Source organism: Euphorbia lathyris, chromosome 3, assembly GCF_963576675.1.
Source record: "Euphorbia lathyris chromosome 3, ddEupLath1.1, whole genome shotgun sequence".
In the NCBI taxonomy this organism is placed as follows: Eukaryota; Viridiplantae; Streptophyta; class Magnoliopsida; order Malpighiales; family Euphorbiaceae; genus Euphorbia; species Euphorbia lathyris.
In genome coordinates, this window is record NC_088912.1 from 38772465 (window position 1) to 38844553 (window position 72089).

A 72089-nucleotide genomic window follows, 5' to 3' on the forward strand; every position below is an offset into this window, starting at 1 on the left:
CCCATTTTGTTGAGGTGTTCTAGGAGCAGAGAAATTGTGGTCAATACCATTGGTTTCACAGAATTCATCAAACTGTTGGTTTTTGAATTCTCCACCATTGTCGCTTCTAATATGAGCTACTTTTAGGTCTTTGTCCATTTCAAGCTTTCTAATAAGTGCAGTGAACATCTTAAAGGTTTCATCCTTGCTACTCAGCAAGATGATCCAAGTGTACCGAGAGAAATCATCTACAATGACCAAGAAAAATTTCTTACCTCCCAAGCTGAGTGGCTGGATAGGTCCGAAAAGATCCAAGTGTAGTAATTCCAATGGTCTCTTGGTTGAGACAATATTTTTACTTTGAAATGACTTTTTGGTTTGTTTCCCTTGCTGACAAGCTTTACATAATTGATCTTTCTCAAATTTCAATTTGGGTAATCCCTCAACTAATTTCTTTCTAGCTAATTTGGCAAGAAGGTCCATGTTGACATGCCCAAGTCTTCTATGCCATAGCCAGGAGTTATCCTCTTTAGACACTAAGCATATGTTTTTGGAAAACTGTTTTTCTAAATTTAGCATGTATACATTATCTACGCGAGGGGCGGTTAAAATCAATTCATTTGTGTTCCCCTCGAGTATTTGACACTTAGTATCATCGAATACAACCTTTCTGCCGCTCATGCAAAGCTGAGCTACGCTTAGTAGATTGTATTTGAGACCTTTAACTAGGGAGACTGACTCAATAGTTGGGTTACCTCCGATAGTACCTGAGCCGACTATCTTACCCTTCTTATTGTCTCCGAAGCTTACACTTCCACCTCGTTTAAGCTCTAGTGTGATGAATTGTGTTTCATCACCTGTCATGTGCCTTGAGCATGCGCTGTCTATATACCATAGCTTTGACTTCTCTACGCATGTCAAGCTAACCTGCATTTTAAACTATTCATTTTTAGGTACCCAATTCTTTTTGGGTCCTTTCTTGTTAGTGTAAACAGGTGAAAAATCATACTTTAATTTGTGACGACATACTTTTATAGTGTGGCCTGGTTTACCACAAAAGTCACAAAATTTTACCCTCTGAGGGTTATACTGAGTGTGGTCAGCATTATTGTGCTGAGCATGCCAGCATATCTTTGTGGAATGTCCTTTTCTTCCGCAGAAGTCACATTGGACAACTCGCTTGTTATGCCAACACACTTCTTTCATGTGCCCCCTTTTTCCACAACATTCACATTGAGTGAGCTGCTTATGCTGGCTAGTGCTTGTGTACTCAGCATGGGGTTTATTCCTGTTTGAGCCTTTTATTTGACTCTGTAAGATTGTAACATCCTTTCTAAGTTTCTTTGACTCAGATTGAACCTCCGTGACAAGCTTATGCATTATTTGCATGTTGGTATGTAAATCTGAGTTGTCCTGGAGAAGATATCGGAGGTCACTTAGCTTGACCTCTTCAATCTCGTCACACCGCCTGCTAAGTGATTTGATTTTCTTGTTACACTTTTTAGCTAGTGCATATAAATCACTCAAGGCATTTACCATTTCATTTCTAAGCAAGAGTAGGGATGTTACCTCATTGTTGTGTTCCTCCTGGCCAGTTTCATCAGAGAGGTCAGCTTGCTCAGATTGAAAGTGAACAGCATCATCGGCCATGAAGCATATGTTTGTCGTTTCATTTACATCAGATTCGGATGATGTTGACTCGTCACTGTCACTCCATGTTGCTACCATTGCCTTTTGTTTCCCTTTTTATCTCTTTTTAGGTTTGGGCAGCTTGACTTCATGTGCCCAGTTTGGTGGCACTCAAAACATGTGACGGACTTGGAGCTGTCCTTCTTATATTTGTCACTGGACTCAGCTTTGTATTTGTCACCTCTTTTGTATGGCCTTTTGCTGTTCCTGTCATTTCTTCTGAACAACTTCTTCATCTTTCTAGTGAACATGGCTATTTCCTCATCATCAGTTGACTCAGCTTCTGTGGAGTCAGCTTTCATCACTAGAGATTTTTGTTTCTTATCTTCAGATTTTTCTTTTGCCTCAAAATTTTTCATAGAGATCTCATGGGTCAGCAGGGATCCGATTAGCTCATCATATTTGTAGGTAGTCAGGTCCTGAGCTTCTTCTACAGCTGTTTTCTTTGCTTGCCAACTCTTAGGTAGACTTTTCAGGATTTTCTTCACCTGTTCTTCTTCAGTGAAGTTCTTTCCAAGTCTTTTGAGCTCATTTATGATGTTGGTGAATCTTGCGTTCATTTTTTAGATGTCTTCGTTTTCGTTCATCTCAAACAGCTCGTAGAGTCTCATATGCTGATTGACTTTGGACTCCTTAACCTTACTGGTGCCTTCATAGGTCACTTCAAGCTTTTTTCAAATCTCCTGTGCTGACTCACAACCTGAAATCTTATTGTATTCTGCAGCATCTAAAGCACAGTGAAGCATATTTATAGCCGAGGCATTATTTTGTAATTTTCTGAGGTCATCCTCTGTCCACTCAGCTTCGCTCTTAACAATTTTTTCATTGTCAACAGTTTTATATGGGACGTGTGGACCTTGAACAATTGCAAGCCACGCACTCATGTTTGTGGCTTGAATAAAGTTTTTCATCCTATTCTTCCAAAATGTATAATTAGATCCAAAGAATAGGGGAGGCCTAGTGATTGATAATCCCTCAGGGAGTATCTGTGTTGTTTGGTTCCCTGGAAGGAAACGAGTGCTGTTCTCACCCATTTATGGGATCCGCTCAAGATAGTTATATCTTTGAGTAGAGAGCTTAGGCTCTGATACCACTTGTTGGTCCCGTGTGATTAGTTCCAAGGGGGGGGTTAGGAACTAATATAACTTTTTTGTTTAATTGTATGCTGACTTAGTTATTTTGCAAATTGGTCAGCTCAGCTTTTGGTCAGCTTGGCCAGATATGCTATAAGACAGCTTTGGACGGATATTGACTAAAGCTGTTTAATTTATAAGTTAGATATTGACACTCTTGGAGGTCAGCTTCTAACTCAGCACTTGAAATTACTCAGAGTCAACTTTAAACAATTTTATATGCTGAGTAAATTTCACATACAACACATGCACATATATATTGAGAGAGAGTTTAGAGATTACTCAGTATCACTTATCCTGGTTCGGCCTCTCCGCCTACGTCCAGTCCCCAGAGTCCTCCGGGCTTTTAGAATCCAATACTGAGCTCTTTAAAGGTAGAGCACAAACCAATTACAAGGCAGTTGAATATGCAAGAGTACCTTCCTCTATTCGTCTACTCAACTCCTACTAAGTGCTACAACCCAGCACCTAGATATCTCTACCACTGAATGTTTACAGCCAAACACTCAGCACAGCACTCTTAATTTTACAATTGATAAACACTTGTTCCTTTTCAAATAAAGAACACTTTAGAAGATTACAAGTAATCACTCTAGCATTTACACAAAGAATGAAAGATGGGTGTAAGATCTATTTTTGTAACTAAGTGCTTTTGTATCTTTTCTCTCTTGTATTTTTCTCTTTTGTAATCCGGCGATGATCCAAGGATTTTGATTGTCCTTATATAGGAGAAAATCTGGGATCGGATCATTTAGAAATGATGTAGCCGTTAAGGTTAAAACGGCTCTTTTAGGGGACAGATTCTGGTCAGCTTCAGACTGTTCCGGCCATTCCCTTCCTCTGCATTTCTTCAGACGTCAGGCTTGTCCTCTTGCGTCTGGCTTGTCCTTTAGTGTCAGTTGTCCTTTACCAATGATCCATTGACCCATACATCTCGGAATGTGTCTTCTGCGTATTTCCAAGTATTCAATTATTGGTACAGAGGGGCGGTAATCATTGTCTTTTAGCTAACGACTTTTTCATGCTGTCCTGAAGAATCACTCAGCTTATACTTCATAAAACCTTGTTATTTACAATTTCCAATCTGAGTGTAAGTTTAGTCAGCTCAGCTTCGCGAGACAGTTGTTGTGAGCGTGTATGTCTTTGTCTTTTGATGCTAAGTTTGATTCCACTCAGCTTGATACTTCAGGCTTCTATGCTGACCTCTTCCTGTCTTACTTCTTATATTTATCTTTATTTATATTTACACTCAACATTGAACAAACGGATTAGTATAATTAAAATAAAGCACTTAAATTTAATTGTCTCTTAATCATGGATGATTTTGTCAAATCGAAATCTTGTGGAAAGGTGTTTCAACATAAATTTCTCCATAATGCCTCGCAACAAATCAGATCATAGTCCGATTATTCTCCCAATTCCGCTTTCTCACCATATGGACAACTCATAGCTCGATTCACAAGGTGATCTCGGATCATTGGAAAGATAGTCATCTCTCTCTTCCTCCGGCTCAGCTTCTATGCCACAAGCTCAGAACGCTAAGGCCCAAGCTTAGAATTTGGAATAATGAAGTCTTTGGACGTGTTAACAGAAACACTACTGATGCTCTGCATTGTTTGGAAGACATTCAAGCATCTATTTCTAGTCTTGGATTGAATGAGGAACGACATGGGTTTGAGGTAGAGGCTCAGCAGGAAATTGATTTACACCTCTATAGGAAAGAATTGCTGCTCAGGGATAAAAGCAGGGAAAAATGGCTGGAAGCAGGCGATCAAAATTCAAGCTTTTTTCATCGGGCAGCCAAAATAAAAAAGGTTCAATCTTCGCTAAGCTCTCTTTTAATCAATGGTATGTTTGTGACCGATGAAAATGTTATCTCCCAGCATGTTGTGGAGTACTATGCTTCATTATTCATTGGAACAAGGAGACGAATTGATTACACAGCTATAAATTCTGTTATCCCGAGCAATGTGTCTGACCTGGACAATGATTTACTTACCAAAAGGACGTCGTTATCTGAGATTAAAGCTGCAGTTTTCAATATGAATTGTGACAGTTCTCCAGGTCCTGATGGGTTTGGTGGGGTGTTTTATCAGCATTTTTGGGATATTGTAGATTCAGATGTGTGTCAGATGGTTTTCAGCTTCTTTGCAACTAGGTGTATGCTCCCTAGTATGAACTCCAGTATCATTGCTCTTATTCCTAAGGTGGCTGGAGCAAATGAAATTCAACACTTCCGTCCTATCGCTCTGGGGAATTTCAATTATAAAATCATTTCTAAGATTCTGTCTGACAGATTGGCGCCTATTGCTGCTCGCATTATTTCCGACAATCAATTTGGTTTTATTGCATGTAGAAGCATTCATCACTGCATTGCAGCGGCGTCAGAGTGGATCAATATGTTAAAGAAGAAATGTTTTGGAGGAAACATGACCCTGAAGATTGATATTAGAAAGGCCTTTGACACCCTGGACTGGAACTTTCTTTTGGCAGTTTTGGAGGCTTTTGGTTTCTCTCTTCAATTCAGAAATTGGATTTTAGAGATCCTAATGTCAGCTAGAATTTCAATTGCTCTTGGAGGAGGAATCAAGGGTTTCTTCGGTTGTTCTTGCGGAGTTCGTCAGGGTGACCCTTTGTCATCGACGCTATTTGGTTTAGCTGAAGATTTTTTGGGCAGATGGATGTCCAAATTGGTCAGGGAGGGCAAATTTGAGCCAATGGCTTACACCAGAAACACTACCTTTCTCACTCACCTTCTATATACAGATGATATGATGTTGTTTAGTCGGGCTTCTTTAAAAAACATGAAATGTATCAGAGACCTTTTTGGCTTTTATGCGAATACCTCAGGCCAGGATGTAAATTGGGACAAATCTCAAGCTCTCTTTGGTAATTTTATCAATCCCACTCGTAGAAATCATCTTCTTGGAGTTCTCGGGATCAAATTAGCATCTCTCCTATTCAATTACCTAGGAGTTCCACTTCCAAGGAGCTCCAAAGGCTCGATACCTTCAGCATCTAGTTGACAAGTTTCTTAGTAAGTTCAGCACTTGGAGGGGAAATCTCTATCTTTTGCTGGCCGGATTACTTTGATTAGATCGTCTCTGATATGTGCTCTCATCCACTCTTTTTTTATTTACAGATGGTCTTGTGATCTCATTTCTCGGGTCAATAAGGCAGTTAGAAATTTTCTATGGACCGGTGATAGAGATAAAAGAAAGCTGATTACGGTTCCTTGGAAAGTCTGCTGTCGGCAGACTAAGCATGGTGGTTTGGGAATTAAGGATTTCAGAACGTTTAATGCAGCCTTAATCGGGAAATTTAGTTGGGAGGTTATTCAGGGCCAGCATCACATCCCCATTCTTCTTCATCACCGTTTCCTTGAAAGTTCGGGAGTGGCTAGAAAATTCATTGCTAACTCCTCTATTTGGACTTCCTCTAAGTCTATTTTTGAGCAAATTCAACTTGATGTGATTTGGTGGTTCAATGATAATTCCAATTTGAACTTTTGGACGGATAGGTGGATTGTTCCTGTTATTGCAGATCAAGTAGGAATTCCAAGGAAAAATCAAAGTAAGCTTTATGCTCCTATTCACGAATTTAGGCGAGATGGAGTTTGGAATGGCTTGCAATCGTTGCCTAATCATGTTCAGGACAACATTGAAAATGTTCATAGCATCGATAATGAGTCTGACATATGTATTTGGAAGCCGTCGGATTTTGGTAAGCTTTTAGTTAAACTCCTCTACTTATCTCTTCTTCTGGGAATCCCCGTTGACTGACATATGATGTTGTGGAATTCCTTTGTGCCCCCAAGGAGAGCAGTCACTTGTTGGATGCTGTTTCATGGAAAATTGCAGTTCAGGATCAATTGCAAGATCGTGGTATGTCGATGGCCCAATGTTGTGAGCTGTGCAAGGAAGATGGTGAGAGCATTAATCACCTTTTCGTCTCCAACAGACTAGCTAGGATGCTTTGGGATATGGTTTTTACTCTCTTTGGAGTTGCGAGATGCAGAGGGACTGTTTTTTTTATTTCTTCACCAGTGTTCGTGCTGTTCGGGTTAGGAAAGGAGTGAGAAAAGCATGGATTTGGGATGTAATAACCTATATTTGGTTTATCTGGACTACGAGGAACAAAGCCATATTCGACTATGATCTCCCTTCAATCCAAATTTTTTGTTGTTTTTATTAATGAATGCAGGTTTTCTTCGTCTGGTAACAGCCCACCGATTGATCCTGACTTCGTGGTTGAGAGATGGCTACTGCCACCGACAAATTGGCTGAAAGTCAACACGGATGGGGCCGCTGACAGCCAATCGGGTAATGCTGGTGCAGGAGGTGTGTTCAGAAACAATAGGGGGTTTGTGGTAGGTTGGTTCGCATTTCCTATTGCGGATGCCTCGACTCATATTGCTGAACTTCGGGCCATTATCTTTGCTATCGATGCGGCTTGGGATAGAAATTGGAAAATTTATGGATAGAATCAGACTCAGATTACGCGGTGCAGCTGATCAGTAAAAAATCTTATGAAGTTCTGTGAAAAATTAAACGATAATGGACACGGTGTCTCTCCAAGCTTTCTAATATGCAGTGGTGTATCACGCATATTTTCAGGGAGGGTAATCAAGCAGCTGATCGACTTGCAGGTTTCGGGAAAGTGGTCTCTGCTCTGAACTGATGGCATTCAGCACCACATTTCTACCAAGCCTTTATATTTGACAATATATGTAACGTTGCTCACATTCGTTTTGTTTAATTTCTCTTCTTCTTCTCCTGTCTCTACGTATAGTTCTTCCTTTTTTTTTTAATAATATTCGAGTTGGTGGCTGTGCTGGGGGTGCCAATATAGTTGGAATGTTCAGCCTGCCTCCGCGTCCCAATCTTTGATTCAAAAATCTAAATATAACCACATTAAAATTCATTACTTTTATTTTTATTTTTTGGTAGAATATAAAAACTATATTAACACATAAAAACAAAACAACAAAAAGGATGCGCAGCAAACACTTTAGGGAGTTGAATTTTGCTGGAAATTTTAAGAAAAGATAACATTTTATTTTACATGTTGATTATTTTATTACTTTTGAGGCTTATATATACAAGGTTAAGATGGTAATTTGAATGATGTTTTTCCACAAACATATTCTATTATATGAGAGCTTTTTAACGGTATATTACACGCTCAACAATATCGAGTATTGAATGAGATATTCATGCTCAAAGGTGACCACTTGAAATGTACATTTGGACCGACCCAATTTTGAATTTGGTCCTTTTTTTTGAAATAATGCAAAGTATTATCAACTTAAATAAGATGAAAGAATATTGCTAAGAAATGGTGGTGGACAGACATGCCAACTCATCCCGAACAGTTGGTCCGTTATTTTATTCCTATAATCTGTACATCTAATTGAATTGCAATAGTCAAATACAAATTAATTACCAAATTAACTCTGTAATTGCATTTAAAGTAGAATTAATATGATTAATTTAGTGGTTACAAATTCAAATTAAATTGCATTCAAATTTGAATTAATATAATTAATTAAGTGGTTACGAATTCAAATTGAATTACATTCAAATTAGAATTAATATAATTAATTCAGTGGTCACAAATTCAAATTGGATTGCATTCAATTTGTGGAATCCGACAACCCTATATGTTATGAGTTTGTATTCTTTTGTCCATTACACAACACAAGCAAATTTCTCTAAAAAGTTTCTTTTAAGCATTCCGTTTTTTTGCTGTTGTTCTTTTGCTTATGGTGATACCTTTACACACGATCAGAGTTCGGCTTAGTTACCCTAGGAGACGGTCACCAAATCGGTGCAATCTGTCTTAAGGGAACTGGTAGTTCAGGCCTCGAGTTAACCTTCGATTTACAGTTTGATTTTGTTTATGTTTCCTTTATTTATTTTGTTGTTGTGTTTTCTATTTCCAGTTTACTTCTCTAAATAGATAATGTAATCGTTTATACTGTTAATAAAATTATCTATTTTATCTTACTCGTAGTTTATTAGTTTCTACAATCTTAAGATAGGCCACTACTAATTTACCTTTGAGATTTACAGATACCTTGACTAGATTTTTGGATTAATTCTTTGATTAATCTGAATTTGTTAAACATAATTTGTATATTTTGTTTTGGACCAATATTTGAATAAAATATATTTTACAAACAGAAACTTTAAGAAATTGGAAATTCAATTCTAAGTTTCAATTTGTGATTAAATATAAACATTGTGTTTGTGTTTGTGATTTGTTTCTTTGAAATTGTTGAATTTTGTTACTAACTTAATTTGTTTTCTATTTCAGAAACAATGGCTAATGGAGCTTAAAACCCTATTATTTGAGAGAATTCTGGTTTTAAGAATGATTTAGGAAACAATGGGAAGAACACGTGAACTCTAATTAATGGAGATGGTTCTGGTTCTAACGGTGGTTTTCGAATCAAGAATACGGGAACTAATGTTTCAACATCTGTAACAAATAGTGATAGACATAAGAAATTCACGGGTGTGCATTTCAAAACATGGAAACAGAAGATGCTATTCTTCTTAACCAGGCTTGGGTTAGCTAACTTTGTCAGGATGATATTGACAATGTTAATGCAATTGAAGCATGGACACACTCTAATTTCATTTGTTGTAACTATATTTTAAATGATTTAACTTATACACTTTATGGTGTTTTTCAAATTAAGAAAACGACAAAAGAATTATGGATGTCTTTGGATGATAAATATAGGACAGAAGATGTCGGGACTAAGAAAATCTTAGTGAGGCAGTTTCTGAACTATATTATAGTGGATTAAAAAACTGTTGTAACTCAAGTGCAAGATCTTCAAATTATTATCCATGAAATTCATGCGGAAAGAATGGTAATTAGTGAATTTTTTTAAGTGGCTGCAATTATTGAAAAATTGCCACCTGGTTGGAAAGACTTCAAAAATTACCTTCAACATAAACGCAAGGAAACGACTGTTGAAGATCTAATATTAGGGTTGAGAATTGAAGAAGGTAATAGAAAAATTTCGAAGGAAGTCTCTAAAACTTCTGTTGCTCGTCAGTATGTGGCTAGTCAGTCTAAGAAAAGGTAAATTACATCCATGGCCACCGAATTATACTAATTTTCATATTGTGGCCACTGAACTTTAATTCTTTCCGATATGACCATTGAACTTTACACATTGTTACACCGGTGGCCACTGTGACCGTTGACCATCAATTGTGACCTTTGACTCACATTTCTTACCTGTTCTCTCCCTCCTTTCCCCTTCCTTCTCCATCTTCTCTTTCTTTCACTCCCTTTAACTGTTTTTTCTCTCTCTAATACCATTAACATGGGGTGTGAGGTTGGAGATGAAATAGGGTTGCAATAAATAGTTTGAATTCATCACACTAACAAATTATCCACCCACCAATTCCAAATTCAATTGCATCATACAAAAATTATAAACTAATGTATAGCTAGCAAGAATGGAATTTCTGGCTCTTGAAAATTCCTATTTGGCGGCAGAAACTGGAAATTCATCACTATATATATATAATTACCTATGCGATCTTTTCACCAAAACCAAACTCCATTAATTAATTCTTAATTAGCTCATGTTTAATCACGATTAAGATGAAACTAATCGAGATTAAGGATTAAATCAAGTTAATCACCTCGAAATCTCCAATTAGCTCAGACTCAAGACGCTTCACTAAATCTTCTTGGTAAATGTCCCAATAAGCTTGCCTGATCTGCTTCCTTTGCGCAGCATTTCTATGGCCAAGAACTGCGATCACTGCTTTCTCGTTCGTCCCCCAACCTGCCAAAAAAATGTAGATAATAATAAAGTGAGGATTGAATAATTGTTTTGAAAACAGAAATGAAATTAAGTAAATCGATTGATTAATTAAATAATTAATTAACTAACCTTCGCAAGCCTTTCTAAGAGATTCAACATCTTCAACAACATTGAAATTTTGAGGAAAAACAATGGAGGAACAACAAGACATTTTAATGGTGTTGGAGAGAGAAAAAAGAGTGAAAGGAAGTGAAAGGGGTAAATTACACCCATGACCACTTAACTTTACCCATTTTCACATTATGGCCATTGAACTTCATTTCTTTCCGGTATGGCCACTGAACTTTACACTTTTTAATACTGGTGACCACTCAATTTTAACTAACTTCTCAAAATGACCGTTAACGATCGTTAATGACCTCAAAATGAAAATATTCAAAAATTAAAGTTGTTCAGAACGACTTTTACCATGAAACCACATTTTTTATTTTCGAAAAACACAATTTTTTGACCTTTCTCTCTCTAAAAATTCGCTTTCTCTCTCCTAACCAAACAACACTCAAATGACCTCAAAACGAAAATTTTCAAGAATTAAAGTTCCTTAGAATATCATTAACGCTTTGGATTTTTTATTTTTAGCTGTCAACGGTCGTTTTGAGACGTTAAGTGGCCACCGGTGTTAAAAAGTGGAAAGTTCAGTGGCCATATCGGGAAGAAATGAAGTTCAGTGACGGTAATGTGAAAATGGGTAAAGTTCGGTGGCCATGGGTGTAATTTACCCGAAGTGAAAGGAAGAGCAGATGGAGAAGGAATGGTAAAATGATATTTTAATTTTAGAAGGGGAAATGAGAGAGAGAACAAGTAAAAAATGAGTCAAAAGTCACAAATGATGGTCAATGGTCATAGTGGCTACCGGTGTAACAGAGTGTAAAGTTCAATGGCCATAGCGGGAAGAATTGAAGTTAAGTGGCCATAATGTGAAAATGTGTATAATTCAGTGGCCATAGGTGTAATTTACCCGGGTAAGAAACCTCTAGGCCCAAAAGGAGGCATTTCCAAGAAACCCAAGTTCATGGAAAATGTCATAATTGCAACAAAGTTGGCCACAAGCTTGCTGATTGTAGATTGCCCAAAAAGGCTAAGAAAGATGAGGCTAATATGATGGAAATCATCACTCAAGATGTTTCTGACATTGATTTGGCAGCTGTGGTCTTGGAAGTCAACATGGTTGATTCGGATCCAAGGGAATGGTGGCTTGATACTGGTGCAACTCGTCATGTTTCTTGTGACAAAGAGTCCTTTGCTGAACTGACTCCTTAAAGTGGGGAAAAACTCTATATGTGCAATGATGCTACTTCAAAGATCAAGGGAGTTGGCACCGTGATACTGAAGATGACCTCGAGGAAGAATATGACTATGAGGAATATGCTTTATGTGTCTAACATCCGCAAGAATCTGGTTTCTGGAAATCTTTTGAGCACTCATGGCTTTAAGATGGTTTTTGAGTCGGACAAAATTGTGTTGTCAAATGGAATATATGTAGGAAAGGGCTATGTGGCCAATGGTATGTTTAAGTTTAATGTTATGACTTGTAAGTCCAATATTGTTATCGATAAAAACAAGAATGCTTTTGTTTATATTGTTGAGCCTTTTAGTTTATGGCATAATAAACTTGGACATGTTAACTATGATGCATTAAGAAGGTCGGTAAAACTTGACCACATTCCTTCATTCCAAATTGAAAACTTGTGTTGAAACCATAGTTATCAAAACCGGACCGGTCAAAAAACCGGAAAGGACAAATGATCAAGGGTTAGAGGTTCAATCGAGGTTTAACCGAGGTTCAACCGGTATTAAAAAAAAATTATATAAAAAATAATATTTTATCCATATTTTAACTAATAAAAATTATATAATAAAATTAAAAATATTAAATTTATAAATCCAATCATGAATTAAAAATATAAAAAAAATTCAATTTATAAAAAGACTAAAAAATATAAATTACATATTTTTTAAAACTAATTAATTAGTATCATTATTAACAAGTATAATAAAATAGTTATTATACAAATTTTTAGAGTTTTAAATTTTATTTTATGAAATATTTAAATATTAATAAAATATTATGAGTATTGAAATGATAAAATAATGTTTGTATAATATTTATAGAAATATAAAAATTTGATAAAAAAAGAAATATAAATAATAATAATAAATAAATAATATTTTAAATATTTACTTTTTATAATGATTATATATATATCTATATTGTTAAGATTAAACATTAGTTAATAAGTGATCTAGTGGTTAAGTAGTCATTTCTTATTCAAAGGTCCTATGTTCAAATCCTTAGAAAAGCAAATTTTTTTTATTAAGTATAAAATGTAACCCGACCAGTCCGGTTAACCACGACTAGTTCAGATGGGCAACGGTTCAACCGACCGGATTAGACGGTTCTGGCCGGTTTTCAAGCATTTAAAAACCGACCCACCTTCAGACCGGAATGATGACCGATTCTGGTCGAACCGAGTTGAACCGGTCGATCCGGTTCAGTTCTCAAAACCATGGTTGAAACTAAGTTAGCCGGCTCTTCATTTCATTCAGTTGAAATAACTAAGTTAACAAGTATTTTATTTTATTGATGATAGCGCCAGAAATTTAAACTCTATAAGCGAGAAGTAGAAAACCAACTTAATAAAACCATTAAAATGGTTAGAAGTGATCGAGGTGGTGAATATGTAGAACCATTTGGTGATTTTTGCTCTTAACATGGTATTATTCATGAAGTTACATCACCTTATTCACCTCAATCAAATAGAGTAGCTGAGCGTAAAAATCATACCTTAAAGGAAATGATGAACATTATGCTAAACAGTTCAGGGTTGCCACATAACATATGGGGGGAAGTCGTTTTATCAGCTAATTACCTTTTAAATAAAGTACCCCGGAAGAAGTTAGATAAAATTCCACATGAATTATGGAAAGGCCGAAATCTTCCTATAATTATTTGAAAGTGTCGGGGTGTCTAACCAAATTATTAGCCCCATTACCCAAGAAAATGAAAATAGATCCAAAGACAGTGGATTGTATTTTCATTGGTTATGCTCTTCATAGTAATGCATATCATTTCCTGGTGTTTGAATCTAAGAATCCCAATATTCATAAAAACACCATAATGGAATCGGAGAATGCTTCTTTCTTTGAACATATTTTTCCATGTAATGAAAAGAAAGATGAATATTCATCTAGCAAATGACCTCTTGAAATTGTTGATGAAAAAAATGAGGAACTTAAACAAGGTAATGAAGTTGAGACGGTAGTTGAGGATATTGAAGAGGAAGAAGTTGAGCCAAGAAGGAGTGAATAAGATAGGGTAGAAAAATCTTTTGGACCAGATTTTCTAACTTATATGGTAGAGGCTGAGCTTTTGACCTATAAAGAAGTTGTTAGCTCACCTGAAAGTCCTTTATGGAAAGAGACTATAAAAAGTGAAATTGATCCCATTCTACAGAATCATACATGGGAATTAATGGACCTTCCTCCGGGAATAAAACCATTAAATTCTAAATGGATTTTCAACGAAAAATGAAAGCAGATGGAACAATTGATAAGTACAAGGCTAGATTGGTTATAAAAGGATATAGACAAAATGAAAGCCTTGATTACTTTGGTACTTTATTCTCTCGTGCCAAGAATAACTTCCATTAGGATGATACTAGCGATTGTGGCCTTGCGGAATCTTGAAGTACATCAAATGGATGTTAAGACAACTTTTCTGAATGGAGATCTTGATGAAGAAATCTATATGGAACAACTTGAAGGTTGTGTAGCTCCAGGTCAGGAAAGGAAGGTTTGCAAGTTGGTTAGGTCTTTATATGGATTAAAGCAAGCATCAAAACAATGACACAAAAAGTTTGATGATGTCATGATGACAAACAACTTCCGAATAAACGAATGTGACAAATGTATATATGTCAAAACTACAAATGAAGGATACATAATTCTATCTTTGTATGTAGATGACATTTTCATAGTGGGTAGTAGTGACAAAATGATGAAAAGTACCAAGGACGTGTTAAACTATAGATTTGACATGAAAGATATGGGACTTGCGGATGTGATTTTGGGAATTCAAATCAAATGTTCACCTAACGGTCTTATTTTGACTTAGTCACATTACTTGGACAAGTTACTTGACGAGTTTAGTAAGGATGACACTGGCGTAGCCAGAACTCCGATAAGCATTAGCCAATATTTGTCCAAAAACAAAGGTGAAGACATTGACCAAGTGGAATATGCACGACTTATAGGCAGTCTGATGTTCCTCATGAGTTGCACAAGGCCAGATATTGCTTTCACTATTAGCAGTTTAAGCAGATACACAAGTAATACAGAGGAGGCACGCTATAAGGCTATTGTGAGAATATTAAGGTATTTAAGGTATACTCGTGACTATGTATTGCACTATAGAGAGAACATGCAGCGTTAGAAGGTTATTCTGATGCAAGTTGGATATCTGATATCAAAGATTCCAAAGGCACGAGCGGATACATGTTTACTCTAGGAGGAGGAGCAGTATCCTGGAAATCCTCAAGACAAACGATTATAACTAAATCAACTATGGAGTCTTAAGTTTGTATCTATGGATAAAGCAGGTGAAGTAGCTGAATGGCTACGAAACTTCTTGGAGGATATTCCAGAATAGCCTAAACCTGTGACCGTAATTTGTATACATTGTGATAATCAAGCAACAATTAACGAAGCACAGAATGTGATGTATAACGGTAAAAATCAATATATGCGTCGTCGACACAACACCGTTAGACAACTAATCTCAACATGTGTCATATCTATTGATTTCGTATGATCAAAAGATAACACTGCAGATCCTTTAATCAAAGGATTAACTAGAGATCTGGTTGGACACGCATAGAAAGTTCAATGGTCCTATGAATGATTTGAACATTTCTGATCCTAAAGTTGCTTGATGGTGTACAAATAAACTTGCATCCGGTTCTATCGATCCTACTAGCGACATTTGCAGGGTTTGGTGTAGCAATGAGTGGGAGTTCTATATTGGTTGAGATTTTAAGATGGAGAAGAGTATGGATATCTCAGTCGGAGCAGCATAATGATTCTTATATGATGACAGGACCAGACCAGTTTCTAAGAACTACTGTAAATTCATCTCAAACAGGATCACGGCACCGACACGGAAATGAAGTGGAAAACCCACCAGGCTAAAGTTGAAGTTAGATTTTGTTTCTAATACAGTAGGTTATTGCAATGACAAGAATTGGCTTTATAATATAGGTAAAATAGGATAATGTTTTGAAGCTAGAAAACAAATCCTCAATCTTCAGAGGATGTAATAGCAAATATATGTGTTGTTTTGGTGAGAATTGGGCATGGTTTAGAAAAACAGTGATTGGATTGTAACAGGAATGGATAAAGATAAAGAATGAATACGTTTGGTTGTGTTAGCAATGTCCTTCCTATATTATCTTAGGTGCCGTTTGATAAAACTGAAAATTAAGTGCTGAAAAAATAAGTACTGAATTTTAAGTGCTGAATATTATAAGTGTTGAAAGATATAACTTTTATAAAAATATTAATGGATAATGTTTAACTTAAAATGTTAAGTTAAATATTTTGACTTACCAAAATAAGTGATTTTTGACTTAATTAACTAATTTAAGTGGTGGAGAAACAACCGTTATCAAACGCACTTAAATTAAATAAGTACTGAATATTTTAATTTAAGTAATTAATTGTTTTATCAAACAAGGCCTTACTGTTATATTCCATCCAGTCTCTTCATTCAAGGTTTTTCACTAAATCCAAGACTATTAAAATAATTAATTTGCCCTTAATATTTATTTTTTTATTTGCTTCTTTCTTTCTTTTTTTCTTTTTTTTGTTGAAAGAATTTGCTTCTTTCTAAATCCAGTAAAATATTAATTAAAATAATTAATTTGCCCTTAATATTTACTTTTTTATTTGCTTCTTTCTTGCTTCAAATCATTTGATAAACATTTGGAATTGGAAATTGAAATTGAAATTGTACGACATAGTAGCTAAATTAACTCAAACATCTACTCTATTGGATAACTAACTTCAGCAATGATACAAGTCTACTCTATTGGATCAATAACTGGTGTTGCCAAGAACCACAAGTAAAATCTTGTTACGAAAAAATTTGATGTCTTCAAAGTGTCAGAGTACGGAACAACGAAAGCACAGTTTATTTGTTAACTTTTTCCCATAATTTTATAACCAAATAACTTAGTGTTCTTATCCAATTCTATATGTTTGATTTAAAGTCGATGACATATACCGCTATTCACCACTTGCAGTACCCAAAAAATGGTAAAAGCCATTCAGAATCAGGAAACTCTAGAATAAAATATAGGCTTACAATTTAACTTCATAAATCTTGAACTCTGTATTTTAAAATCATCATTCATTACTTAGAAGTTACTAAAAGGAGTGAATACCACGAACTAAACACAAAAATGTCTATCGATATCAAAGATCCATAAACAAGAACCTATTCTATCTAGCAAAATAAAACATCCGAAACTTGAGGAGAAACGCTATTCCTTTTGGCCAAATCAATGGTCACCTGGTATGCTCTTGATGATATCAGAATCACCTGTAGACAAATCAATAAACAACATCAAGAAAATCCAAAGAAATTAGAAAATAAGAACCAAATTCTATAATAAAATCCTTTATTACCTGCATCAATAATGCTGAGGCAACACACTCTGAAATATTTCCCACAAGCAGTGCCCAAGTCTACATTGTCTGAAATAATAACAAACTCACATAATCAGCCAACAAACAAGTTCCATTAAAATTTGAATTCATCAATCCCTCAAAGCTATAATGTAAATTCATCAAGTAACAGGACACACCAAGCAATAACAATAGATTGTGTTTCAAATTTACTAACTACAGCTTTGAGATTAATATAATGCTGTGAATATACAATCCACAATCATTTACAATCATAAACTGCAGCTAGGACAAGATCACAAAACTTGACATATCATAAATCCAATCAATTCAATGTTATGCGTTACTCTTTGACATGTTTGCAATTTAGAATAATCAAAGTAAGCAGGTTCTTGTATTAGAATAGCACATGTACCTCGTAAACGAAATGACCACTGAGATAACGATCAGAAATAAGGCAAAATAATAACTCAAAACTACATCCATACCATTTAAATTCCTCGGTACAAGGGCAGTTTTAAAACTAAATTAGCAAACAAGGAGATCAGAAATAAGGCAAAAAAAAAAACTCAACTACATCCATACCATTTAAATTCCTGGGTTCAAGGCTAGTTTTAAAACTAAATTAGCAAATAAGGTGATCTTAAGGGTTGTGCTTATCATGAAACACAAAGGATTAAGCCCAGAAACTTACTGCCGTTGTAGTGGTGCACTCCAACTTTTGCCAACATAGCATAGTACTCGATCTCAGACTTCCTAAGTGGAGGACAGTTATTGGCAATAATAATCAGCTTCCCTGCAAAGATCAACAATGGCGTTTATTGGTTAATTAACAAAAGGAACTGAAATTACAGTCTAATTACAAAGGGAAATAACACAATTAAATATCTCTACATAAAGCCATATAACCACTCAACATCATGTTAGGAACATATGATACACTAATCGTAATGTAAGAGTAAGTGGACAATGTAAACCTTAAGAACTTGCAGACGATGGAATGCAAATGAGATTTAAAAGGTCATCTACAATTAAAAAGTTTCCATTAACCCCCAATTTGGAGCTTAAAGATTAGAGTTAATGGGAGTAAACTCTTAGGTTAATCTAACATTTTAGATTCCATTACTTCCATTAGGGCTAAACTAACATTTCCAAGCAGGTAATCTATAAGAAAAAGCTAAGGTTCCCAACTTTGACGTCATCTAACATCACTCTCTCATTAACTGAGGCTATAGATGTTATAAAAATAACAATTGTTTGCAAGTTTCACCAAATACTCATTCAAACTTAATAAACTAAAAAATAAACATAAACTCTAACAGTTAACAAATAATTTAACACGAATACTTCATGAATGGGGGATCTGAAAGCACATCCAGTATGCCAGCGGAAGATGTATAGCTATATTCGATAAAATGACAACATCCAGCAATCAGATCGATACCAAAATACAAATAAGAAACTGAAATATAATACCTTTATTGCTTCTAAGGGATTCCAGGACAGTCTTATAACCCAAGGTGAACTTTCCACTCTTCATAACCAGAGCCAACCTGCTGTTGATGCTTTCATGAGTCTTCTTCTGCAATGCATCAATTCAAATAACAACCGTTAAAAAATCTTAATCTTCCATTTACAGATTTTCAAGAAGGTGAAACTTGACTGAAAATTAGAAGGCTACAAAGAATTAAAAACTAGGGAGAGAAAATTTACCGTCTTCTTGGCGGCCACCATGGTTGCTCGTCGATTACTGCCTAACACAGAGAGAGAAACCCTAGTTCTGAGTTGGGATGCCGCTTGAACTAAACTAGAAAGGACCGATCGGACTTCAGACGGAAACAGAGAAGCTGTTAGGTAAGAGAGAAACCCTAGTAAAATAGACATTATAAAATACGCAAAAAGTATCTTGAGGTCCCTGATCTTTGATTGTTTGGTGTATCAAGCCCTCGATCTTTCATTTAGACATATTGAGTCTCTGATCTTTTATTGTTTGATGCATTAAGCCTTTGATCTTTCATTTAGACACATTAAGCCCTTGATCTTTCATATATGGGTTTATTAGGTCATTCCATAAATTAATTTATATATGAGTATATTAAGGGTCTGTTTTGTTAGGTTTATATAACCGCACCGTTTAGCATTTTCTCTGGACACTACAGCATTTTGGGTATTTAATTTTCTTGATTTTCTCTGGAAGTGCATGTGTTCGAATCTCAGTATCAGCATTTCATATTTTATTTAATTTTTATATTCAAAACAGCGTAGTTTTAAGTGTCCTCATATAACAAAGTGTCCTCACTTAAAAAATGGTTCTCACAAGAGCTCTCTCATATATATATATATATATATATATATATATATATATATATATATATATATATATATATATATATATACTAAGGGTATTTCGGAAAAGTTAACAATAAGAATGTCTAATTTAATTTGATATGAGGTGTTGTAATGGATCTAAATATACAAACAAACCTCTAAATTGGACCTGTTTTGTAATTAACCCAAAGAAAAAAGAATTCAAAATCTCATTTTACATTGTACCTATGGATGGCAACGGGTAGTGTACCCGCGGATAGTGTCAATCCCAAACCCTTACCATTTTATTTGTTAATTACCCGTACCCATCCCATTATCATAACGAGTATACTTTTTGCATCCCATTTCTTCCTATTTAATTCATGGGTACCCACGGGTACCCTTACCCGTTAAGAGTTAATAAATAAAATAAAAAATATTACAAATTTAACAAAGTATAAATTTAATAAATCATCCATCAAAAAATTGAACCTTAATCAATAAGAATAAAGCAACTTAGTGGTATCACTCAATGGTTGAATAACAAAAGATTGGAGGTTCAAATCTCATATCTTCGGTCTAAAAAATAATAATCTTCTTTAATATATAAAGAGTTATAACGGGTAACGGGTACCTTGAGGGGGTATTCCCATATCCGTCCCATTACCCTAACGGGTAATGGTTTTGATCCCTTACCCATCTCTTACCCTTTTATACAGAGTACACGTAGTTCCATTAGAGTCGGATAATACCGGATACCCACGATGGATGAGTATGATCCGGTTCGGTTTGGTTCTATTCCAAACCAAATTAAAGATAATTAAATAATGTTTTCTGAAATATTTCTCTTAATTTTAGAATATTTTACATTTAATATTGGGTTAGCAGAAGTTATTTCAACTCAAAGAAAAGAATAGGATCTTCCACCGGAGCGGTAAGAAGCTCTGCCTACCTATTATGCGTTTGCCCAACCTTTATCTAATTCCAATGTAAACTTATAATGTTCACCGGTTTGAGGTTCGATTCTCCACTCCGTTAAAATTTAACCCTCAATTGGTAGGTAATTTGTAAATTCCACTGTAAACCTTCATCGAAGTCTGTGATTTGCTCTGATCTTGAGAATGGATAGACCTACCCTTATCTAAACTTTTACTCACCAAAAATAAATCATAAAAATATCAAACATTAATGCTCCTTTCTTTCTTTTCTTATAATGTTACTCGAATTCTTTGTTTTTTTGTTTATAAATTATACAACATCTCAAATAATAATTCTAAATTAATTTAAGTTTTTTTTAATAACCAAATAGTATTCTAATTCTAATAATACTTTAATTCCTTTATCTTGAATTTTATATCTATTAGCTTATTTTTAATATTCAAATAATACTTTAATTCGGTTTTTAAGTTTTTTCGGTTTATACCTGAACCAAATCGAACCGAACCAAAAACTGAAGTTGCACAAAAATGAGAACCAAACTGAATTAAATTACAATTTGGTTCAGTTTGTGTAACACCCTGATCCAATACCATGTAGATATTGTCCGTTCTGACCCAAATCCAACACATTGGGCCTCACGGTTTTAAAACGCGTCTGCATGTATTGGATTCTCATTTTACTAATAAGCCTCAATCACTCCCTCTCCATTTTCGATGTGGGATTCAGTTCATTCTTGCCCCCATCGACATCCCTTAGGGTCGCTCCTTGCTCAGGCCTTCTACCCCGGTGCCACCCACTCCGGACCGGGTCGTTACATTTTGGTTCGGTTTTTTTAATTTTCAGTTTTTGATTCGATTTTGCTCACCCCTACCCATAGATAACGTAGTCATTGCGATCCCTACTTGTATCAAATCAAATACTAAATATATCATCCTTTCTTTAATTAAGGGCAAGGATTTTAGAGACTTACGTATGGGCTAATTACAAATCTAACCCAATTAAAATGGATCATTTACATATCTAACCCACTTTGCTTCCATTTTACTAAATTATACACTTTCAATAGATCGATCGATTGAATAGAACTAAGGGTAATTTTGTCCAAAATGGTTGACAATGTCTAATTTGGTAAGATAGAAGCAAAGTGGGTTAGATATGTAAATGACACATCTTAGTTGGGCTAGATTTGTAATTAGCCCTTTACTTATTCGACATGGGCTTGAAAGGGCCTTTTACTTGGCATAGTTGTAGAGGGTTCAAATGCTCTATCATAGTAAAACTGGATTCTATGGTTCGTACTGTGAATGGGATTTAGTGCTAGGGTCAGCAAATTTCTACAGAAGCAACAGAGTTAGCATGATTATGCCTGCAACAATTGGAGTTCAATATCTACTTCTCGCTTCTTACTCCCCGCTCCTAGGTGCTCTTTAAATAAGTTCGTCACTCTCTCTTTCCCTATTTTTCTTTAATGCTCGAAAGAAGCAGCTTTTGGGGGTTATCTCACTTTGCTTTCTTAACTTCTGTTTCAATTTCATCTCTTTTAGATTTAGCAACTTATTATGTTCTGTTGTTTTACTTTTATTACTTGTAGGGGCTTCCAGGATTGGGTTTCTGCCACTTCTGACCCAGAAAAGGAAATTGGGAATTGGGTCTGCAAAGAAAATGGCTTGGAGTTTGGAGAAATGTGACCATGACGTTGACAACAAGCTGAAGAAGATGGTTCGCCCCGCCACTGAACTCTATGCCGAGGAAGCAGTTCAAGCCCTCAAAGCTGGGAAGGTCGTTGCCGTGCCCACAGATACACTTTATGGATTTGCCTGCGATGCTTGGTATGCCATTTTAATGCTCTTTGTTCTTTATTTTGGGTTAATTCCTCAATTTGTATTTTGTTGTTTCATAGAGATAATTGGTAGTTTTACTTAGGTGCTCTCTGTGTTTTCTTTGTTTTGTACAGATGACCTGAGGTTTTGGTTTAGTACTGTTAGGCCTTTTTGAACGATCTTTTGCTTATGATGAGTAAGTAATTGATAAATGCTTGTAAAATTGTGAGGATGATTTTGAAAACAATGAAGATTATGTAATGAATGGAGGAGTCAATTGTTAATGAAATGGCCAGTAGTTGTCCAGTTGTCCTGCATATCAGTATACCACAAGTACATCTAGATTTTCCTTTTTAACTAATACATATTGTTAAACACATACCTAATCCTTGTTTTGGGTTCTTAGACAGTGTACAAACCAGTAAATTGTAATGGCCTAATGCATATAGAGCCCCTTCAAGTTGATCATAAAAATCGATTGCTCCCCGGACTTTAAAATTGACCGATTAACTCCTTAAACTTACTTAAAATGACCTATCGGCCCCTTGAACTTGCTTAAATATGATGCGTGTTTCAACTCGTCCAAATCTCCACTTCCTCTGTCACGAAGGATGTAGGAAGCATCAATGCAGGTACTCATATGGTGCGGTTGTACGGCAACTGACCTTTTAAAAAAATATGAGACGGGTACAGTGGGGACACGCCAAGTTTATATATATATATATATATATATATATATAATTAGTCCCTACATTTTTACCTAACACATTGTTTTGTCCTCATATCTTAATAATACATTATAAAGTCCTATAACTTTTGTTCTATTCAACTGTTTCATCTCTCAAAGATTTGAAACATTAAACAGTTTAGTCTCTCTATAAGGGATTAAACTATTGAATAGAACAAAAGTTAAGGACCTTATAATGTATTATTACAATATGAGGACTAAATAGTGTGTTAAGTAAAATATAGGGACTAATAAATTATTTTCCATATATACATATAAATTAATTTTGATGTGTCTTGACTTGCGATTCTCAATCACAGATCGTGTAGGTTAGGTTTTTGTTTAACTTCTAATTTGATTTGCTTTTTTGTGTTTTAGGTTTTTTTTTTTTTTTTGAAGTTTTAGCTATGAAGCACCGATACTTCCCGGAGGTCACCGTACGCGTATCCGATACTCCGGGTGCGGGGATTCGCGGGGATACGTACGGGATTCGCCTGGGAAGTATCCCCTTTTTTCTTTTTCTTTTTAAATGAGGGGATACGCGGGGACACTTCGGGGACACGTCGGGGATACTTCGGGGATACTTTAGGGGTTTTTTTTAAAAAACTTTGAAAGTATAAGGGTTTTTTTAAAAAAAAAAAACTCAGTAAATAGAAGGATTAAAATGAAATAATCCAAGATTACTGGTATTTGTGGTTTTATAATGACTTGAGAGTATTATTTGTGTTTTTATAATGACTTTATGAATATGATTTGTGATTTATATATTTATGTATCTTTTTGAATTTTCATTATAAATGATATATATATTATTAATTATATATAAAATTTGCCGTATCCCCGCCGTACCCGTATCTCATATTTTTTAGAAATGCCGTTTGCCGTACCCGTACGCATACCCGCACCCGTATGCGTACCCGTATCGGTGCTTCATAGAGTTTTAGATCTTAATTTCTTTTCTTTACATAAAAAAGGTGTGGCTGCGACATTCTTTTGTTTAGATTTTGAATTTCTTTTATTAGTTTTTTTAAAAAAATATATCAATCCCTCTTTTTTTTTTTTTAATTAAAAAAAACCCCTCTGTTGTACCTAATTAACTCAGAAGCCGTGTCCTCAAAGTGTCCCCATATTAAAAAAAAAGAGGGAACACTTATTTTGGCATGTCGTGTGCGTATATGGAGTGTTTGACACTCGTACATTAACCTCCTAGAAGTGTCCGTGCTTCCTAGAAAGGACTTGGGGGTTAATCATATCACTTTAAGCAGTTTCAAGAGGCTAATATGCCATTTCCAAAGTTGGAGAGCTCATCAGACTTTTCTGGAGAAATTTAAGGGGGTAAAGATGTATTAGACCAAATTGTACTCAAACTTTGTTGATTCTTACCACATTCTCTAGTAGCATTAGAGGAAGCAGAGGAAAGACAAATCGTTCCCTCTGTTTCAGTATCAAACCCACAAGTTCCCCTAGAGTCAGAACATCTTTGGAATCAAGTGTTGGGATACTAAAGGAAAGTTTAATCCGATAACCCAATCCAAAGGTCCAATTCCTCTCAAGTTATCACTCTTATCATCCACTATAGTATAATGGGTACCATGCAAAATACTCATATACTTCATTGTATCAACCCAGGGAAACAACACAACAGAGAGCTATTTTTCCTTTTATCAGTCTTTCATGTTGTTCCATAGAGATAATTGGCAGTTTTATTGAGGTGCTATCTGTGTTTTCTTTGTTCTGTACAGATGACTTGTGGTTTTGGCTTGGTGTTATTAGGCATTTTTGAACGATCTTTTGCTTATGATGACTAATTAATTGGTTGAATGCTTATGAAATTGTGAGGATGGTATTGAAATGAAGATTATGCAATGAATGCAGGAGTCGATTGTTAATGAAATGGCCAATAGTTATCCTGCATATCAGTATACCACAACTGCATCTAGATTTTTTCTTTTCTATTGAGACATATTGTTAAACACATGGAACTGGATAACAGCTCTCCTAAAGCTTAAAATGAGGTGTTACTTTGACAATTTGACATTTTCTTGCCTTCCAGAATTGAAGAGAATATGAAAATGACAAAGATATCAAGTTATTTATGAAAACTTTGGAACTTCTTTAGCCTATCACAACATGGATTTGAGCAGTCCTTGAGGTTGGCCTCAATTCTGCTATATTTTGGGATGTCAGCAGTGTTCCTTTTCAGATTTTAGTATGTTACTGATCGCAGTTTCCTCAAATTTCAGCTCATCGGAAGCAATTAACCTTATATACGAGATCAAGGGACGCAAGCATACAAGCCCTCTTGCAATTTGTGTCGGGGATGTATCAGCCATAAAGCATTTTGCAACCACTGACCACCTCCCTCATGGCTTACTTGATTCTCTACTTCCTGGCCCAGTTACTGTTGTATTAAGTAGAGGTATATAATTAATATCTTCATCTTTTAAGAAGAGAGAGAGGTGAAATTCTAGTTCACTCCAGGAGCATACTCCCTTAGGCATAATGGGTATAATAAAAAAATAATAATATATGTTTTTATGTCTAAGGGAGCATGTGCTCCAGGAGTATAGTAGAACTTCTCGAGTGAGAGAGAGCAAGAGAACTTGATGCTCTCTAGTGTCTCTCTGATAGATGATGGTGCAAATTGATGATTTTATCTTCACTTTCTCAAATGACAAGTGCTTGTACTTCAGCGACTTGAAGATTTTATAACTAAAATTGTGGGATCTTTGTAGGGGAATCTAGTGCACTCGATAAGTCCTTAAATCCAGGATTAGACAGTGTGGGGGTCCGTGTTCCCGATTGTGACTTCATCAGGGTAATTGCTCGAGGTTTAGGGAGAGCAATAGCCCTGACTAGTGCGAATCTTAGTGGAAAGCCAAGTAGTGTTTCTATCAAAGATTTTGAGAACCTGTGGCAACATTGTGCACATGTCTATGATGGCGGTGTGCTTCCATCTGGTCGTGCTGGATCTACAGTTGTGGACCTGAGTAATCCAGGAAAGTACAAGATTCTTCGACCTGGAAGGTAAGCTTTTATTAAATTGTAAATATCTTAGTATAAGGGTAAGTTATGATTCTATAGTTTGTCACTTGGGTGTTGAAGTAGGATATTACTAATGAACACTTTGTTAGTAAATCCACATCTTAAGGTTAATTGTCTTGTGAATTTTTAACTTACCTAAATAAGAACAACCTTGTTACATATGTTAAGGGTGTTGGTTGCAGAAAGTAATTTACAGGAGAAGATCAAGTGAGGACATAGTGATTATTAAGAGAGTGCTAGAATTCTATACTACTGTTGCGAATTCCCTTTTCTGCGTACTCGTTTGTTATAAGGTTTATATCAGTTATCTTATCTTCACGGAAAATCCTTAGAATTGTCAATTTTGGTTTGGCATGTATTTTCAGTGCAAAGGATGAGACTGTGGCTATACTTGAAAAGCATTCTCTAGTTGAGGAATCAAGAGATGAAGCGTTGTAGTTTATACTGATGCGAGCCTATGGTGCTTGTGAAACGATAGAGTTACTGATGCACGAGTAGAGGAAAGGAAGGTCTCTCCTTTTTAGAGGCAAGAAACTGGCATTACTCGGTTGTGATTTGCATATGATTTGGATTAAATATATCTGAATTTTATTTATAGCTATTGTTTGTTTTAGTTTTTATTCGTATTGAGAAGAAAAAGGAAATAGTTGGAGATTGTATTTGTACCCACGAAATAGATCTTTGAAGAACAGTTTGGATTTTGAAACAAGTATTTCTTTAGGAACTCAACTTTGCCTGAGAAAATGTGCATAATAAGCATTATATGTTGATATATTTATTCAAGGATTTTCTATGATTGTTGGTCAATAATATTGTATTATATTTGATTGATTGAATATTCTAATTAATGTTTTTATTAGACTATCATCTCATGTTATAAGCCACCTTAGAGGATTAGACAAGTCAATAAACAGCTGCTTTCTGTCTTTAAACACTTCCAAGTCCAGAATCCTTCAGTTAAACATACATTATTGACTAAAATTATACCCTTACCCATAGTTATTAAAGGCGCAAGGCGCATTAAGACGCAGGGGGGTCCTGGAGCCTTGGCGCAAGGCGCAACTTAAGGCGCGCGCCCGAGCGACCCGAGGCGCACACAAAAAAAATATCATAAATTCATAATACTAGTCACAAATAATCACAAATAGTCAAATAACAACAATAAAACCATAAAATGCATGAGTTAAGTTCTAGTTAGCTACTAAGGCATGAGTTAACTGTTGCGATATGTGAAGTAAAAACTGTCGATCTTTATCTATCCATGCTTTTCTTTTATTTTCTAAACTTAAAAGACCCTAAAAATACCTAATCTTAAAATACCCTCAAAACCCTAAGTACTCTCAACCCTAAAATACCCTAAGGTAGCTGAGGCGCGCCTTGCGCATGGCTTAAGGCGCACCAAGGCGCACTAAGGCGCGCGCCTGACTGACCGTGCCCGCCTTTGGGCTCCAGAGGCGCTAAGGCTGGAGCCTGAGACGCGCCTTTAACAACACTGCCCTTACCATTTCAAAGTTAAATCTATTTCCATTTGAAAGCTAAACCCAAATTTGCAAACAACTAGGGTAAAATCATACCACTTTGGACATTAGTGGTAAAATTGTTTTTCTTTTTTTTAGAAAAAAGTGTTAATTCATTTCATTTGCGTTTGAAATGAATAACACTTTATTAATTAAGTTTTATGTTTAAAGTTGATTTTCTAATTATTTTAATTTGTTGAAACAAAAGACCTGTGTTTTTTTTTTCTCTTCAGAGGTGGCTTAATATTTTTAAAACTAATTTCTCAAAGGACTCCCACTTAATTTCATATTAAAATGAAAAGCATATAATATGATTTAGATATTTTCTATAAACAGCAGTGAGTCCTTGATGGCCGATTTGGTCAAGGTCAAAATATGCATGCTCAACAAAAGTTATAATATAAATCATGTTTTTCCCTTTCTTATTTTATTTCTATAATTCTATGAGATCATACAGTACACAACACATGCATATAATATTATTTTAATAATAATTGCCCACAAGACCAGCTAACCAGATCTCATTTCTTAATTATTCATTTTCTTATTATACCTATTTATTTTATGTACCTATGAAAATAAAAATAAAAATAAAACATGGTGTCAAAATTTGACTCATGGGCTGCACAACTCTCCACTATAATTTGGAATATTTGTTAATTAGAAAAAAATGTTTAAATATTAAAACAAATATTTAATTGGTTGAATGAAGATGATTTTCTTATGCAATATATATTTGACACACTCCTTATAAAAGATTATACAAATCTCAGGAATTCGAATTTATTTTATTTAGGCAAACATTTATTAGATGAACAATATGAATTTTGTTCACATGTTATGTTAACATCTAGCAAAGATGATAAAAGTTGGTTTGTTTTAATGATTCATGTGATGTTAGCAGTGGTTTTAAACGTGAATCCATATGTTTATTTTATTGCTACACATGTTAATGTCACTACTTCCCAACTATATATATCCTCATTAAAATTGCTTCTCATTTGAATTGGAAAAAAAATAAACAAACAAACAAAAAAAAAAATTTCAGTTAAGAATATATTCATCCTTTGCATAATATTTGTAATAAGTTTTATTATTTCTTACACAAAACATAAATTTGTAATAAATATATATTGTTTTCGGATCCATTTTTATTTTAACATGACCAAATATTATATTAACAAATATCACTATTTCCAGTTTTAATATTTTGAAAAGTTGACTTCAATTTAATATCGGACCATGCCAGTGAAAATTTAATGAAAATAAATAATATTATCACAATACATTCAAAATTCACTTCTATTTTTGATATCTACAATTAGATATATATACTTAGGAATCCATCTATTTAATAATCCTAAGAAAGTCTTAAAAATCGGTTTTAAGAGTTTTTTTTTTTTATCTTCTGGTTGAGAGTTAGGTTTTTTTCTCTCTTTGTTAAGAGTTTTACGTTTTCCTTGGGATAATAAGTCTCAAAGCTTTTTCTTTGATTTAATTATGTGGTGGTAATGGAGGACTTGATGGAGAATCTCTCTACTAGAGTCGAAGAAGCTGAAGAGGTTATCCTAGCACGCAGTCCAGTAACGAGGATAAGCGCTGCAACTAAATTTTTCTTACCAATCGTTCTATCCACTTTTCATCAATGCAACATCGTCTGGCTGAGATTTGACATCCAGTAAAGGAGCTCTGTATACAAAAACTACCATCTAATCGTTACATATTCCAAATTTTTAATGTTATTGATGTGAATCGTGTTATGGATAGAGGGCTTTGGGTTTATGATAGTCATCCTTTGGTTCTGAAGCATTTGAAGGAGGGGCTGGATCCTTTGACCATCGAACTCTATATCGTCCTTATATGGTTCTAAATACATAACCTGCCATTAGGTTATATGTCGATCGCAATGGGGAAGCAACTAGAAGGTTTTGTAAGCTCTTTTTTGCAGTATGATTTGAATAATAACATGAGAGCCTGTATAGCTACATGAGGGTGCGAGTAATGCTTGATACTCGTCTCCTCTTGAAACGTTGGAAGCGTATCAAAACAACAATCATGACGTCCTATCTTGTCCAATATAAATATGAGCGCTTGACCTACTTTTGCTACATCTGTGGCATGTTAGGGCACACTGATATCTTTCACCCTCTGCTATTTGATGGGTCTAATGCGCCTCTGATAAAGACTTGGGGTATGTGGCTTAAAGTTCATGCAGAGAATTTTTAGGGGAGGAGGTGAACATTGGCTACGAGGAATGGATAGGCAACCACTACTTACTGGTAAGGAAGGGAGTTTCTATTCTCCAGGGTTTTAGAATGTGGATGGTGGAAATAGGACGGTATCTCCTATGGATGATGATGGGCTTCACAACTAGGACAGTGAAGTAGACCTAAAAAATATTGAGGATAAGAAATGAAAGAGAGTGAAGGACTCGACCAAGAAAGCTTCTAAAGTAGGGTTCCATATAGTATTAATGGGAATCAAATCTTGAAAACTACCAATGATAAACAATCGTTCAGACTCGATATGGGGTCACGTCGATCACAATGATATGCGTTAGCTGGAACTGCCACGGTCTGCATAATCCGCGGACAATACTTACCCTAAAAAAACCTTTTTAGGAGCTTTGCATTTTTGCTTTATTATAGATTGATTAATCACATACTGTAATATTTATGTTTATAGGAGAGCAAGTGACGGATGACAAGAACCCGAATAGTTTTGATTAGCTTGATATGTATGAGGTAAGCATAATTATTTATATATATATATATATATATATATATATGTGTGTGTGTGTTTATGGATAATAATTACTTGAATTGAATAGTTTGAATTGTTGAATACATACATTTGTTGTGAAATATTTGGATAACATGAAAGAGATGGTTATGCTGTTGAGAGTATTGTCATATGATCAGTAAAGAAGTTTGAAATTCATAAGTTTTGACATATGAAGAGATGAGGTGTTTATGAACATGAGTTTGTGTTGGAATATATTTGTGTTAGAGTAAAACGTAAATAGCTAACTTAGGTGGATATGTTCAATGGTCTGGAGGTTTGATAAACGTGATCACATGCACCTGTCTCGGAAGGGAGGCGATATGGTGTTATTTTGCTCTAATTTGAGCTTGTATCTGTGTCCTGAAATAAGAGTGATAACAATACCGTGTTATTGAGATAATTATTATGAAGGTAAAATATTAGGGTAAATTACACCTATGGCCATTGAACTTTCCCATTTTAACAGTGTGACCACTGAACTTCAATTCTTAACGATATGACCACTGAACTTTACATTTTTAACACCAGTAGCCATTCAACTTTAACTAACTTCTCAAAATGACTGCTAATGACCTCAAAATGAAAATATTCAAGAATTAAAGTTGCTCAGAACGACATTTACCATGAAACCACATTTCTTATTTTCCAAAATCATATTCTTTTAGCTTTCTCTCTCTAAAAATTACTCTCTCTCCTAACTAAACAATACCTAAATTACCTCAAAATGAAAATTTTCAAGAATTAAAGTTCCTTAGAATATCATTAACTCTTTGAATTTTTTTATTTTGAGGCTGTCAATGGTCATTTTGAGGTGTTGAGTGACCACTGGTATTAAATAGTCTAAAGTTTGAAGGAAAAAAGGCAAACGTTTGGCAGCGGAAATATAAAAATTTTAACCTGTTTCCTTTAAACCAAGATCCGTTAATCGTTATTTCATATAAAGAGGGATAGAAGGAAATACCTTTCTGAAGAAATATCTACTGTTGCTAGCGAAGTGCCCTCAACTCTAGATCCGAGTTCACGAGCACAAGACAAAAACACAAGATCAAATCAATTAGAATTCAACCAATGAATATCAATCAAAATAGATTGCCTCTAATTAATCAATACAAGATCAAGGATAAAGAGAAAGAGATAGAATCAATTGAATGGAAGCAAGCGGTGGAAATCTCATCCTCAACAGTGGGGGTTGAAATTTCTCTCTCCTCGGAAGGACTAGGATTGGCCGAAATTCTCAGTTGCAGGGGGTATATATAGCCTCTCGTATCTAAACCCTAGTTAGATAGAATTAGGTTATTGAATAAGAGTTATATTTAGAATAATACTCTTATTATTATTATTATTATTATTATTATTATTATTATCTATAATTATATCTAAATATAAAGATAATAATAACTTATTAATATGATAATAATTAGAAGCAATTTAATCTCAATAAACCTCCTAACTTATCAACTACATCCTTGAACAGAATTTTATGACTATGGATTATGTCAAGTCACATATAGCGAGACGTTCGTTTTACTTGTACAGGCCGAGTTAACTCCAATTCGATAGGTTAAGTGAAATCTCCATTTCAAGTCTTAAGCTATCACCTTGCAAGGATTTAGAGTCAAGTCTTCCACAAGCGATCCTTCGATGTATCTCCCATTTATCAGGAGTGACAAATGCTCAATCCAGTGTTAACTATCATGCAATTACTTCCTGTGATACCCAACGTCTGCCATACACACCCCAGAGTCATCCCTGTTATGGATCGTGTTACAACAGGATCAAAGCATCACATTCCATAATCCAAAATCACTAATTAACATTCCTTTGAGTCTTAGGATTACTTATACCTATTAATACCAATGAGATGAAAAGATGACAAGGATAAGTCTACCCATCCTGTTATCTCAAGTCGGGCCCCCAATCCTAATGAACCCTTTCATTGGATCCATGTAACTGTCCAGATATCTACATATCTGAAGCTTGTGAGATCAGCTCTCTGTCTCGACAGAAAACATTGTTACATGCAAGTCTTAACAGTGTTATGTCAATCCCTATTCAAAACATATCACTTGACTTGGGGTGGTTTTAAGTTTATTAGTTTATTATAATGTTTTGTCTCACTTCATGCTTGTATGAACACTTTATAATCACTTTAAATAAACTTAGGGATTTCCTTTTATTTAGACTTATTTAGTTCTTTAAAAGTGGTTGCCTTTATACAGTTATGAAACCATATCTTATTAAAACAAATGACATAAAGAACAATTCATTTACAGTAGCTTTATATCCTGGAACAATTGTCTATAGGACACTTATCCCCAACATACTCCCACTTGGACTAAAACCAATTATTTCTGCAACTTATCCCAGTAGAACTCAAATGACGATCATGTACTTTCTGGGTTAAGGGCTTTGTCAACGGATCTTCTACATTGTCCTCTGTAGGTACTCTTTCTATTCTCACATCTCCTCTTGTAACAATATCTCTTACAAGGTGGTATCGCTTAAGGTAATGCTTGGATGCATTATGAGACCGTGGTTCCTTTGCTTGTGCAATGGCTCCATTGTTATCACAGTACAGAGTAATGGGATTTATAATGTCAGGCACCACACCAAGTTTGGTAATGAACTTATTAATCCAAACTGCTTCCTTTGCTGCCTCTGTAGCAGTGATGTACTCAGACTCGGTCGTAGAGAAATCCACGCATCCTTGCTTGGAACTCTTCCAACTAACCGCGCCCCCATTCAAGATAAACAGGTATCCTGATTGGGATCTAAAATCGTTCTCATCTCTGAGATGACTGACATTTGAAAATCCTTCTATTTTCAGTTCCCCTTCTCCGTACACTAGGAACGTGTCTTTAGTCCTTCTCAAGTACTTAAGAATGTTATTGATAGCATTCCAATGCTCATCACCCTGATTTCTTTGATAGCGGCTCGTTATACTTAACGTGAATGCTACGTCAAGTCTAGTGCAAAGCATAGCACACATAATCGAACCAATCGCGCTGGCGTACAGAATTACAACCATGCGTTTCTTATCATCTTCCGTTTTAGGACACTGATGATTATTTAACTTTACCCCATGTACCATGGGTAAGTTACCTCTTTTCGATTCAAGCATGCTAAACCGCTTTAGCACCTTTTCAATGTATGTAGCCTGTGAAAGACCAAGCAGTCTTCTTGATGTATCTCTATAGATCTTTATCCCTAGTATATAAGCTGCTTCACCAAGGTCTTTCATGGAGAAGTTACCTGATAACCATGATTTCATCGACTGTAGCAGAGCTATATCATTTCCCATCAGTAATATATCGTCCACATATAATATGAGAAATGCTACTGAGCTCCCACTAACTTTCTTGTAAATACAAGCTTCTTTGCAATTTTGTTCGAAACCAAACTGTTTTATGGTTTCGTCAAAACTCTTGTTCCATCTTCTCGATGCTTGCTTGAGTCCATAAATGGATCTCTAAAGTTTGCAAACATTGGTTGCATCCTTTGATGTGAAACCTTCAGGTTGCATCATATATACATCCTCAAGCAGGTTTCCATTTAGAAAAGCTGTTTTCATATCCATTTTCCAAATCTAGTAATCGTAGTGAGCGACAATAGCGAGCATTATTCTGATTGATTTGGATATGGCTACTAGAGAGAAAGTTTCGTCATAATCAATTCCTTATTTCTGACGGTATCCTTTCGCTACTAACTAGCTTTGTAGGTGCTAACCTTTCCATCTATGTCGGTCTTCTTCTTGAAGATCCACCTGCACCCAATGGGTTTTATCCCTTCGGGTGGATCAACCAAAGTCCACACTTGGTTAGTGTACATGGAATCCATTGTTGGTCCCTTATAACGTGACAAGTATAGTTCCAAGGGGGGGGATAGGAACTATTCAAAATTTTGTCCGTTTAGGCTGACTTCTTTTCTTAAGAAAAGGTTTACACAGCGGCGCTAAGTAATTCTAAGACACAAGCTTAGTCAACTTGTGACTAAGTCTGTTTCTTTGCTTGAGTCAGGAGATAGCACTTAGAGTCTATTCTTGAACTCAGCTTCTTAGTGCACTCAACTCAGCGTGAGTTCGTTACTTAGTCAGTTTTATAGCAAGCAATATATAAAGGAGTTTAAGGGTTAGAAATATGTTACTCAGCAGACTTATCCTGGTTCGGCCTCTCCGCCTACGTCTAGTCCCCGGAACTCGTTCCGAGCTTTTTGAATTCTCTACTGAGCTCTTTAAAGGTAGAGCACAAAACCTTTTACAATAGAAGCTGAGTATACAAGAGTACCTTCCTCTATACCTTTACTCACTCCTATATCTACCACTGAGTACTATAACCGAGTACTCAGCCTCTCCTTTCTATTCTTCTAGAAATGATAAAGTGTTTGTCCTAAACAACAATTGCTAAGACACTTTAGATGATTGAAAATCACTCTAGACTTTTACACAATAATTGGAAATTGGTGTAAGGTTTTTGCTTTGCTTTTCTCACAGAACTTCAAGTATGAATTTGGACAGCGTTTCGGCTAATTGAAGATCTGCATCGATTGAAGAAAATGAGAGGCCTTTATATAGTGACACTTGAGGCACCGGTAATTTCGAATTTCGAAATAACCGTTGGAGGGAAACGGCTTCCTGTCGTTGTCACTCAGTACGCGCTCAGTGTCGTTGGCCAATGAGATTCTTGCATCTTCTGTCCGTGGCAGTGCTCGGCAGCTTTTCATCCGGTAAACAGAATGTTTCGACATATTTGGCAAAGTCTTCCAGACAGCTTCCTGCGCCTTCTGAACTTTACCCAAAGTAGAAATACTTTGTCTAAAAGTTGGTTCTTGTCTGCCGCTGTCTTGTACTTCTTGTCGTTCCACTCAGTAGCTTCATCTTGAAGCAATTGAGAGAAGGCTTCTCGATCCTTCTTCAAGCTGAGCTTGTGCTTTGTACAAAACGACCGCGTTTTGAAATCTTGGGCCGTGAGGTCTTGATGTGTTGACTTGGGCTTGACTTCCACTTATGGGCTTTTAGACTTTATATCTTAATGTCTTATAAATCAATAAACTCAACATTAAACAAACACATTAGTATGAATAAATCAAAGCATTTAAATTTAATATGTTAGAATATTTTTTATCAATTACATAAATAATTTTGTCAAATCAAAATCATGTGGAAAGGTGTTTCAACAAACTCCCCCATTTTGATGTTGGCAAAAATATTCAGTTGGAGGAGGGTGATCGAGAGTGATATGAGTTTACTGGGAATTGAGGAAAATATGGTAGTGGATAGGACGGATTGGAGGGAGCGAATCTGTGTCACTGACACGACTTGACTTTCACGGTTTTATATGATGGTTCATGTTAGCCGACCCCGAATCATTTCGGGACTAAGGCTTTGTTGTTGTTGTTGTTGAAGAACTCAGTGTTGAGCTCCCCCATGATAGTTGACCTTATATTACTCAGGATACTCCCCCGTAAGGGTTGAGCCACTGATTTAGTTTTACTTTAAACATTTCAAGGTTTAATCAAGTAAGTCTAAGGTCAGTTTTCAGAAATAGGTCAGCTTATAAATCATATTCTTTTTAACTCAGTTTATGCGGAAGATTTAGATATCAGAGAGCGCTGAGTATTTCTTTATTCAATGTGTTTTAAGAAGACATGTAAAAGAGGTCAACTTATAGATCAACACACCATACAATCATAAAGCAATGTAGACAAGTAGCACAGTTGATTTAATGAAGATGCGTTAACTATTCAGCACAAAACATAAGTAAGCATCACATAAGATTGGTCAGTGTTGAAAAGATAGATGCATGCATAGTTTTGTAGTCAGGTCAGCACAACAAAGAATGCATAAGGGAAAGACTACAAGTTTAACAAAATTGAATCTAGTCAATCCTAGTCAAGCTATTTTTTCTTGTAGTTGAGTTGGGCTTCATTCTCTTTAGCTTTTCCTTTTCCCTTGAATTTTTGCTGACTACCTGAAGCTTCCTCTGAATGTTGAGTTCTTTGAGCTTGTTCTTTCTCCCCCATTTTTCCACCATCGACAGGAGGATGAATGAAGGTGTCTTCAATGGAAGCTTGAGTTAGGCGTTTAGAGAATGCCTTGATCTTTCGTGTGCTTTCATTTATGCCGTCAAAAATTGGAACACCATCATCCAAAATAGCACGTGGAATCCTGATAGCTGTGGCACTGAGCATACTCAGGATATATGCTTGAGACTTTCCAACTCAGTGTATACTGTCAGTGAGCATGGCAAATGCTTGATGAGACATCTTCAGTAAGGACGTGTCAAAATACTGATGTTGAGCATTTGAGTGGCGCACGTGGTTGAAAGTAACTCGAGAGTACTTCAGGATTTCGTTTGTCTTAAGCTGGTCAGTTTCCATCTCTTCCTTGCTTAAATTTAGCAGACGTACAACCTCACTAATTTGCTCAATGGAGCATTGGGAGGAGGAAGGGAGTTGGTGATTGGTTTTCTCTTGCTCAGTGTGAAGCTGGTTGAAGAGTTGATGAACTTCGGTAGAAGTTGCATACATTGTGTTCACAGCTGACAGTTGATGAATTTGACCCTGTAGGGAGTTCATGTAATTAACCATGGTCAGCTGGAGTTCGGCCAGCTTCGTTATTGATTCATGCCTGGGCTGTTGAGACTGTAATGAAGTCATGACACTCAGAAGATCCTTCAGACCTTTGATCTCTGTAAGAAGCTGAGTGACAGACGAAAGCTGAGTTGGCTCAACAGGAACTGACCCAGCGGCATCGGTACTTGTTTGATGGAGGTCCTGGAGGAGAGCTTGAGCTGAGTCAATAATTCTTCGACCAGACTCAGAGGCAGTAAGATAACTGAAGGATCCATTATTTGTTAGCCCAGATGCCGAAAGAGGAGTAGAACCGAATGGAGGCGGTGTTTGGTTCTGCTCAATATTAGAAGTGCCAGCATGATTAGCGGCTGGTCTTGAGTTCACATTTCCAGTTGAGGCTGACTGGATTAGATTCTGCACTTGGATTTGTGGAAGAGGATGATCGGCAGAATGTGTTACTTGCTCAGAGTCAGGTTGAAACTGACTGGATTTTGGAAGCTGAGGAAGTTCAGTATTGACCTGAGCAGGTATATTTCCTTAGCTTGCTCAACATGTTGAGGAGCAGGATCTTCGAGCACTTGCTCGGCATCATCTTGGCTTGGGGAAGCAATTAAGTCGGCATGTTCCTTAGGCTGAGAACCAGAGGCTTGATTTTCTTGTTGCTCTGGTGGAGACTCAATAGGGTTAGAGAAGAACCTAATATGCACATCAGATAGGTCAGTGATTTCATCCCTCAGAGGTGAGTCACTCATTAGGTCAATGACTGGGGAGCGATGTGCCTTCTTCTGAAGTCTCCTTAATTTCTTGGTCTTTGGAGGAGAGTCAGTAGGAATAGACTCAATAGAGTCAGCAGGTGAGGTTTCCCTTTGAACAGTGTGTTCCTTTTCTGTTGGCTCAGCTTCTTCCTCTTCAATCTCCTCAGTGTAAATTGTGCCATGTTGGTCAACATCTGATGGCTCATCATGCTCATCATCCACTGTGTCCTCATTATCGAACTGACCACCCAGTTCTTCTTCATCTTGTTCACCCTATGGTTGCTCAATATCATCGCCAAGACTTCGTACAAAGAGTGAGTCAGTGGGAATGACAAAGTCAGTGGGAGGTGCATTGATGGGTCTTAACTCAAAAGTGAGTTTCTTCTTCTTCCTCAGTGGTTGCTCATCAGCATCCTCTCTCTCTTCTACCTCAGGCCCAGCTTGCCTCTTGAGGTTTTTCGCTGACCTAGGTCCATCCTGACCTTGTTGAATTTGAGGCTTTGTTCCTCTGGACACAAATTTAAGCTTCTTTGGTGGAGAAACAACTTCTTTGGAGGGGCTTTGAACAGCTTTCCTCTTTCTTTCCTTCTTTCCTTTACGGGTCTGCATCCCATCGGTTTCCTGGACAGCGAATGCTTTCCCTTTCTTAGGCACAATTGGTTGATCGTAGAATAGACCAAACAGTGCAGCTACAATGATCTCTGTGCCCCAAGTGTGGATTTCCTCAACCAAACTCACCTTGTGATCTTTGAGGATCCTGGTAATGATGGAGCCTAGCCTAAGGGTTCCAGTACTTCTTTGAAACCCACCGATTATAAAAACAGGCATGTTTATCGGCGTATAGGTCAGCATGTGCCAGATGAAGCACTGCTCAAAGTTCGTCGCTGAGTTGGTGCAGTTGATCTTGGGGAAGATGAAATTGGTCAGTATGTAATGGGCCATCTTCTGATGCTGACCCATGGAGGTACTTGAAATTTCCCCTACATGACCAGGAGGTTTACAGAACTCAACGGAGTAGTTGGTTTTATCTTGGTCACCTGATTTACGAAGTATTGCTCCTTCGTTTTTCAGCTTGAGTAGTGAGGCAAGGTAGGCAGGGTTGATGAAGATATTCTTTCCTCGAACCCTGGTGACCATATAGTCCCGGTTATCATCGGTGACTCTTAGGTTAGCATAGAATTCCTTTACTAACTCGGGATAGGTAGCATCGCGAACTGAGAATAGCTCGGTCCAGCCGTTCTTCTTGATCCACTCACAGAAGGGTTGCTCAGCTTCCACAAAACCATTTGAAAACCATCTGGAGTGGTCAACCTTATATCCCCTCACACTCTCATAAACAAGAGAGTAGGTGCGTTCCACGAGCTTTTTCGCCTTATCTTGCTTTTGCTTCCCTTTCGAGGAGGTGGCTTGGTCAGCCTTGGTTTGCTTCCTCGGTGTAGTGAATTTTGAGTGGTCACGCTGAGTTTCTTGAGACTTGGTGGGAGTCTCACTGTGTTCCTGTTGAGCAGGGGATTGAGGGTTTTCATCGGAGCGATTATCGGTGTAACCGGCACCGGAGACATTTTGAGAATCTTTTGCTATGATTCTTAGAGAAGTTTTGAGAAGTTTGGGAGTTTTTAGAGAAGTGTATTTGAATACCAGAAATTTCTAAGCGTAAAGAGGTAAGAGTGGGAAATCGTCCACTATTTATAGAGGTTTCGAATTGATCCTAAGCGTTGAGGTGTCCGTTTGACCTCGAGATACTCAACCGACAAGGATTCTGGCATTTATGACACATTCGGCGCATGTATTTTCTAATTATTGCGCTTACGTCATCCTAGGTGGCTATTTAATTCGCGTGTTTTGCATTAAGTTTTGCAACGGATTTTTACTCAGTGTTAAGGATTCCAAACGTTTAAAGTTCTGAGTAGTCAGTGTTGCGCAAGGGATAATTCGTGTGTTCAATCACTCAGTTTAAGATAAACACTCAGCATGTATATTTACCCAGCATGTGATAGTTACTAATTTGGCATGATTCACTCAGCATGGTAATCAACTCAGCATGTATATTTATCACATATTATACTTGGAATTTACTGAAGAGGATTAAACATACCAATGGCTTCTCTAAGTATGTTGAATTGCTCACGAGCCAGTGGCTTTGTGAAGATATCAGCAAGCTGCTCATCCGTTGGGACATAGGTCAGCTTGATCTCTCCCTTGAGTACATGGTCTCTGATGAAGTGATGTCTTATGCTGACGTGCTTCATCCTGCTGTGCTGGATTGGGTTCTTTGATAGGTCAATGGCACTCTTGTTGTCACATTTGACTTTAATTGTTTTAGTATGAACACCATAATCTTTAAGCTGTTGCTTAATCCATAGGACTTGAGCAACACAGCTTCCAGCAGCAATGTACTCAGCTTCAGTGGTTGACAGGGCTACTAACACCTGCTTCTTGCTGAACCAGGACACAAGACAGTTCCCAAGGAAGTGGCATCCTCTTGAGGTGCTCTTTTGTTCAAGCTTGTCTCGTCCGTAGTCAGCGTCAGTGTATCCAATGAGTGTGAAATCATGAGTATTGGGATACCACAAACCTGCATTCACTGAGCCTTGCAAATATCTAAGGATTCTTTTTACAGCTATGTAATGAGATTCCTTAGGGTTAGATTGATATCTAGCACAATAACATACTGAGAACTGAATGTCCGGCCTACTAGCAGTTAAGTATAGTAGAGAGCCAATCATACCTCGGTACAATCTGTTGTCTACTGACTTACCATTTTCGTCAGCGCAGAGGACAATGTCAGTGCCCATAGGGGTAGATATTGACTTGCAATTCTTAAGTTCATACTTCTTCAATATCTCCTTAGCATACTTAGTTTGACTGATGAAGATGTCATTTTTCCCTTGTTTGATTTGAAGTCCAAGGAAGAAGGTGAGTTCTCCAATCATTGACATTTCAAACTCAGTCTGCATTTGCTTACTAAATTCCTTGCACATTGACTCGTTAGTGGCACCAAAAATAATGTCATTAACATATATCTGAGCCAATAGGGTATCTTTACCCTTTCTCTTAATGAATAAGGTTGTATCAGATTTACCTCTGACATAATTTCTGGTCAGCAGGAAACTAGTCAGCCTCTCATACCAAGCACGTGGTGCTTGCTTGAGACCATACAGAGCCTTTTTGAGTATATAAACATGGTTTGGGAACTTGGGATCCTCAAACCCTGAAGGCTGATTAACATAGACTTCCTCGTTTATAACTCCATTAAGGAATGCACTCTTAACATCCATTTGAAACAATTTAAAGTTCATATAACTTGCATAAGCACATAAAATTCTTATAGCCTCTAGCCTTGCCACTGGGGTGAAGGTCTCACCATAGTCAATACCTTCTTGCTGACTGTAGCCTTGAGCTACAAGTCTTGCTTTGTTCCTGACCACGTTCCCTTGTTCATCCATCTTGTTGCGAAAGACCCATCTTGTTCCTATGGTCTTCTGGCTTTTTGGTTTTGGCACTAAGTCTCATACTTCATTTCTTCTGAACTGATCAAGTTCTTCTTGCATTGCATTCATCCAGAACTCATCATACTCAGCCTCAGCGAAGCTCTTTGGTTCTTGAATTGAGACGAATGCTACGTTGCTGAGGTATCTCCTGAGTTGATTTCTTGTCATCAGGGTGTTTTCAGCAGCATCAAGAATGGCACTTTCTGAGTGTCCTCTTGGTATTCTGATCTCTTTTGGAAGATTGATGTCTTGAGCTGGTTGTGTTTCAACAATCTCTGCAGGTGTAGATTGGTCAGTGAAAACAATTTGAGTTTCGCTTTTACCTTTGGTCAGCCCTTGAGGTAGTGACTCAGCGGCTGTTTCTTGGTCAGCGGGTACTGAGTATGGATCATCCTCAGTCAGCTGCTTGTCTTTTCCTGCAGGGTTAGTTTCATCGAACTCAACGTGTACTGACTCTTCTAAGACCTGAGTTCGTTTATTGAAAACTCTGTATGCTTTACTGTTTGTTGAGTAGCCTAAAAAGATAGCTTCATCAGCTTTTGAGTCAAACTTAGCTAGGCTATCTTTGTTATTTAGAATAGGGTTAATATACATATTTGCCCTTACATTATCACGTTTAAACAGATATACCCTTATATCATATAAATCCATAAATATGCCCTTGAACTTTTCAAAAACAAACAAATATACCCTAATCTAACGGATTATCTATGTGGCATAAACGGTGTGCCACTTCAAGCCTTCTAACATATTCCATCACACACAAAAGAACTTCAAATCAAATAAGGACCTAATTAAAATTTTGACAGCTGTTAAAAAACTCTTTTTAATCAATTACATCTCTTGTGTGTTAATTTGGTTGCTGAGAAATCACAAACGGCAGACACGTTCTCCTTCCATCATCATTCTCTGCTGCGGCGGCCGATCTCCACTGTTCTCCATCCAAGTCTCTTGTTAATCAGTCTGAAAGGGGATTTATATGCATTCCCACATATTTTCTCCGTCGTCTGTTCATTCATCTCCGGATTTAGCAAATTTGCAATTGGATCGCCTGAGTTAGGAAAGGGTGTTAATTGAGAAGGATTTGAGGGAAGCTTTCACTTGGTAATTAAATAAGCCAAAAACGTTTTCCCTGAGCATGGTGTAATTTCTCCTTCTGTTCATCCCAAGCACTATCATGCGAGTTACCCCATAAGAATCTGCAATTTCATGTTGCAAAAAAAAAAAAAATTGGAGTTAAAACATAAAAGATTTGGGAATAAATATAAATCCCCTTATTGGGATGCTAATGAACAGGCGACATCAATGGATAACGATGGAGATTGGCGAAATCACCATGTCCACCATCTTTGTCGATATCCACTAAGAAGAACCAGATAATTTTTATACATGTGTTATGATTTTTTTTATTAGGATTAAGATTAGTTTTAATGATGTGTAGTGTGTTAATTGGTTGTATGTCAGTACAGTGATGAGTGGACTAATGGTGTTAGGTTAAATAAGGTTAGTCTGTTAGATTAGGGTATATTTGTTTGTTTTTGAAAAGTTCGAGGGTACATTTGTGAGTTTATTTGATATAAGGCTATATCCGCTTAAACGTAATAATACAGGGGCAAATATGTGTATTAACCCTTTAGAATAAAACATTTACAACCAAAGGCACGAAAGTATCGAATGTTGGGCTTTCGTCCTTTCCAAAGTTCGTAGGGAGTCTTCTTTAATATGGGTCTAACTAGAGCCCTATTAAGTATGTAGCACGCTGTGTTGACAGCTTCTCCCCAAAAGTACTTTGGAAGCTTATGCTCACTCAGCATTGTCCTGGCTATTTCAACCAAGGTTCTGTTTTTCCTTTCAACAATCCGATTTTGTTGAGGCGTTCTAGGAGCAGAAAAATTATGGTCAATGCCATTGGCTTCACAGAATTCAACAAACTATTGGTTCTTGAATTCTCCACCATTATCACTTCGGATGTGAGCTAACTTAAGGTCTTTATCATTTTCAAGTTTTCTTACTAAAGTTGAAAATGTCTCAAAGGTTTCATCCTTGCTACTCAGCAAGATGATCCAAGTGTATCGAGAAAAGTCATATACAATGACCAAGGAAAATCTTCTACCACCCAAGCTCAGCGGTTGGACTGGACCGAAGAGATGCAAGTGTAGTAACTCTAATGGACGCTTAGTTGAGACAATATTTTTACTATGAAAAGATTGTTTGGTTTGTTTTCCAGCTTGACAAGCGTGGCATAATTGATCTTTTTCAAACTTAAGTTCTGGTAGTCCCTCAACTAATTGATTTCTTGCTAATTTGGCCAGGAGGTCCATGCTTACATGACCAAGTCTCCTGTGCCACAGCCAGGAATTTTCTTCCTTTGACACTAAGCATACAGTTTTTGAAAATTTCTTTTCTAAGTTCAGCATAAAGACATTATCAATACGAGGGGCAGTTAAAATCAACTCATTTGTTTTACTCTCTAATATTTTACATCCAGTGTCATCCAATATAACTTTTCTCCCATTGTCACATAGCTGAGCTACGCTAAGTAAGTTATATTTGAGTCCGCTGACTAAGGAGACTGACTCAATAGTAGGATTACCACCAACGGTTCCTGGCCCTACTATCTTACCCTTTTTGTTGTCTCCAAAACTTACACTTCCATCTCGTTTACGCACAAATGTGATGAATTGAGTTTCATCACCAGCATATGCCTTGAGCATGCGCTGTCAATGTACCACATCTTTGACTTCTCAGCACACCTCAGGCTTACCTGCAATATAGCTAGTTATCTTTAGGTACCCAAGTCTTTTTGGGTCCTTGTTTGTTAGGCTCAGTAGGTAAAGCATCATATTTCATTTTATGACGACACACTTGGACAGTGTGTCCATTTTTCCCACAGAAGTCACAGCTGACCTTCCGTTTAGGATATTTCACTGACTGGTCAGCACCCCAGTGCTGAGCGTGCCAGCACACCTTTGTGGTGTGTCCTTTATTCCCACAGAAGTCACACTGGACATTCCGCTGAGGATTCCATCTCTGCTGACTAGTACTTCGGTACTGAGTGTTCAGAGGAATATTTCTTTTATTCGGAACCTTGAGTTGGTTCTGAATAGATGTGACATCCTTTTTCAGTTTCTTAGAATCTGATTGGAACTCGGAGACAAACTTTTGCATAATTTCTACGTTACTATGCAAAGTTGAGTTGTCTTGGAGAAGATATCGAAGGTCACTCAGTTTGACCTCTTCAATCTCGTCACATCGCCTGCTGAGTGCTCTAACCTTCTTGTTACACTTTTTGACAATTGTGTAGAGGTCACTCATGGCATTTATCATTTCATTTCTGAGTAAGGGTAGTGATATTACCTCAGTTGAGTGTGCCTCATCGTCAGATGCAATGGAGGGGTCAGCATGCTCAGAAACATAAGGCTCAGCAAGCTCATCTGCCATGAAACAGATCTTTGCTGATTCAGTGGTATCGTCTCCTGATGATGATGACTCATCACTATCACTCCAGGTTGCCACCATTTCCTTCTTGTTGTTCTTCTTTTCCTTCCTTAAGGTAGGACAGCTTGATTTGATATGGCCAGTTTGATGACATTCAAAGCATGTGATTGGCTTTGAGCTGTCCTTCTTGTACTTGCTGTCGCTGGACTCAGCTTTGTACTTATCAAACTTCTTATAAGGCTTCTTTGAATACTTGTCATTCTTTCTGAACAGCCTTTTCATTTTTCTAGTGAACATGGCCATCTCTTCATCGTCTGTTGAGCTCCCGTCAGTGGAGTCAGCTTTCATGACAATAGACTTTTGCTTCTTGTCTTCAGACTTCTCCTTCACCTTAAAGTTCTTCATCTAGATCTCATGGGTCAACAGCGAGCCAATGAGTTCATCATACTTGTAGGTGGTTAAGTCTTGAGCTTCCTCAACCGCAGTTTTCTTGGCTTGCCAGCTTTTAGGAAGACTCCTCAAAATCTTATTGACTTGCTCTTCCTCAGTAAAGATCTTGCCAAGTCTCTTGAGCTCGTTGATAATGTTTGTGAACCTTGCATTCATCTCAGAGATTCCTTCATCATCATTCATTTCAAACAGCTCGTACAACCTCATGTGTTGGTTCACCTTGGACTCCTTAACTTTGTTGGTTCCTTCGTAGGTGACCTCCAGTTTCTTCCAGATCTCATGTGCTGACTCACAACCTGAAATTTTGTTGTACTCTGCAGCATCTAACGCACAGTGAAGCATGTTTATAGCCGAAGCATGATTTTGTAGCTTCTTGAGATCATCCTCTATCCATTTAGTCTCAGCTTTAACAACCGTTTGGCCGTCAATAGTTTCAACAGGAATAAATGGGCCTTGGACTATAGAAAGCCATGCACTCATATTTGTTGCCTGAATGAAATTTTTCATTCTGTTATTCCAAAAGGTATAGTTAGACCCGAAGAACAGAGGAGGTCGAGTAATGGACAGTCCCTCAGGTAAAATCTGAGTTGTCTGGTTTCCTGGGCGGAAACGAGTGTTGTTCTCAGCCATTGTGGGGATCAGCTCAAGATAGTTATATCTTGCTCAGTGAGCTGTTAGGCTCTGATACCACTTGTTGGTCCCTTATAACGTGACAAGTATAGTTCCAAGGGGGGGATAGGAACTATTCAAAATTTTGTCCGTTTAGGCTGACTTCTTTTCTTAAGAAAAGGTTTACACAGTGGCGCTAAGTAATTCTAAGACACAAGTGTTAGACGAGGTGCCGCGGCCTTATCTCCCGGGCGGACCGGGGGGTGGACAACCTCATGGCGACGTAAGCGGTGATTGGCGCCGAAAGCAACCAATCGTGGAATCAAGCTGCTCGGCAAGGCCGGAGCTCGGAGATATGGAAGAGTCGCCACCCACGAATGGGAAAATGAACACCGATCCCTTGCGGGAGACCGGTGTGGGTTCGGAAAACTTAGGTACGAGCCGAGAAGGCTAGCTCCTTTCCGGAGAAAGGCTACTAGGCACCCCGACATCGCCCGGTTATGAACCACCGGCCTCCTACTCAGCATGTTAGGCGATAACGGACTAATCGTATACTTCTTTAAGTTTAAAATTCATTTGAAACCCTTTTCTTTCTCTTTTTGGAAACCATTTTGAGCATATGATATTGAAAAGCCACATCAGTAAAGAATCACCCATTTATGTTTATACATACACAGAGAGGGGGAAGAAAGAAGTGATTTATTTACAACCGTATTTAAATGTTATGTTGTGTGTCTATTCTACATTAACTCATTCCCCCAAAACGATGTTTATTACATGGTTCGCACCTTAATCGCCGTTGGAACGATTTAGGTGCGTTTTAAAACCCCGTTTGATGAAGCTTACCCGAATCGCCGTTGGAACGACTCGAGTAATTGAAAACGTTAAAGTAAAAGCCTTTTAATAAGAAAACGTGGTTAAACATACAAGTCAATTTTATTTTGTACAAATTCATTAAGAAAGCGATTCAAAATCTCCATTATTAACAAAGAAAACGATTTTGATTACAATGTTCGCTTAATTCGTCGTTGGAACGGACTAAGGTTTTAAAACGTGGTGTTTTGAAGACGATTTGAAATATCAACCAAAATGACTCTATTTATCTACATTAGAGATCTAAGAAAGCTCATTAGCTTAAATAATTTAATTGAAAACTCTCTTTTTGTGAATTATTTTCCCCACTTATTTAATGGACTCTCTAACTATTATAATTACATCAATAAACACCTTTAGGCCCAAAAGTTAATTTTTCCAAGTGAAGCCCATTTGAAACATGGACTTATAAATGACCAAAAGAAATAAAGAAAATAATATAGATATATATTTACACATTTTAGCCCGAAAGACATAAAATAAGAGTAAAAGAAAATATACTATCTAATACATATATAAGAAAGAATAATGAAATAATATATTTATACTTTAAACATAAGAAAATAGTGAATGAAATTCATAAATAGGAAAATAGCCTTTATCACTCAAAATAATTTTATTTAACAATAATTAAGATAACCCAAATATACCCCAAAACTATATATATATACATAACTAATATAATCCTAATGTCAAAAAGACTATATGTTCATCCCCCAATATCTACTAATTATCTCCCAAAATGCCCAAGTAAATAACATTTAAAATAGAATTTAATGTAATTTAAATGAATAATAATAAAAAGAAAATAATATGTACATATACAAAAAATTAGAATAAAAATGGAATACCAATCTCCTAAAATAATTATATATGTTAAAGTTTTAAAACAATTTGAAAAGAAATATTACATAATTATATATATATACTAAGGATTAAAAGTCTAAAAGTTAAGAAAAGGGGACCGAAATGGCATTTTTTACATTTTGGCAGATTTACCGACGGAAAATCCGTCGGTAAACAGCCTTTAGTGACAGAATTGGCAAATTACAGCAGCACTCCAATATTTTCCAGATTTGTTCAAAAGCATTAAATTAAATCTAATTCAATCGTTTTGGACTTCCGAACTACCAAAGATGGATCATAGTCGAAGACGGAAGTTCCTAAAACGATGTTTTTATTTTAAAACGTTATTTGGAAACCTCTTTTAAATAAAAAAACTTATAATTACAACCTTTTCGATACCCGAACTACCTTTTTATCGGATCACGGTTCGTATTGGGATATCCAAAACGAGGTTTTTATTTTAAAGCAAAACCGAATTTTATTTAATACGAAGTGAAAATTAAATAAATACACTAACTAAATAAAACGTGACAAAATAAATAAATGACTAAAGGAATAAAAACTATAGCATAAAAAAAATAAATAGAAGGAAAGAAATAAATTAAATAAAATAAAGAGTCTAGTCCTCGGATAATACCTTTGATTCGGTATCTGACAGTCGAAGCCGATTGATTCCACGAACCGCGAGCTCCCGTTTTTTTATGAAAAATTTAGTAAAAATTGAATTTAGGAAATTTAGAGATTTTCAATTTTAGGAAAAAAAAATGTTTTTTTCCCAAAAAATCCACTTCCTCTCTCTAGAAAAATATCTAGTGTGAGAAAGCTCTCCCAAAAAAATCCTCTCTTTTTACCTTGGGATCCGTGCCCTTATATAGGGAAACGGATCCCGGAACAATGGGCGACGCCCCAAAAAAATTGGGCGTCGCCCATTGTGGTTGGGCGGCCGCCCAACCTAGTGTTGGGCTACCGCCCAACCTTGTTGGGCGAGCGCCCAACCCTCGTCGGGCGTCCGCCCGACGCGTTGGGCGTTCGCCCGATGTGGTTGGGTGCCCGCCCGGCGACCCCCGGGGCGTGCCCCGCGCCGTCGGACGCGTGCACTCCGTGGCCGCCGAGCGCGCGTTCCGCGCAGCTAGACGCTCGCACGTCGCGGCCGCCGAACGCGCGCCTCGCGCTGCCAGGCACATGTGCTCAACGGCCCACGAGGGCGCGCACCGCCAGCGGTCCCAGGCATTGCCCCGGGCGTCGAGAGCGTGCCACTCGCGGGGCGTCCGACGGACGTCGCGCGCACGTCTCGAGCCGTCAAGCGGGCGTTCGACCATCGTCGTCCGCGTGCGGGATGCCGTTGCGTGCCCGCGTCGTGCCGTTAATTTTCCTCAGCTTATTATTCTTTATATATTTTTCAAAACTTCCGAAATCAATCGCTTCGACCGTCTTGTTTCAGGTTGTCGTCACAGGTCCTCCGACTCAGTGTCTACAGTTGCCCCTACTTTTCTATTTTGACAGTGATGTGTGTGGTTCGAAAACGTTTTTGCTAACGTAACACATGTAATGTAAAACATATAAAAGTAAAAGACACGTAACGAGTAGGAGGAAACATACCTGACCTTTGCGCTGCGTGCTCTGGCGTTGCTCTCTGACTGCATCAGACTCTGCTTCGGGCTGCACCCTAGTTCACGATCGCGGGGATAATGGCTAAATAGCTACCCTAGTTTATGACCGCAGGGATAATGGCTAAACAGCTACCCTATTTCAAGATTACGGGGATAATGGCTAAACAGCTACCCTGATTTACGACTGTGGGGATAATGGCTAAACCGCTACCCTAGTCTACGATCTTAGGTAAATATGGCTCAAAAGCAACTCCGGTCTGCGACCATGAGTCAGATGGCTCAAAAGCAACTCCGATCTGCGACCGTGAGTCAGATGGCTCAAAAGCAACTCCGGTCCGCGACCGTGAGTCAGATGGCTCAAAAGCAACTCCTGTCTGCGACCGTGAGTCAGATGGCTCAAAAGCAACTCCGGTCTGCGACCGTGAGTCAGATGGCTCAAAAGCAACTCCGGTCTGCGACCGAGAGTCAAATGGCTCAAAAGCAACTCCGGTCTGCGACCGTGAGTCAAATGGCTAAAAAGCAACTTCGGTCTGCGACCGTGAGTCAAATGGTAAAAAAGCGGGTTCTATTTCTGGATTTTCTTACCACACGGTTGTCTGTATTTTCTCACTAGAGCTATCATCTCGACGATTCGATGGGCACACGTCTGAGTCCGAAATGAAATAGACTACTGATTGTTTTTCTGTTGACTGTCGTCTGTATTTCGACTGGTGTCACTGTTCTGTAAAAATTAGCTGTTGTCTGGAATTGATGTTTTGACAATGTTAGTCACTGTCTGGGAGAAATGCAGGCTGACACGGACTGCAAATCGGAGGTCTGTGCACCTGGTAATTAATTATTTACTTTTTACCTTTATGTCAAATCATACTTTTTTCACTATTTACGGGAATGTCATTCCCTTTTCCTATATAAGGTGGTGGGGTTTCATTTCAACCCCACACCTTCTCTCTCCTCTTTCTCTCATTAGACTTCAATTTGGATTATTCTCGGGATGGATTTAGACGAATGGGATGGCACCAGAGGCATGGACGAGGTTTATGTGAACCTGGATAGAGTGGATACCTTCCACGACCCTACAACACACTTGAGCAGGACACGCTGCAACGAGGTAAGTGGTTTCTCACTTTTATTTGATTTGAACCCTAGGCTTTAGCACTCCTATACGAACATGATTTGCATACTAACTCTTAGACTGCCTTAGAGGACTTTAGCTAGAAAACGTGAATTCCTTTATTTACACGTAACACCTGTTTGTTTTTGTAAGAATGCGCGCTATATGCATGTGAATAGTACACTACGAATTTATGCATGTTAACAGTAAAAACGATGTGAATAGTAAAAACGTGAATAGTGCACGTGAATAGTAAAAATGTGAATAGTGCACATGAATAGTAAAAACTTAGCTAATGCACGTGAATAGTAGACGTGAATAATGCATGTGAATAGTGACAACGTGAATAGTAAAAACTTAGCTAATACACGTGAATAGTGCACGTGAATAGTAAAAACGTGAATAGTAAAAACTTAGCTAATTGACGTGAATAGTAGAACGTGAACCGTGAAACCTAATCTACGCTCCTCGTCACCGCAGACGAGAGTGGATCAAAGAATTGACTCAACCTTACGTGAAGGACCCTACATGAGAGATTTTTTACAGAAAATTGGTCCTAACTGCCCGGATGTCTCTAGGTTAGATAATGAAAGAATACCTGTTCTTGACGCGTTCTTATCAAATGCATGCTTTAGGAGCAGTATTTAAATTTTCTTGTCTTGTTCTTTTTAGTTCATTGAGATTTCGGGGACCACCGCCGAGATTCACTCATGGTATGATAATAGGCTAGGTGCCGCGGCGAGAGCCCGTGTGCAGGAGTTGGGCTTCGAGCCCTTTATTACAGCGCTGCCCCGCACCAACGGGGTATGCGATCCTTTTGGCCTACGGGCCTTATGCGAGCGGTGGGTTGACTCGACCCACACCTTCCACCTTTCCTTTGGGGAGATGACCATCTCGCCTCGAGATTTTTCGCTGTTGACAGGATTGCGAGGGAGCAACACTCCCGTCCCTTTCCACTTTGGTATGATGCGACCACGGGTCGACCCTGCTAGGCTTGCTACCTTGATTGGACCGGGAGTTCGTCTATGCGCCAAGTCTACTCCGGCGAAGTTTGTCTCTATCGCGAGCCTCTTGAGTAGACGTGATTTCTGCGAGACTGACGCTACCGACCTGGCGGTTCGTAGTTTCTTAGTATATGCTCTGAGCGAGATGATTTTCCGCACGAAGGGCGGGAAGGTACACGCAGGTCTCATTCAGGCACTTAGCGATCTGGATGCAGCGGCTTCTTATGATTGGGCAGGGGCAGGCTTAGCCTTTCTTTACAAGTTCTTGGATCTGACTTGCCGGAAGCGCAAGGACTTCGACGGTTATACCTTTGCCCTGCTGGTACGTGACGCCTTCTTGACTTATCCGTCTTATCTTTTTCGCATTTTTCACACTCCTAGTCCTTGTTTTTACCGCAGGTGTGGGCATACGAGAGACACATCCTTCCTAGCCGGTCTCGACCTCGATCGAGAGTGCCGAGGCCGCCATTTATGACTCGATGGAGGGACTTCGACTTGAGCGCTGAGAGGAGTCGGACAGTGTCGTGGCTTCTGGATCGGATCGACTCGCTGACCCTGAGTCAGGTAGATTTTGCCCCATCGTGCCAGATTTTGGTTTGAGCCTTTCTGACTTTCTCTTTGTGTATTTTGCTTTAGATTCAGTTCAGGTGGGATGACCTCGACTTCGGCCCTGAGTATGCATACGTGTCGATGATCCAGGAGCAGCAGTGTGTGCTCACCGGCCCCTGCGTGCGGGCGTGGTATCTAGGGGATCGAGGCATTACCAGGGTTAGAGACGCCCATTGGACGCCGGGTGAGATCCCCATCTCTATGTTCGCGGTACGAACTCTGCCCTTATCAACCATTCGTCGAGATCTGACCCATCGTTTTGTCGGTAGAGTGGTCTGGATTCATACCGGGGGCCGCGAGCCTTATTTGTCTACTTTACTGAGCGCGTGGGATGCCCCGGCGGCAGCGATGGAGGTAGATCCGGTGGCGGACGTGTTTTCGAGAGAGGCGGTCGAGGCCGTCTTTGGTCAGGTGGAGGTTCCGGTAAGTGATTCCGCCCCCTTTTCATTTTATTCATGATATGCTCGGAGGTTTTATTGTGTGTTTTTTTTTTGCAGGAGGGATCTTGGAGGAGTGCCCACTTATCTGATTTTTTTGATGGCACTCAGACTCAGACACCAGCGCGCGAGCAGCCCTACTTCGTCGGCGAGTCCTCCAGCGCAGCCCGACCGGAGAGATCGTCCATAGGCGTGCCTATACCAGGCTACGGGAGGGATTATGCTACGATCCGCTATGACGAGTCTGGGACACCTTATGCGGGATTTGAGGCGGCCCCTCCTATCTTCTCCTCGAGGGTCCTGTTTGATCCCTCGGACGCTTCACTGACCACTAGGGAGACCTGTACAGACTACGTGGATCTATCCGGCTTCCTACGAGATTGCCTCAGCTTGCGCTGCACCGACCACCTGGTATGTATCATTATTGTACTTTAGTGTAGTGAAATGTATGCATGTATGTATGATTTATGTTTTTGCCTATGCTGCCTCTTATCTGTTTTTTGTTTTTTTTTTGTAGAGTGATCTTCATGCCCATGAGCGGAGACAGAGTGAGCTAGTGCGGGAAGCTGATGCCCGAGTTGGTCATGTGTATCAAGAGAGGAACGACCACTGGTCGGGGGTGATGCGACGGGAGACTGGGGGTCGCCTTGCCGTCGAGGAGAGGGCGCGTGATGAGTCGATCAGACGCCTTGCTGCAGAGGAGAGAGCACGAGCTGCTGATGAGAGAGCACGGGTTTCTGATGAGAGAGCGCGAGCTTCTGATGAGAGAGCGCGTGCTGCCGAGGAGACACTATCTGCGGAGCGGGCATCTCACCTGAGAGATTTTGAGAACTATTGGGACTTCCCTCCGTATTAGGCTCGTAGCTTTCATTGTTGCTTTGTAGCTTTTATTAGGGTTTCTCCGATGTATAGCTGATGTATAGGGAGTGGGGTGGATAGTAGGTAGGCTTTTTGTGAAAAGTAGGATAGGAAATGTATAACTCGTGATTCATATTACCATGCATTCAGTAGATTATGATGATTCCAATCATTCTCGTCAAATATATTCATGCCTTTATTTATTTACAAACAACAGAAATACTTAGTCTCTTATACATTGTTTTTGTAATTGCTCAAGTTATAACTATTGTTACCAGGACCCGCCTTTCGGTTTTCGGATCCCGGCGATTTTTCTCCTCTCCTTTTACTATCCCGGAATTTTTAAATGAGTGCCCTTTCGGGTTTTCACCCATTGGGATTTCCTTTATTGTTGCATAGGTCGCCCTTTGCGGGTTTTCAACCTATCGGGAATTTTCTTTATTTTTCTTTTTCTTTTTTTTTTTTTTTACGAAAAGTATTTCTTAAGCCTATCCAGGTTGGTAGGTTTGGAGAATTCCATGCCGTCCATTGTGGTTAACTTCACCGCTCCTTTGCTTAGCATCTTTTTTACGACGAATGGTCCTTCCCAGTTAGGCCTGAACTTTCCCCTCGAGTCGGTGTGCGTCACACGGATCTGTTTCATCACCAAATCTCCTTCTTTGATGGGGCTGGTCTTGACTTTTTTATTGAAAGCCCGAGCCATCCTTCTTTGATATAACTGTACATGGTAAAGGGCTTCCATCCTTTTCTCATCAACTAAAGCCAACTGCTCACATCGCCTTTTCACCCATTCCGTCTCGGGAATTTCTGCTTCCACTGCGATTCTCAACGATCGCTTTTCGATCTCAATCGGCAGGACTGCTTCTGTTCCGTATACCAAGGAGAATGGCGTTGCCCCAGTCGAGGTTCTGACTGTCGTGCGATAAGCCCACAACGCGAGTGGGAGGTGCTCATGCCAATTCCGATGTGATTCCACCGTCCTTACGAGGATCCTTTTAAGGTTCTTATTAGCTGCTTCTACTGCCCCATTAGCCTGTGGACGGTACGGAGAAGACCTGTGATGTTCAATGCCATATTCTGGGAAAAGATTCCTTACTTCCCCCTGAAACTGGACCCCGTTATCCGTGATCATGTGATGAGGCACTCCGAACCTGGTGATCAAGTGTTTTTCAATGAACTTTCTCATCTGCTTGGATCCCAGTTTGCTAAACGACTCTGCTTCTACCCACTTGGTGAAATAATCGATGGCGACTGCAATAAACTTATGTCCATTTGAAGCATTAGGCCTTACTTCACCGATGATGTCAATGCCTCAGGCAGCGAATGGCCAAATAGGTGCTAGCACATGTAGTTCCATGGCCGGAAGATGACTGCAATCACCGTGGATTTGACAATCGTGACATTTCTTCGCATACTCGTTACAATCTCTTTCCATGGTGAGCCAATAGAAGCCTTGCCTAATAATTTTCTTAGCTAGTACTACTCCTCCCATATGGGCTCCACAAATTCCCGAATGTACTGATTCCATCGCCTCGCGGGCTTCTCCCGCATCCAAGCATCTGAGTTGTAATCCATCAATGTGCCTTTTGTAAAGCAAGTCGTTATGGATGACGAACTGACGAGCTAGCCTTCTAATCACAGCTTGATCCCTAGGTTCTGACTCTGCCGGATATGTTCCATCTTTCATGAAGTTCATGATATCGAAATACCACGGTTTTTCATCTGCCCCTAACAGCATTACGTCTTCGTAGCACGGTTTGTGAGATCTTCTCAATACCAATGGTTTCGAAGCAAGGTTCCGGGGGTTGTCCCAAACTGACACCAAAGTGGCCAAGGCATCCGCAGCCTGATTCTGAGCTCGAGGAATGTGATAGAAGCGACATTCTTGGAATCTCAATGCCAACCCTTCTAGCTGATCTAGATACGGACGTAGCCTTTCTTCTCTCACTTCCCAGTTCCCTTGTGCCTGTTCGATGATCAACTTGGAGTCACCCCAAATTTCGACATATGATGCTCCCAGTGCTGCTAACGACTCCAAACCATAAATGCACGCTTCATATTCGGCCATATTATTAGTAAGAGGGAAGGATAACTTCTTCACCATCGGGATTCTTTCTCCTTCCGGTGAGATAAGTAGTACTCCTACTCCGGCTCCACTCGAATTAACTGCTCCGTCGAAGAACATTTTCCATGGTATGACTTCGATTGCGTTCAAATGTTCATCGGGGAAATCATAGCTTACTTCTTCCTCTTCTGCATTCAGGGGTTGGTTAGCCAGAAACTCTGCCACGGCCCTTCCTTTGATAACCTTCTTCATCACATATTCAATGTCAAACTCGGACAAAAGCAACAACCATCTGGCTAACTTCCCCGTTAAGGATGGAGTTCGGTACAGATACTTCACGGGGTCCATCCGAGAAATAATGATCACTTTATACGATTGGAAATAGTGCTGCAGTTTCTTCGTCAACCACACCACTGCCACACATGTCTTTTCGATCATGTTGTATTTGAGCTCATACTCTAGGAACTTCTTACTCAAATAATACACCGCGTGCTCCACACTGGTGTCTCCCTCTTGGGCCAACATTGCTCCAATAGATCGCTCTTCCATCGCTACATAGAGGAGAAGCGGCTTTCCCAGTTTAGGCGGTCTCAACACTGGCGGATTAGACAAGTAACTTCAGACACTCTCCAACGCTTGTTGACACTTATCATTCCAAACGACGGGTTGGTCTTTCCTTAACAATTTAAAGATAGGCTCGCAGATTGTGGTGCGTCTCGCTATGAACCGACTGATATACTAAACTTGCCCCAGAAACCCCCTCACTTCCTTCTCATTTCTCGGCGCTGGCATTTCCTTTATAGCCTTCACTTTATCGGGATCCACCTCGATTCCCTTATTTCCGATTATATAGCCTAAGATTTTCCCCGACGAAACGCCGAAAAAGCACTTCTTCGGGTTTAACCTTAGCTTGAATTCTGTAATTCGGGCCAAAAACTTCTCGAGTGCGGCAAAGTGCCCTTCTCTTGTCTCTGATTTGACCATCATGTCATCCACGTAGACTTCTACCTCCTTGTGTATCATGTCATGGAACAGGGCTGTGGCCATTCGCTGGTAGGTTGCCCCGGTATTTTTCAAACCAAATGGCATCACTCTGTAACAGTATGTTCCCCACTCTGTTGTGAACGAGGTTTTCGCTTTGTGCTTTTCGTCCATCTGAACTTGCATGTAGCCCATGAAACCATCCACATTTGTGTGTAAGACGCTTGATGCTGCACTGTCGATCAATACATCGATATGAGGCAAGGCGAACTCATCCTTGGGGCATGCCTTGTTAAGATCTCTGTAATCCACGCACATCCTCACTTTGCCATCCTTTTTCACAATGGGCACTACATTTGCAACCCAAGGGGGATAGTCGATCACTTCGATGAATCCTGCTTCTAACTGCTTCTTCACCTCCTCTCTGATCTTATTTGCCCATTCGGGTCTCATACGTCGGAGCTTCTGCTTTACGGGCCTCGCCTCGGGATATGTTGGAATACGGTGAGTTACGATTGATTGATCGATTCCAGGCATGTCTTCGTATGTCCAAGCGAATACAATTTCGTATTTTTTAATTATTCTCTCAAATTCTTTTCTCTCTTCAATAGTTAATTCTTGAGCAATTTGTATAAGTTTAGGATTTTCACCCGTACCAAGATTGAAAGTTGACATTTCTATTGTATTGATTTCAAATGTAGGCATGTTATATGAATGAGAATGCATGGAATGATCATGATCAACATCAAGCAAGTAAGCAAAATCAGAATTCATTTCATTGATAGCGTGGGTGATTACATCATCAGACTCAAACAAAGCAGTAATACAATTTTCATCCTCAATATCTTCGGACTTCTCATATACTCTCGAGGTACTAGGCTCAATTTCAGCTCCTGTGGTCGCTTCAATGGTAATGACCTGCTCCTCGGAATTTGAATCCAGCATCATGATCTCCTCGACAAAGCAGCTTGCCTTTCCTTTGCCCCAGTCGGCGACATCATTGAAGATCTCAAACCCTGGCAGAATCTTTCCCTCCGTGCTAGTCCATGACTCGGAGGTTCCCGAATATGGCTTTCCATGCCCCTCACTTACAAAATGCTTCCTCAAACCTATTTTTCCTTCTGCACTCATGTTGGATGGACTCCCCTGCTCATATCCCAAAGCCCTCCGGGTTTTCTGACTTTTAAAATCCGGAAACTCCGACAACCCTTGATGGTGTGCTCCTAATCCCATTCCTGGGATGAAACCTCCTTTCATCATTTTCACCACATCGGTGGTCATGCTCGATTCGTAAATCCCGGAGACTTGGAATCCGGAGAAAAGTTGAGGCTCAATTCCCAATGCTGCCACCGAGCTCAGTTTCTCAGCTCTGATTGTTACTATCTCTTCCCCGAAAGGGAACTTAATCATTTGGTGGAGCATGGAGGGCACACCTCCCAGCTTGTGGAACCAAGGGCGTCCCAACAACACAGCAAAAGTTACCGGGATGTCCAACACTGTGAACTCAGTCTCTTCCTCACGCGGCCCTACTTTCAACTTGGCCTTGAAAACTCCTTCAATATGCCTACGGCTATCATCGTATGCTCTGATCACTGTTTCAGAAGCTGTCAAATCTCCTCTCTCCACTCCTAACTTGGACAAGAGCTTCAAAGGACAAACATTAATGGCCGATCCATCATCGACCATCACACAGCTAGTCTTCTTCCCGTTAATTTCCGCTCGGATATACAATGGCTTGTTGTGAGCCTTCCCCTCTTCTGGGAGATCCTCGTCGGTAAATGTGATCTCAGTCCTCTTTCGAGCCATAATTGCCCCTACTAGTGCTGTTGGCTCGGTATCCGTGGAAATAACCAAATTCTGCAACTCTTTCATCAGATTTTCCCGATGGTACCTAGAATGGCATAAAACTTCCCAGACCGTAGACTTAGCTTGCGTCTTCTTCAACTGTTCAAGAACTTGGTCGTCGGGCTTAGGAGCCGAACCTTCTCCAATCTCAGTCTCTACCATTGGTGCCTTTCCCTCGGCCACACGACCTGATCTCGTCATCACCGTAACTTCCGGCTCGTCATCCGACTCGTCCCAAATGTTAATAGGAACCCTTCGATTGGCATCCTCCTCGTCCGAGGAACTCGCCCAAATGTCTACGACCATTAAATCCATGACGTGAGGAACACTCGGATTCAGGAAAAAGGGATCCGCCGATCCATACAAGGCCCAACCTATCAACTCATCATAGTCGCGGAGGGACACTCTACTCATCCTTCTTGCGGCCAACGGAATAGCGCCTCGTTGTATGCACATAAGTTGCACCTTATCGCTCATTGTCTCATTACACCGCTCATACCGGTGCCTCCACCTCCTAGCATAATCCACAAAATGTTCCTCGGGGAATTGCCTAATCCTGTCCAGATCATCCAGGGATCCCGTCCATGGAATGTACATTTCATATCTCGCCACAAAGGCATTTCGGAGCGGTATCCAATGGCACATCTCTTCCTCTGACAGACCCTGATGCCACAATAAGGCTTCTCCCATCAAGGTTTCTGGAAAATGTTCATGCAACTCACACTGTGGGAATCCAGCGTTATACATATGATCGCGGAATATCCTCGCATGCTCTACAGGATCCTGGTATCCACCATACCTAGGCATCGCTAACACCGCATCAGGTGTTTGGTAAGACGGGGAATCAGGAGTTTGCTCTGCTAGCATCCATACCGTATATTCCTTGATAAATCTCTTCGTCATAGCTGCCCAATCGGTCTTAACATACATCGGCAGCGACATGTACCACATCAGCGGTTCACCCATCAATGAATTACAAAACAAGCTAGTGATCTCTTCCTCTTTGAAACTCAAGGCTGTCATAGCCGACAAATAGAAGTGAAGGTGCTCCATAGGGTCCTTATTGTCGTTATACTTGCTCACCCTTGGCAATGGACGCTTGATGGGTCCAATCTACATTGCAAAGTGCTCCGCGGTTCTATCCTCATGTCTCTGATACTTTTCAAGAAACAAATCCGATAACCGATCCCAATCGTGCTTGCAAGAGTCGGGCAATGAATGGAACCATTGCAAAGGCTCGCCTACCAGCGAATGGTGGAACCACTGAGCAATTTCATCTACCCCGAAGGATTCAATAAACATGTCGTGCATATACTCACGCAAGTGCACTTCGGGATCCCTTCCTCCACTGAACAAACCCAAATTAGGCACGATAGTCCGAGACGACCCTTCTCCGGTCTCCTCGGCACTATCCTTGTCATATGGTGCTCCCCCATTTGATCCTTCCTCCATTGGTTCATCCTCTTGTTCCTCACCCAAGAAGGACACATACAGACCATTTCCTACATTGCTTCTTTCGACGGAGTCCAACAACTCCTCTACATCTTCCTCAAAAGATTCCATCACCACAGTTTCCGTCAAACCAACTCCGATCACGCTCACCCTATGATTAGGCAATGGATTGCGCCTAACGGAAGGGTTTGCTGACGAAGGATCAGCTATCTTCTTCTCCTCAATCAAATCTTGGATTTCGTGTTTCAGCCTCTCGCAATTCTCAATCGTATGTCCATAACTGCTGTGGAATTCATAATACCCTCTAGCCTGAATCTGCGGAGTAGGTTGAGCTTTGTTATACGGGGTAAGGGCTTTCAACAATCCCTTCTTCTACAGACGTTCAAAAACTTTCGCATAGGTCTGATCGAACTTGGCGAACCGCCTCTTTTCGATAGCATTAAGATCAACCACTTTCACTATCGCAGATTCCGTACTCGCGCTAGGCCCTCCGGCACTATATCCAGTCTTCGTCCACTTGGTATAAGCTTTCTTCGGCTCCCCATCGCCTTCGACAGTCAAGGCACAACTATACATTTGATTGAAATCTGTGAACGGCATATATCTCAACTCATTCTTAATATACGGCAACGTATTGCCAATCACCATTCGGATCTGATCTTGCTCAAGCGGCTTCTCTTTCATGACCGCGGCCTTAGCCCTCCATCTCTTCACGAAGTCTGAAAGGGATTCCCCAGTCTGCTGCTTAGTGCTCTCTAACTCTTTCAAAGTGACTTCCAACATGGTGTTAAAACTATACTGAGCGATGAATGACTTCGCTAACTCCTTCCAATCCTTCTTTGTCACCATTGGCAGCGCATGGAACCATGTGAGGGCAGCCCCCTCCAGGTAAGTGTTAAACAGCCCCAAGACTTGATCCTCGGTCAGGATCGTGTGCTTCATTACCACAACGTATTGATTCATGTGAGCGGTGGGATCTCCAGTTCCATCGAACTTTTTCATGTCAGGGAGCCGGAATTTCAGAGGCAAAGCTGTTGCTGTCAAGCAATTCTTCAAGTTATAGAAATCCTGACTTCCGGAGCTTCCTCCGCGCAAGTCCTGCACTTCTTGTGTGATGTGTTGCCTCCACTCCTCTTCCTTAGCTTTCTCCTTCTCCAACTGTTTTCGGACATAATCCTGATAATCCTCCTCATTCCCAAAGCGAGGGCCATCGTTCACCTCATTCTCAGCACGCTTACTACCACTCTTGTTGTCCTTCAGTGCTAACTCAGCTAGCTGGGCCAAGATTGCGGCCAGCTGGTCATTGATATTGTTCACAGAGTTTTCCAATTCAGCCACTTTCTCGTCGGTCGCAGACATACTGGCGGAAGACTGAGTATGCCCAGACGAAGATGATTCCGAAGCCACAACTACTGATTCAGGACTGTCTACTCGCAACTGATCAAACTGTCTGACAAGCCGATTACTCTCGCGAAACCACAACCGCTTAATGATGATGTCTGCACGAACGGTATCCATTAGTATGTATGCATGGTTTTATATGCATGATTCGTGGTGTGTGCGTTTATTTATTTACGATTATAAGATAAGAAGAACAAACGTTAGTTCTAATTACACGTATCACAACATCTCTCTTCCACCCTTATTCCTCCACACACTCGTTGGTCCAGGTCTCTTTCCTAGGATTTTGGTTTGGGGCTCACATTGCGGTCCAGGGGACGCGTGATGCCGTCGATTATTGCGGAAAAATAAATCATTCATCAGACAATACAGTTCGTTTTGACGTATCAACGTTCAGTGACTAAGAAATCGACCAAGTTGGATTGTCCTTTTGGAATAACTCGTCTCTCGTCCTTTCGTGAGACGCATTAATTCGGGTTTTGACTCCCTTTGAGCGCATCTCAGTTTTTAGACGTGGTTCGAGTTATTCTTCTAGTCCAATCGTTTGTTATTGTCAATGACTCGTTCCCTTTTGTTCGCGTGGGTTCGTGTCTCGGTTTTCGGATTACAACGGGATCTTTTGGATCTATCGAGAGACGTAACCACGTGTTTATTTAGTGATGGAATCACTTTTGGATTTTATTTTAGGGAACGGACTCATCGCGTAACGCGTTTGTTCTTAGCGTCGAGGATCCGTTTGCTCATTTTGCTACATGAAAAGACGGCGAGTCTTATTTTGAGCGCACGATAATCTTTCGGCTAATTACAACTCTTTGTTCCTCCCAATCCACGGGATATATCATCTCAGTGTGGTTATAGAAAATTAACGTTTCGTTGAATCGCGTGTTTATTCGAAGCGAGGATATCACTGTTTTCCTTCCTTTAGGCACGATTTAAGCAAACACGTATATCGGGCCATATTTCTTGCAGTTTTGGTAACAGTCGAAATGATCGAGTCGTTAGTCAAAACCCGCAGTCTCGTCCATATAGCGCAATTATATGGTTTGGCTTAATTCGGCTTCGAGATTTTAAACGAGGTATACACTCGTTCGAGGCACGTATTCAACGGTATTGGTTTATTTTCTTTAACTACTCTCGGGATTGACATATATCGTAGATTCGGAATGATTTTGGTCGTTTAGTTCATTTTTCGCTTTTCTTTTCTTAGTCACCTTTTGCGGACACGTCCATTTCTCTTAAGAATGACACAAGGCATAACGCAAAAGCTCGTCTTTTATTCAGAAGGGATGGGCTACTTGTGCGAAACTTTTCACGTTACAACAAGGTCGTTCAAAATAGAAATGTTCTTCGTTTTCGTTTCGTCGTGATCTCGTTTTATCCCAATTTATTTAAAGAATGTGAATAACGGCTACCGTTAATATAGTCTTTTGTATCGAAATGTAACTATCCTTAACACCGAACCGATTAATACTAATACGTGCTTACGTCATAACGTATTTCCTGAACACGTGCCTTCGTCGGGACACCGAAAGGGACAAGGCGGGTCGCACATGTTCATTCATATGAGATGACTAAGTCGTCTTTAGTTCAAACCGTTTCGATGTTTTAGGGTAATTAGTATGTCGATTCATGAGTATATATTAACGCATCGTCTCATTTTCTTTACATAATTTGGGATTAGACACGTATCATGGCGGTTTGAAAACACGAACTGATTCATTTATCACATCAAAAATAGTAACGGGTAATCCTATGGAAACTTCTAAGGCTACTATATGCTGACACGGCTGACCACGGGACCTCACAGGACCGCACAGATTCGCCCCTAACGAATGGATGGGGACCCTCTGGCGCCTTACTGTAAGGGGGAACTTACGCTATCCTCTTTCGAGCGACGAATGGACTCTCGCTAGAGGTTTCGCGGAAATTACCCAAAGGGTTTGCAATAATGCTCGTGAATGCATACGAAAAGAAGTAAAACGATCCGTCCCCGTTAAGGGCTTAGTGCATGCCTTCCGGAATCAAATTTCTCGCTTCCCCAGCAGAGTCGCCACTTGTTAGTCGAGGTGCCGCGGCCTTATCTCCCGGGCGGACCGGGGGGTGGACAACCTCATGGCGACGTAAGCGGTGATTGGCGCCGAAAGTAACCAATCGTGGAATCAAGCTGCTCGGCAGGGCCGGAGCTCGGAGATATGGAAGAGTCGCCACCCACGAATGGGAAAATGAACACCGATCCCTTGCGGGAGACCGGTGTGGGTTCGGGTAACTTAGGTACGAGCCGAGAAGGCTAGCTCCTTTTCGGAGAAAGGCTACTAGGCACCCCGACATCGCCCGGTTATGAACCACCGGCCTCCTACTCAGCATGTTAGGCGATAACGGACTAATCGTATACTTCTTTAAGTTTAAAATTCATTTGAAACCCTTTTCTTTCTCTTTTTGGAAACCATTTTGAGCATATGATATTGAAAAGCCACATCAGTAAAGAATCACCCATTTATGTTTATACATACACAGAGAGGGGGAAGAAAGAAGTGATTTATTTACAACCGTATTTAAATGTTATGTTGTGTGTCTATTCTACATTAACTCATTCCCCCAAAACGATGTTTATTACATGGTTCGCACCTTAATCGCCGTTGGAACGATTTAGGTGCGTTTTAAAACCCCGTTTGATGAAGCTTACCCGAATCGCCGTTGGAACGACTCGAGTAATTGAAAACGTTAAAGTAAAAGCCTTTTAATAAGAAAACGTGGTTAAACATACAAGTCAATTTTATTTTGTACAAATTCATTAAGAAAGCGATTCAAAATCTCCATTATTAACAAAGAAAACGATTTTGATTACAATATTCGCTTAATCCGTCGTTGGAACGGACTAAGGTTTTAAAACATGGTGTTTTGAAGACGATTTGAAATATCAACCAAAATGACTCTATTTATCTACATTAGAGATCTAAGAAAGCTCATTAGCTTAAATAATTTAATTGAAAACTCTCTTTTTGTGAATTATTTTCCCCACTTATTTAATGGACTCTCTAACTATTATAATTACATCAATAAACACCTTTAGGCCCAAAAGTTAATTTTTCCAAGTGAAGCCCATTTGAAACATGGACTTATAAATGACCAAAAGAAATAAAGAAAATAATATAGATATATGTTTACACATTTTAGCCCGAAAGACATAAAATAAGAGTAAAAGAAAATATACTATCTAATACATATATAAGAAAGAATAATGAAAATAATATATTTATACTTTAAACATAAGAAAATAGTGAATGAAATTCATAAATAGGAAAATAGCCTTTATCACTCAAAATAATTTTATTTAACAATAATTAAGATAACCCAAATATACCCCAAAACTATATATATATACATAACTAATATAATCCTAATGTCAAAAAGACTATATGTTCATCCCCCAATATCTACTAATTATCTCCCAAAATGCCCAAGTAAATAACATTTAAAATAGAATTTAATGTAATTTAAATGAATAATAATAAAAAGAAAATAATATGTACATATACAAAAAATTAGAATAAAAATGGAATACCAATCTCCTAAAATAATCATATATGTTAAAGTTTTAAAACAATTTGAAAAGAATATATTACATAATTATATATATATACTAAGGATTAAAAGTCTAAAAGTTAAGAAAAGGGGACCGAAATGGCATTTTTTACATTTTGGCAGATTTACCGACGGAAAATCCGTCGGTAAACAGCCTTTAGTGACAGAATTGGCAAATTACAACAACACTCCAATATTTTCCAGATTTGTTCAAAAGCATTAAATTAAATCTAATTCAATCGTTTTGGACTTCCGAACTACCAAAGATGGATCATAGTCGAAGACGGAAGTTCCTAAAACGATGTTTTTATTTTAAAACGTTATTTGGAAACCTCTTTTAAATAAAAAAACTTATAATTACAACCTTTTCGATACCCGAACTACCTTTTTATCGGATCACGGTTCGTATTGGGATATCCAAAACCAGGTTTTTATTTTAAAGCAAAACCGAATTTTATTTAATACGAAGTGAAAATTAAATAAATACACTAACTAAATAAAACGTGACAAAATAAATAAATGACTAAAGGAATAAAAACTATAGCATAAAAAAAATAAATAGAAGGAAAGAAATAAATTAAATAAAATAAAGAGTCTAGTCCTCGGATAATACCTTTGATTCGGTATCTCACAGTCGAAGCCGATTGATTCCACGAACCGCGAGCTCCCGTTTTTTTATGAAAAATTTAGTAAAAATTGAACTTAGGAAATTTAGAGATTTTCAATTTTAGGAAAAAAAAAATGTTTTTTTCCCAAAAAATCCACTTCCTCTCTCTAGAAAAATATCTAGTGTGAGAAAGCTCTCCCAAAAAAATCCTCTCTTTTTACCTTGGGATCTGTGCCCTTATGTAGGGAAACGGATCCCGGAACAATGGGCGACGCCCAAAAAAAATTGGGCGTCGCCCATTGTGGTTGGGCGGCCGCCCAACCTAGTGTTGGGCTACCGCCCAACGCGAGGTTGGGCGCCCGCGCCCAACCCTCGTCGGGCGTCCGCCCGACGCGTTGGGCGTTCGCCCGACGTGGTTGGGTGCCCGCCCGGTGACCCCCGGGGCGTGCCCCACGCCGTCGGACGCGTGCACTCCGTGGCCGCCGAGCGCGCGTTCCGCGCAGCTAGACGCTCGCACGTCGCGGCCGCCGAACGCGCTGCCAGGCACGTGTGCTCAACGGCCCACGAGGGCGCGCACCGCCAGCGGTCCCAGGCATTGCCCCGGGCATCGAGAGCGTGCCACTCGCGGTGCGTCCGACGGACGCCGCGCGCACGTCTCGAGCCGTCAAGCGGGCGTTCGACCATCGTCGTCCGCGTGCGGGATGCCGTTGCGTGCCCGCGCCGTGCCGTTAATCTTCCTCAGCTTATTATTCTTTATATATTTTTCAAAACTTCCGGAATCAATCGCTTCGACCGTCTTGTTTCAGGTTTTCGTCACAGGTCCTCCGACTCGGTGTCTACAACAAGCTTAGTCAACTTGTGACTAAGTCTGTTTCTTTCCTTGAGTCAGGAGATAGCACTTAGAGTCTATTCCTGAACTTAGCTTCTTAGTGCACTCAACTCAACGTGAGTTCGTTACTTAGTCAGTTTTATAGCAAGCAATATATAAAGGAGTTTAAGGGTTAGAAATATGTTACTCAGCAGACTTATCCTGGTTCGGCCTCTCTGCCTACGTCCAGTCCCCGGAACTCATTCCGAGCTTTTTGAATTCTCTACTGAGCTCTTTAAAGGTAGAGCACGAAACCTTTTACAATAGAAGCTGAGTATACAAGAGTACCTTCCTCTATACCTCTACTCACTCCTATATCTACCACTGAGTACTATAACCGAGTACTCAGCCTCTCTTTTCTATTCTTCTAGAAATGATAAAGTGTTTGTCCTAAAAAACAATTGCTAAGACACTTTAGATGATTGAAAATCACTCTAGACTTTTACACAATAATTGGAAATTGGTGTAAGGTTTTTGCTTTGCTTTTCTCACAGAACTTCAAGTATGAATTTGGACAGAGTTTCGGCTAATTGAAGATCTGCATCGATTGAAGCAAATGAGAGGCCTTTATATAGTGACACTTGAGGGACCGGTAATTTCGAATTTCGAAAAAACCGTTGGAGGGAAACGGCTTCCTGTCATTGTCACTCAGTACGCGCTCAGTGTCGTTGGCCAATGAGATTCTTGCATCTTCTGTCCGTGGCAGTGCTCGACAGCTTTTCGTCCGGTAAACAGAATGTTTCGACATATTTGGCAAAGTCTTCCAGACAGCTTCCTGCGCCTTCTGAACTTTACCCAAAGTAGAAATACTTTGTCTAGAAGTTGGTTCTTGTCTGCCGCTGTCTTGTACTTCTTATCGTTCCACTCAGCAGCTTCATCTTGAAGCAATTGAGAGAAGGCTTATCGATCCTTCTTCAAGCTGAGCTTGTGCTTTGTACAAAACGACCGCGTTTTGAAATCTTGGGCCGTGAGGTCTTGATGTGTTGACTTGGGCTTGACTTCCACTTATGGGCTTTTAGACTTTATATCTTAATGTCTTATAAATCAATAAACTCAACATTGAACAAACACATTAGTATGAATAAATCAAAGCATTTAAATTTAATGTGTTAGAATATTTTTTATCAATTACATAAATAATTTTGTCAAATCAAAATCATGTGGAAAGGTGTTTCAACATCCATTTCAGAATCCATGGCCTCAAGCCATGCTTTAGAATCTGGACTGGTGAGAGCCTCTTCGTAGTTCTCGGGTTCGTCATCTAATACGGGAACGTCTTCATCATCTCCCACTAGAAAACCATATCTAGCTGGGAGTTCACGAATTCTTTGTGATCTACGAGTAGGTGGTGGCACTTGAGTCTCATCTAATGGGACTGCTTCGGGTTCCTCTATCGCCTCTGTTGTTTCAGCTGGTGTTTCTTCTTCCTGAACTTCATCAAGTTCAACCATGGTTCCTGTTTGTGTTTCTTTGAGAAACTCTTTCTCTAAGAATGCTGCATGCTTGGATACTATTACTTTCTGATCATCTGGATGATAGAAGTAATACCCCATAGTTTCCTTAGGGTATCTTATGAAGAAACATTTATCAGACTTAGCATCCAATTTATCTGATGCTATGCGTTTGACGAATGCTGAACAACCCCATATTCTCACGAATGAGAAAGTAAGTTTCCTACCAATGAACAATTCATATGGTGTGGAACTGGCGGATTTAGTTGGTACTCGATTTAGGGTAAAGAGGGCAATTTCTAAGGCATAGCCCTAGAACGTCTTCGAAAGTAATGCTATGCTCATCATGGATCGTACCATATCTAGTAAGGTACGGTTTCTCCTTTCGGATACACCATTGTGTTGTGGTGTATAAGGAGGCGTCCATTGTGATCATATCCCACATTCAGTTAGATAACTCAGAAAATCATCTGAAAGATATTCACCACCTCGATCAGATCGAAGTATCTTAATTTTCTTTCCTATTTGATTTTCTACTTCATTCTTGAAGCATTTGAATTTCTCAAAGGCTTCTGACTTGTGCTTCATTAAATAAACATAACCATATCTCGAATGGTCATCTATGAAGCTAATGAAGTATCTGAATCCTCCTCTTGCTTGGACTGACATAGGACCACATACATCCGAATGTATTAATCCTAAAGTGTCTGATACACGCTCACCTTTATTGCTAAAGGGTGTCTTTGTCATTTTTCCTTTTAAACATGCTTCACATGTTTCCAATTATTCAGAATCAATTGAACCTATAAGCCCATCTTGATGTAGCTTAAGCATGCGTCTTTTGTTTATATGGCCTAAACTACAATGCCACAAGTAAGTTGAATTATCTAGCTTATGTCTTTTGGTATCAATTGCGAATACAGAAATTTTATCATCTAACACATAAATCCCATTTAATGATATTCCTGAAAAGTAGAAAATCCCATTTCTATAAAACTCACAATATTTGTTCTTTATTGAAATATGAAAACCGTCGTCAACAAGACAGCTAATAGAAATAATGTTTCTGGACATCTCTGGAACATACAAACAGTTCCTTAATTCTATTACAAGCCCAGAGGGCAAAATTAAAACATAATCTCCAATTGCGAGCGCGGCAACTCTTGCTCCATTTCCTACTCGCAAGTTTATGCTTCATTTCTTCAATTCCTTAGTCCGTCTTAGTTCCTGCATATTCGTGCAAATATGAGATCCACATCCGATATCCAATACCCAAGATTCAGACTGTGAAATTGTATTTAGTTCAATATAAAACACACCAGATGTTGAAGCACCATCTTTTCCCTTCTTGAGGGAGGCTAGGTACTCCTTGCAGTTCCTTCTCCAATGCCCGTCTTTACCACAGAAGTGGCACTCTCCTTTGGGCTTCTTCACTTGCTTCCCCTTTGCTTTAGTGGGCATGGCCCTCTTACCCTTCTTGGGATGTTTAGGATTGGGAAAGTTCCCTTTCCTCTTCTTTGATCCCTCAATGACAAGAGCCGGTATTGCCTTGTCTTTCTTCATATTGGGCTCAACTTTCTTGAGCATGTTTGCAAGCTCTTCAAGAGAGGTTTGCAAGTCATTCATCTGGTCGTTCATGATGAACTGTGAATAACTCTCTGGGAGGGATTGAAGAAGTAAGTCCACACTTAGTTCATGATCCATCGTGAATCCAATACTAGAAAGCTTGGTAATAAAGCCTATCATCTTGACATAATGTGTCATCACAGATGTGCCCTCTTGCATCCTGCATCGATATAACAGATTCGATATCTCGTAGCATTCGCACCGAGTTTGTTTCCCAAACAACTCTTTCAGGTGTGTGATGATGGAATAGGCATCCATCTCCTCATGTTGCCTTTGCAATTCTGGTGTCATCGATGCAAGTATGATGCATCCCGCGTGATCGTCATCAGCCTTATACTTCTGGTAAGCATCGATCTCTTCGATGGGAGCATCATCAGCCGGGGTAGGGGGTATCGATGTATCAAGTACATACCCTATCTTATCGAACTTCAAAACAATTTTGAGGTTGCGATACTAGTCGGTGAAGTTTGAACCGTTCAACTTGTTATCGGTAAGTATATTTTGCAGATTGATTTTAATCATGATTTTACGAGTGTTTTAATTTAACCTGATAGTGAGAAAGAGTAAACGTATGTTATTCATTTGCTTTAAAGTATATCAATCTAAAATTATAGGTCTTTTAATTTCATTTTAAATTGCTCCCACTATTTTGTCAAATTAATCTCCCTCCATATTAATTCGAAGAATTTCACAAATCCTTTAGTGAGCTAGGATCCTAACTCCTGAAATTTCACCTTGAGTTTACTCAACTAGCTAGTCTCATTTGTTAAGTAGATTCGTGTAATCAATCACATCAACAATGCGATTCCTAGGCTATTGGGTTACTGACCACATTAGTAACTAATATGTATTCATATTAATCCCAACCATATTGCCCATTAGTTTATAACAACATGAGTTTATCATCCAATTATCATAATCTAATTTAAGTATTACCCCATATTCATGAAAACGATTTTCGATAATTCAGGTGTTACCATAAGACCCCGAGCTTGAGTTTACTCAACAACCCAAAGGCCCCCAGTACTGCCGGCTGAATTATAATATTAGGGAGGGGCAACCGATTTTAATAACTTACTTATTTACTTAACTTTTAATTAGCGAGGGATTTTTATTTTAAGTCTCATAATCTAACCTATTCTTGATTTGCTTTAGCATACATCAGACACATACAATTTACATTGGCGTTATGGACATATTATCTAAATTATTCCGTTGAGCCAGAAACGGAATAAAAGGTCAAACCTAGGGAAATACTAACTATTACATATTTCTCTTTAGGCCCTCCGTCTTCTCCATGATGCCTCGAAATTACATCAATATTAATTTCTATACTACTAAAGAAACCTTTAACTAATTTGAGGGGAATTAGATGAGAGAAGAAATTATAATAGATAGTAGACAGGCAGGACACGCAGGTCCTATTTCCAAAATATCAAAAGACTAAATAGAGGGTCCAAATATGTCCATGACTCCAACCATGCATAGACTCAATTAAATAAATTTAATTGGTTGATTACATAAATTATTTATGTAATATTTAGGTTAATCACATTAACTTGTCAAATTAACTTTCATCCAATTTTAATTCCATCAACTTTGTATCTCTTATATCTAATCTAATCAAAATGTAACAATTACATATTAGATTAATATAACTATACAAATCCTTTTATTATGCATATCCCAATTAATTTGTTTTAATTCATTTAACACATTTGATTTACAAATCTATACTATATATCATTACGGAAGCAGAGAGAAATGAGAAGAAGTGTTTTAGATGTCTTTTTGATGAATTGTCAACGTAGTAAAAAATCAGATTAAAAATATTTAATTAATTAAAAATAAATATTTAATTAATTAAAAATAAAAAATTTATATTTATAATATATTAAATAATTACTAGCCTATTAATTAAAATAATAAAAGAAAGCAAGAGTTGCGGGAAGATGAAAAAACACAAAGCAAAGAAAATCCAAAAGTCACAAATAAACTTCTATATAAAGCATGATAGATAGCAGGATAGATTGGTCGATAGATAGTATTATATTTCTGAAGCTAAATATTCGATTTTTTTTCATATATTGTAGTTATTTTGTTCTCAATTATGTTGTTGTTTTATTTTTATTAAACAATAGTAGTTATAGTTTCATCTTTCAGATTCATTTCTGTTGTTACCCAGGTTCTATACCTCTCGCTATCTTATCCATGTTTTCTTTTTTATTTGTCTTTTTTTTCCAAACTGATAGCTTCAATTGAAGAAATCCGACAGAAATAGAAGATGCATGAACAACTAAAACCGGAAAACACAAAAGTGTCAAAAATTACAAGAAATTCTTATGTTTCTCAAGGTAATTATTCGATTTTTTTCATATGTTGTAGTTATTTTTGTTCTCAATTGTGTTGTTGTTTTCTTTTATTAAACAATAGTTGTTATAGTTTCATTTTTCAGAGATGAAATTCCATTTCTGTCGTTACTCAGGTTCCATACCTCTCGCTACCTTATCCATGTTTTCTTTTTTATTTGTCTTTTTTTTCAAAATGACTAAAATAAAGATTTTGTAAATTTGTATTCTTTTTTAGTATATGTTGCTAGGTGTTATCGTTTCGATCGCTAACTATTAACTATACTATATATAATTACGGAAGCAGAGAGAAATGAGAAGAAGTGTTTTAGATGTCTTTTTGATGAGTTGTCAACGTAGTAAAAAATCAGATTAAAAATATTTAATTAATTAAAAATAAATATTTAATTAATTAAAAATAACAAATTTATATTTATAATATATTAAATAATTACTAGCCTATTAATTAAAATAATATAAGAAAGCAAGAGTTACGGGAAGATGAAAAAACACAAAGCAAAGGAAATCCAAAAGTCACAAATAAACTTCTATATAAAGCATGATAGATAGCAGGATAGATTGGTCGATAGATAGTATTATATTTCTGAAGCTAAATATTCGATTTTTTTTCATATGTTGTAGTTATTTTGTTCTCAATTATGTTGTTGTTTTATTTTTATTAAACAATAGTTGTTATAGTTTCATCTTTCAGATTCATTTCTG

The 72089-nt window shown here is 38.6% G+C and overlaps 2 protein-coding genes across 4 annotated transcripts; one reads left to right on the plus strand and one right to left on the minus strand.

Moving 5' to 3' along the window:
• Window positions 1–16982: 16982 nt before the first annotated feature.
• On the minus strand, window positions 16983–19220 carry LOC136221671 (large ribosomal subunit protein eL30). The gene is made up of 5 exons (XM_066009080.1): window positions 19054–19220; window positions 18817–18922; window positions 18035–18136; window positions 17341–17409; window positions 16983–17254 (listed from the first exon to the last, which is right to left on the minus strand). The coding sequence occupies exons 1-5, from the start codon at window positions 19072–19074 to the stop codon at window positions 17214–17216; spliced, it is 339 nt and encodes a 112-aa protein (XP_065865152.1). The 5' UTR covers window positions 19075–19220; the 3' UTR covers window positions 16983–17213.
• Window positions 19221–21841: 2621 nt separating this feature from the next.
• Window positions 21842–26971, plus strand: LOC136224587 (uncharacterized). 3 transcript variants are annotated; one of them, XM_066012954.1, is made up of 5 exons: window positions 21842–22006; window positions 22178–22415; window positions 25377–25552; window positions 25869–26160; window positions 26544–26971. In XM_066012954.1, the coding sequence occupies exons 1-5, from the start codon at window positions 21847–21849 to the stop codon at window positions 26614–26616; spliced, it is 939 nt and encodes a 312-aa protein (XP_065869026.1). In that variant the 5' UTR covers window positions 21842–21846; the 3' UTR covers window positions 26617–26971. The 3 variants fall into 3 exon arrangements, with proteins under 3 accessions (XP_065869026.1, XP_065869027.1, XP_065869028.1); XM_066012955.1 differs by having other exon boundaries at window positions 21864–22021; XM_066012956.1 differs by having other exon boundaries at window positions 21864–22021; window positions 22188–22415.
• Window positions 26972–72089: the final 45118 nt, after the last annotated feature.

Excerpts from the sequence above, each read along its gene's own strand:
- LOC136221671 (XM_066009080.1), bottom strand. The coding sequence starts at position 19,074 with ATGGTGGCCGCCAAGAAGACG. Across the intron at positions 18,137-18,816 it reads ATCCCTTAGAAGCAATAAAG|GGAAGCTGATTATTATTGCC; the intron begins GTATTATATTTC and ends TGATCTTTGCAG. Across the intron at positions 17,410-18,034 it reads AGTGCACCACTACAACGGCA|ACAATGTAGACTTGGGCACT; the intron begins GTAAGTTTCTGG and ends TTATTATTTCAG.
- LOC136224587 (XM_066012954.1), top strand. The coding sequence starts at position 21,847 with ATGCTCTATCATAGTAAAACTGGATTCTATGGTTCGTACTGTGAATGG. Across the intron at positions 22,007-22,177 it reads TTCTTACTCCCCGCTCCTAG|GGGCTTCCAGGATTGGGTTT; the intron begins GTGCTCTTTAAA and ends TATTACTTGTAG. Across the intron at positions 26,161-26,543 it reads AAGATTCTTCGACCTGGAAG|TGCAAAGGATGAGACTGTGG; the intron begins GTAAGCTTTTAT and ends ATGTATTTTCAG.